This window comes from Anolis sagrei, chromosome 1 (genome assembly GCF_037176765.1).
Source record: "Anolis sagrei isolate rAnoSag1 chromosome 1, rAnoSag1.mat, whole genome shotgun sequence".
Taxonomy (NCBI): domain Eukaryota; kingdom Metazoa; phylum Chordata; class Lepidosauria; order Squamata; family Dactyloidae; genus Anolis; species Anolis sagrei.
The window spans coordinates 109,353,553-109,422,238 of NC_090021.1; the positions used below are offsets into that span (position 1 = coordinate 109,353,553).

Consider the following 68,686-nt stretch of genomic DNA (forward strand, 5'->3'; position numbering starts at 1 on the left):
TTATTACTAGCTTTTGTCATATTGACAGCAGTAATGCCACTTGTTCCACCAGTTCCAGTTTTCCTCTATGAAATGCAGAATATGTGAAGTTTATTTATTTATTTACTTTGCTTATATACCGCTGTATCTCAAGCCCGAAGGCGACTCACAGCGGTTCACAAACAGTAGAAACAGTAGAAACAGCAGTGGTTCCATACAACATATAACAATTGACTTAACACAGTCTATATTTCTTTTTTATTTGGGATTAACCAACAGGATTCAGGCCACTATTTTGTTCCTCCTGGTTTTTCAGAGTGTTCATGTGTACTGTGTTGAGTGCATTAAAATACTTTGGAGTATTTTTTGCAAGAACTTATTTATTTCAAAATGTACAAGGTGAAGATAAATCAGAATGATTAATTAGATGTTGAGCTAGTCCCAAAGGATAACCATTTCTGGAAAGTCTCAGAACATGCTGTCTGGGAGTTTGTAGAGACAATGCCGATCTAGGTTCCACCTGGAGCTTAGAGAGATTTTAAAGAAAAAAATCATATTATATGGTAGAAAAGCACATAAAATAATTGGATTATAATAGGGCAACTGATGTCCTCCATTGTTTAAATAAGCATTCAGGCATCGATTTTAGAGTTAAACATGCTGCATTAAATAGGTAGAACGGATGCTGAAGTTTCAGTGTCTTTCTCACTTCATAATAAGTGTATGAGGGCTGAACTATATACAGTCCCATTTGGGGAGAAGAGTGTGATATAAAACAATCAAATAAATAAGTATATACAAGCTCAGTCCCTATCAGGACACCAAATACAGATATAGGAGGCTCTTTCCATAGTGATGGCTTCCCCCCGAAATCCTCCTCTGTTTAGCTGTGTGGAGCTAAAAAAAGTTTTGCTATGGCAATTCTTCGTTCGCCCCTAAATAGGGTTCTGGGGTAAGGTAAGGGGAAAATTGTTGGGAAGGGGAGAATTTCAGGTACTCCTATCCTCACATAATCACTCCGATCTAAATCAAGTCCATACATACTTACTTTGAATAGAAAAAACCAAGTATATTTCATAAAAACACTAAAACAAATGATAGTTTGTATGGGAACTAGAAAAGACAATGAAGCTCGGCTGCATTATACATATTAGTTGGCAGTACAGTGGACACTTGATATCCACTGTGGTTTGATTTCAAGATTCCCATGAATACCAAAATCTATGGGTGCTCAAGTCTCATTATAAACAATGGTGAAGTAAAATGATGTCCCTTATATAAAATGGCAAAATTAAAATTAAGGTTTGCTTTTTGGAATGTTTATATATATATATATATATATATATATATATATATATATCTTCAAGCCATGGATGTTGAATCGATGGGTACAGAATCTGTGGATATGGAGGACAAACTACATTTAGCTGAATTCAGCAAGATTTATGACTTCTGTGCGGCATTAACAGGAATATAGTGTTGCTCATTTTAAATTATCCCACTCCATAGAGAGGCAATCCTACTATTTTCCTGCTTATTTTCCTGTAATCGACATATACAGAGAAGGCACTTCTTCCTTTTTCTACAAATGGTCTGGGAAAGGTTACGTGGAATCTTGGAGTATATGGGTTTTTAAAAAAAACACCCCACAGATTAATTACTTCCACAAAGCATATGGTGCACCAGGTGTTCTGCATCTCAAGTTCTAATCAAAATAAAATTGTCAGCAATTAATTGGACAATTAGATTGATTGTTGGTGGTATCAACAAGCTTGATCAAGTTAGGTGAACTAGGACGGAAAACACCAGCATTTCAAAATCAAGTATGATGTGTACACACGAGAGGATTTTTATTAGAAAGAAGAAAATGGGAGAGATCAGGCATCCTTTGCTTCTTCATCCATTTTGTTTACTTTCTACTACAAAGAAGAGGAATTGTGGGATATTGGTCCATTATTTTATGACCTTTGAGTTAGCCTAATAAAGGTATTGCTCTAAACATGGGTGTCTTTGAAAGCAGTCATAATAATTAGAAACATTTTGATATAGTCAGTTACAGCCATGTGACTTTGTGTCTAACTTATGGAACCTTCAGCTGAACTTATCATAGGGTTTTCCTGGCAAGAATGAAAGAGTGACTTGTCCAAGGCTACCCAATGGCTTCCAAATAGCTGAACAGAACCCTAGCTCAAAACTCAAAAGTACTACAAGGTATATTTATTATATTTTCTAGGGTATGGATGGGACCTAAAATTATGGTAGCCTAAAATCCCTGCAGGAGAGCAATGACCAATCTCGATAAAATTATTAAGAGTAGAGATATCATACTGGCAACAAATATCTTTATAGTTAAAGCAATAATATTCCCCGTAGTAACCTACAGATGCGAGAACTGGACCATAAGGAAGGTTGAGTGAAGGAAGATAGACACTTTTGAACTGTGGTGCTGGAGGAAAATTCTGAGATTGCCTTGGACCACAAGAAGATCTAACCAGGCCATACACCAGGAAATAAAGTCTGACTACTCATTGGAGGGAAGGATATTAGATGCAAAGAAGAAGACTTTGGCCACATCATGAGAAGACAGTAAAGCTTGGAGAAGGTAATGATGCTGGGGGAAATGGAAGGAAAAAGGAAGAGGGGCCAATCAAGGGCAACATGGATGGATGGTATCCTTGAAGTGACTGGCTTGACTTCGAAGGAGTTGGGAGTGACCACAGTCAACGGGGAGCTCTGGCATGGGCTGGTCCATGAGGTCATGAAGAGTCAGAAGCGACTGAATGAATAAACCACAACAAAATCCCTGCTCCACAATCACCCATAGAAGGATGATTTGAGTGTTGGACTAGGGCTCTGGGATATGAGGCTTTGAATCCACATTTGGCCATGGAAACCCACTGGGTGACCTCAGGCAAGTCATACTCTCTCAGCTTCAGAAGAAGGCAAGGACAAATCCCTTCTAAACTAACCTTTTCAAGAACACCCCATGATAAAAGAGCCTTATTAGTTCTGGGTGTAATGCATACTTCTTTTAAAAAAAACATTAATATCAGTTCATTATCAGAACTCATGGAAAAGAATATCCTGGGAAACGCCATCAACAGTTTCTACCACCTTTCATCTGAACCTGGATTGAAGCAACCAACTCTTTAAGGGCTCAATGGACTGTTACAATTTCCTAGAGGCTCCCAGAGCATGGAGTGAAGCCAAGACCACACAGTTCTGTCCAGATAATTTACTGGGATCAGTCAGCCCTAATTTTAAAATAATTTTCCTCCAGTCCTTAAAACCACCTCCAGAAATATTCAGAACACTCGTGGGAAGGTAAATAAAGACACAGGACAGGTCTAGCAGAAAAAGTATCTGAGAGAGTCTGTATTGTTTAAAATGGTAATTCAGGAAGGAAGAATTCCCAATTGGCCACAATACTCTGTGTTGAACTTGGATTAGACACTCTTTCTCATCCTGATCTAACTCACTGTATTATTATGTGATAAAAGGGGTATGAGCTTCAGTTCTGTGAAGAGCCAACTTGCCACTTGCTACTTACAGCCCAAACCTCTCCAGTGCATGGCAAAAAAAATATGGCATGTGTCCTAAAACACTGTTTCTTAACCTGTGGGTCTCGACTCCAATGAGGTCCCCTTAGCTCAATGTGGGAGCCACAAAAAATTGGCAACAGTAAAACGGCCTAATGACTGTTTCAGGCATTTGAGCAAATCTGTCAGCTACAACTTGCAGTGCCTTCAGTAGACTCTGCAGAAAATGCTTCAGCTGTACTTCACAAAAAGGAGAAATCAGCCTGTTTAGCAAGCCTTGAAAATTGCTGATTGATCAGTAAATGTTTGATTTTATACCTATTTTATATACCTATCTACCCCCTCGGTGGATTGTCACTATGTTGTCACCTGCAGGCATAACCACTGGACTCCAACGGTTGCTTTTTTAGACTATGTGTGTGTGTGTGTGTGTGTGTGTGTGTCATGGATGCTTGAATTTGTAGGTGCAGAATCTGTGGATATAGAAGGTCAGCTGTAAATGCATGGGATAACATCCCTATTTTCTACTGCATTGTTATAATGGCAACATCTTTAGTTAGGACCCTTGCAATTCTAGATTAGTGTTTCTCAACCTGAGAGCCAGGACCTTTGGGGGGTCGTGAAGGGGTGTCAGAGGGGTCACCAAAGACCACCAGAAAACACAGTATTTTCTGTTGGTCATGGGGGTTCTGTGTGGCAAGTTTGACCCAATTCTATTGTTGATGGGGTTCAGAATGTTCTTTGATTGTAGGTGAACTATAAATCTCAGCAACTACAACTCCAAAATGTCAAGGTCTATTTTCCCCAAACCCCATCAATGTTCACATTTGGGCATATTGAGTATTTGTGCCAAGTTTGGTCCAGATCCATCACTGTTTGAGTCCACAGTGCTCTCTGGATGTAGTTGAACTATAACTCCAAAAGCCAATGTTAATGCCCTCCAACTCCTTCCAGTATTTTCTGTTGCTCATGGGAGTTCTGTGTGCCAAGTTTGGTTCAGTTCCATGGTTGGTGGAGTTCAGAATGCTCTGATTGTAGGTGAACTATAAATCCCAGCAACTACAACTTCCAAATGACAAAATCAATCCCCACCAAACCGACCAGTATTCAAATTTGGCCTGTCGGGTATTTGTGCCAAGTTTGGTCCAGTAAATGAAAATACATCCTGCATATTAGATATCCACATGACAATTCATAACAGTAGCAAAAATACAGTTGTGAAGTAGCAACGAAAATAATTTTATGGTTGGGGGTCACCACAACATGAGGAACTGTATTAAGGGGTTGCGGCATGAGGAAGGTTGAATAACACTGGTCTAGATGCATCCAGGGGACTTTGTTTTTAAAAAAATTATCTTTATTGAGAATTTTCATTAAAATACATATTTTATCAAATCAATAATAGAAATATACTAGAAAAAAAGAAAAAATGAAGAAAAGAAAAAAAGAAAAGAAAAAAAGCCCATCCCAATAGTTTTTCTTCTTGATTTCCTGAGTATCTTCCTTTTCATTCTTTCCTTTCTAACCTCTTTCTATCCTTCTCCTTTTCTTTCGAGTGGGGTTAATATCTTCTTTGTTATATTAGTATCCTATAATTTTTGTATTTTAGGTATTCTGTAACTTTCGTCCAATCTGTTTCTTTTATTGGCTTTCCTTCATTTTTTGATGTCTGTCCATATTTCTTATGTCGAGTATTTTTTCCAGCCAATCTTCTTCTGGTATCTCGTGCTTTTTCCATAGTTTTGCATAACAAATTCTTGCCGCTGTAGTAAGTAAAAACAGAAGTTTGTCGGTATTTTTCTCTAATTTCTGCTCTGTTCTCCCCAACAAGGACTTCTTAATGTATAGAATGGATGCATTTTGACACTAGTTTCACTGCTATGTAGTTCCACATGTAGTTCACTGCACGACAGCTCCAAGAAAAATGCAGGGAACAAATTCAACCTCTGTACATGGCATTTATTGACCTTGCAAAGGCATTCGACACAGTGAATCGCAGCGCTCTCTGGACCATCCTCCAAAAAATTGGGTGCCCTAACAAATTTGTGAACATCCTGCGGCTCCTCCATGATGACATGATGGCAAGAGTCTTGGACAGCAGTGGCTCCCAAAGTGACCCATTTAAGGTGGAATCCGGTGTCAAACAGGGATGTGTTATTGCCCCAACTCTATTCTCCATCTTCATCGTTATGATACTTCACCTTGTTGATGGGAAGCTTCCCACCGAGTGGAAATCATCTATCGGACAGATGGCAAGCTATTTAACCTCAGCAGACTGAAAGCCAAAACCAAGGTTACAACAACAGCTGTTATAGAACTCCAGTATGCTGATGACAATGTCGTCTGTGTGCATTCAGAAGATGATCTACAAGCCACTCTAAACACCTTCGCAGAAGCATATGAGAAGCTCGTCCTGTCATTGAACATTGAAAAAACCAAGGTGCTGTTCCAGCAGACACCAACCAACCCCTCTCCAATGCCCATGATACAGCTTAATGGTGTAACATTAGAAAATGTTGATCATTTCCGCTACCTTGGCAGCCACCTCTCCACCAAAGTCAACATCGACGCCGAAATACAACATCACCTGAGCTCTGCGAGCGCAGCATTTTTCCGAATGAAGCAGAGAGTGTTTGAGGACCGGGACATCCATAGGGATACCAAGGTGCTTGTTTATAGAGCTATTGTCCTCCCAACCCTGCTCTATGCCTGTGAGACGTGGACTGTCTACAGATGTCACATGCAACTCCTGGAACGATTCCATCAGCGCTGCCTCCGGAAAATCCTGCAAATATCTTGGGGGAAGACAGGCGGACAAATGTCAGTGTGCTGGAAGAAGCAAAGACCACCAGCATTGAAGTGATGGTCCTCCGCTGGACTGGCCATGTTGTCCGGATGCCCGACCACCGTCTCCCAAAGCAGTTGCTCTACTCCGAACTTAAGAATTGTTGGTGGACAGGAAATGTTGGTGGACAGGAAAAGAGATTTAAAGATGGGCTCAAAGCCAACCTTAAAATCTCTGGCATAGACACTGAGAACTGGGAAGCCCTGGCCCTTGAGCGCTCCAGCTGGAGGTCAGCTGTGACCAGCAGTGCTGCAGAATTTGAGGAGGCACGAGTGGAGGGCAAAAGGGAGAAGCGTGCCAAGAGGAAGGTGCGTCAAGCCAACCCCGGCCGAGACCGCCTTCCACCTGGAAACCAATGCCCTCACTGCGGAAGAAGATGCAGAGCAAGAATAGGGCTCCACAGCCACACAAGGACCCACAAGAACACTGGAAGACAATCATCCTTGGAAAACGAGGGATCGCCTAAGTAAGTAAGTAAGTTCCACAAGGTCTTTAGCCATCTCTGCCAAAGACTGCTAGTGCTTCTCCAAACTACAACTTCCAGGACTCCATAACATTGAGCGGTGGCAGTTAAATGTGGTGCCGAACTGTATTAACTCCACAGTGTAGATGCACCCCTGGGCGCCAGTGTGTGTGTGTATGAGTGTGTGTGTGTGTGTAGACTCCCGAGGGGGAGGCGGGAACACAGAAGGAGGCGGGACCTAACGAGGTGGGCAGCCAATCACAAGCCAGCTCTGCATTCTCTTTCCCCCTCCCTTCACGCAGAGAGAGAGAGAGAGAGAGAGAGCAGAGAGAGGCGCAAGGTGGGCAGAAGTCTCCGATTGCTTCCTTCCTTCCTTCCTTGGCTTGCTTTGCTTGGCGACACGGGGATTTTTGCGACGATCCACGCAGAATCAGCAGCAACAGCCTCTCCTTCCTCGTCGTCTTTAGGCCCGGGAGGCAAAGCGAGAGAGAGAGAGAGAGAGAGGGAAAGAGGAAGAGAGGGAGCATCATGCCCAAAAGGAAGGTAAGGACTCGCCTTCTTTCTGGTCTCGGCCAGGCTTCCATGTCGCGGGAGGAGGAGCGCGAGCCACAATCACGATGAGCATCCCCATTGGGAGAAGAGCCTTCTGCATCTCCTCGGGGGGAAAGGCCTTGGGTGGAAAAGGGAGAGAGGAGGGACACACTGGAGCTCTGGATATGTACCATTTTTAATGTTTAGTATGCATCCGCTTTGTCAATCCTCCCTGGAGTGCAGACACCCGATCCCCACCGGCTGGCCTTGGAAGCTAAGCAAGGTCAGCCCTGGTGGACATTTGGATGGGAAGGACAGCAAAAAACAAAAACAAATCCCTTCTTTCCAGCTCCTTCCTCTGAAACAGCGGTTCTCTCAATTTGTGGGTCCCCAGATGTTTTGGCCTTCAACTCCCAGAAAACCGACTGGCCTTGGAAGCTAAGCAGGGTCAGCCCAGGTGGATATTTGGATGGGAGGCCACCAAAAAACACAAAAATCATTCTTTCCAGCTCCTTCCTCAGATACAGTGGTTCTCTCAACCTGTGGGTCCCCAGATGTTTTGGCCTTCAACTCCCAGAAAATAGGCTGCCCTTGGAAGCTAAGCAGGGTCAGCCCTGGTGGTCATTCAGATGGGAGCCCCCTCACCCCAAAAAAAACAAATCCCTTCTTTCCAGCTCCTTCCTCTGAAACAGTGGTTCTCTCAACCTATGGGTCCCCAGATGTTTTGGCCTTCAACTCCCAGAAATCCTTCAACTCCCAGAAAACTGTCTGGCCTTGGAAGCTAAGCAGGGTCAGCCCTGGCAGATACTTGGATGGAAGGCCAACAACAAAACAAATCCCTCCTTTCCAGCTCCGTCCTCTGAAACAGTGGTTTTCTCAACCTGTGGGTCCCCAGATGTTTTGGCTTTCAACTCCCAGAAATTCTTCAACTCCCAGAAAACCAGCTGGCTAAGCAAGGGTCAGCCCTGGAGGACATTTGGATGGGAGGCCAACAACAAAACAAATCCCTCCTTTCCAGCTCCTTCCAGTGAAACAGTGGTTCTCTCAAGCTGTGGGTCCCCAAATGTTTTGGCCTTCAACTCCCAGAAATCCTAACAGCTGGTAAACTGGATGGGATTTATGGGAACTGTAGGCCAAAACACCTGGGGACCCACAGGTTGAGAACCACTGTTCAGAAAGAAAGAGCCAGCTCTGAGGATGCATTCATTCCTTGCCAAAGTGGGAGGAGTGTTAAAATGAGTGTTAAACCTGGGATTTGACCTCCAAAAGCCACCCAAGGGGCGCTGTCTATGCTGTGCATAGGATGCTATGGCATTGGGTGCCATTGACGAGACTGGTGTGTGTAGATCAGGCATGGGCACACTCTGGCCCTCCAGGTGTTTTGGACTTCAACTCCCACAATTCCAATTGTGGGAGTTGGAAGTCCAAAACACCTGGAGGGAGGGCCAGAGTGTGCCCATACCTGTGATAGATAGATATAGTTATATTGTGTGTGTGTGTGCGCGCGCGTGTGTGTGTGTATGCCTGTATAGTACATTTTGCCATGGTATTGCAAATGAAAAAGAAAAAATAAATAAAGGAGTTGGTCAATACTGAACACACACGCCCATGACTTTTTGCCCTCCGTATGTCTTTATATGTGCGTATTTGTGTGTTTACGCACAACTGTTGATGGTTTCCGCCTCCCAAACTGAGTTTGTGTGCAGGTCAGAGAGAGATAGAAAAAAGGGGAGAGGCAGAAAGGAGGAGGGTGAAACTAGAGAAGGAGAAAGAGAGAGAAACATGAGAAAGGGAAAAAGAGAGAATGGAACCCACACAAATGGTTGAGGAGAGAAGGGGCCCTCCGATTGGTGCCTCCCTCCTTGGCCTCCCTCGCCCAGCCTTAGTGACTCCAAGGTAACCAGGCAAGGCGGGGGAAGAAAGGAAAGCCATGTTGACTGTCAGTCCCCTAAGTGCCAGCCAGAGCAGGCAGGCTGGTGCCCCTTGGAGCCCTGGCCTGGTGGCTTTGTCAGGCCACATAACCCCGAGAGCACCTCCAAGGCGAGAAGCAAGACCTTGTCAAATGATAGCAATTGCATAGCATTGATCCAGGGCAGTGCCCAGCTGCATTCATTCTGTAGTGGAGATGCACCCAGAGATGCCCCTTTCCCTTTGTGTGGGAGTTTATCCCAGCTATGCTCCTGCTGCTCAGAATATAAAAATGTTTATATGTGTGTGTGTGTGTATGAATGACTTGGGCCTGCTTATATCACACATCTACCTGTGGATACACACTCTGTGTGTGTGTGTGTGTACGGGTATGTGTGTGTATAGGTTCTGTAGGTTGGTTCTTAGGTTGAATTTGTTTGTAAATAGGAACAAGTACAAGTGTAACTCCAGCCACACACACACACACACACACACACACACACACATATATATATGCCCCTCCATGGTGCGGCAGGTTAAATTGCTAAGCTGCTGAACTTGCTGACCGAAAGGTCAGTGGTTCAAATCCGTGGGATGGGGTGAGCTCCCGCCATTAGCCCCAGCTACTGCCAACCTAGCAGTTCAAAAACATGCAAATGTGCGTAGATCAATAGGTACCGCTCCGACGAGAAGGTAACGGTCCTGTTGTCTCACCTCCATTTATTACTAGGAGTCATTTCTAAGTCAGATGTTTTACTTGGGGACTGCCTGTATTTATTTCTATTTATGCCCCATATTTCTCCCAACATGAGAACCAAGAAACTAATCATTTAAAAAGTTTTATGCTGTAGTAATCAGCAGTTCTGACTCCTGCGGATTTGATTTCTCACAGATTTGATTTCAAAAATGTAATCTCTAGGTCCTGTTGTCTCACTCCTGTTCTTAACTGTGAGCCATTTGTAAGTCAGATGTTTGTAACTGAGGGACTGCCTGTATGTATGTATGTGTGTGTGTGTGTGTGTATATACACACACACACACACACACATACACACTGCATGTGTGTGTCATACATACATACATGCACACACACATAATGTTTGGCAGAGTATTAATCCACCCTTTTAATATGTACAGGGATTCAGACTACCCTGATCTAAGGTGTACAAGCATTGGCATACCAAATACCCTAAAGCAGGGGTCCCCAAACTTTTTAAAGAGAGGGCCACGTCACAGTCCCTCAAACTGTTGGAGGGCTGGATTATAATTTGAAAAAAACATGAATGAATTCCTATGCATGCAGCACATATCTTATTTTTAGTAAAACAACAACAACAACAACTTTAAAACAATACAATAATTAAAATGAAGAACCATTTTAACAAATATAAACTTAGTATTTCAATGGGAAGTGTGGGCCTGCTTTTGACTGATGAAATAGGATTGTTGTTGATGTTGTTGTTGTGTGCTTTCAAGTCATTTCAGACTTAGGTTGACCCTGAGCGAGGGCCGGGTAAATGACCTTGGAGGGCTGTATCTGGCCCCCGGGCCTTAGTTTGAGGACCTCTACCCTAAAGTTACCAGATTACATTAAATCTTGAAAGTAGGATCAGCCCTGGTTATTACTTGGATGGAGATCACCAAGTAATGCCAACTACTGTAATCTGTATTTCAGAGGAAGAAAATGGCAAAACCACCTCTGAGTGTTCCTTGTTCAAGAAAACCCAATAGAATTTATAGTGTTGCCGTAAATCAACAGGTGACTTGAAGGCACACATAGACACACAGACACAAACATTAACAATTTCAGCCTCCGAAGCTAATTTTGTCAAAGATAAATCTCTCTGCAGCTATACTGTTGCTTGGAGGGAGTCAGAGCACATCAAACAGGTAATGAATTGCATCCAAAATGGGGATGGAACATAAAGGCTGAGATGTATGATGAAAAACCTGCAATTCCGATGTAACTCAAACAACTGCATATCATTCCTACTTTCAGTTTTTGTCACCAACCCTTTCTTTGGTTAATTGCTGTGCTGAATATTAGATCTGTAAGCTTTTAGGAACATGGGCCTGTCATTTTGCATTCTGTCATGAATTGTACACACTGATGGCACTGTATAAAAAGGCAAGGACACAATTGAATATGATATGAATGCCTTCCTGTGCACTCGTTATCTGTGAATTAAGATTAGATAATTGTCCTTCCTTTTGGAATAATTTTTTACAGGCTAAACTTTAATGAAAATTAAAAACACAGTCATGCACATGCAATAATACAAAGAAATGTAAGAGGAAAATTAACAACTGAAACCAGATACCATCATACACAGCTCAAGAATAAAGTCAGTTTAATAATAGCCAGGGTGAGCAGATATAGTGTGATAGTGTAACTATCATTTAGGAAGTGCATGGGAGTCCCAATAATTTTGCTCCTTAGGAAGAAGCTTTTAAAATGCATCCATAGATTTTGTTGTTTATTCGTTCTGTCATTCATGGTCAATCCAGTCACTTCAAGGATATAATCCACCCACCTTTCCCTTAGTTGGCCCTCTTCCTTTTTCCTGCCATTTTCCCCAGCATCATTCTCTTCTCCAAGCTTTCCTGGCTTCTCATTATGTTGCCAAAGTACTTCATCTTTGCCTCTAATGAGCAGTCGGGCTTTATTTCCTGGAGGATGGACTGGTTAGATCTTCTGGTGGTCCTTGGCTCTCTCAGAATTTTCCTCCAGCACCTCAGTTCAAAAGCATCTATCTTCCTTTGCTCAGCATTCTTTGGGTCCAGTTCTCGCATCCATACATGCTTTAACTATGTGGATCTTCGTTGTGCTCCAGCAGATAACTAATACTAATACATATCAGCAACCTATTCTAACAATTTTCCTAACAATCAGAAACCAGTTCACGTGCATGTTCAGGAGGCAAAATACTGTACATTGGATTAGGGCTACTCACTAATAGGTACAGTGGGCCCTTGGTATCTGCTGGAATTTGGTTCTGGGTACCAGAATCCATCGATGCTAAAGTTCCTTTATATACAATGCCATAGCAAAATTGTAACCCTTATATAAAATGGCAAAATTGAGGTTTGTTTTTTGGAATTTGTCTGGAACATTTTCAAGCTGTGGATGATTGAATCTGTAGATAGCAAGGGCCAATAATAGCTATTATTATTATTATTTGCAATATTTGTATACTGCCCTTCTCAACATCAAAGGGGACTCAGGGCACTTGACAGTGTTGGCAACAATTCCATGCCCTCGACACAAACAGTATAAAACATTAAAATTGACCCTCCCCTAATAAAACATTAAACATTATTAAACACATCACATAAAATAACATCACACATCCCATCTAGTGTTAACTACATCCCATCTCAATGGCCAAAGGTCTGGGAGCTAAGCCCTGTGAGGAGCTGGATATGTTGAACTGGAGAGAGGAGTCTGAAAGGGGACACGATAGCCATATTTAAATATTTGAAAGGATGCCACAGTGAAGAGGGGACAGGCTTGTTTTCTGTTGCTTTAGATACCAAGACATGGATCAATGGATTTGAATATTCCTAAACATTAGGAAGAATTTCCTGCTGGTACGAGCTGCTGGAGTGTGCTGAAATCATCATCTTTGGAAGTTTTTAAAACAGAGCCTGAAGGGCCATCTGTTGAGAATAACTTGAATTATGTGTTCCTGCTTGGCTCTTGGGGTTAGACTGGATGCCCTTGGGGTCTCTTCCAACTTATGATTCTTCATCTCATCCATGAAACCCACAAACTCCAGATAGTTGTACCGAGGAATGTGGTTTTGTGGGTCTGATGAATGGCATGCTGAAGACTGATAACATCCAGTCCCCTCTCCACAAACACATCAGTGTGCAGTTGGGTAGAACAAGCTGAGTCTTGTTTCAAATGCAATGGAAGCATCAACCTTTAGGACTTATCACTTCCACAAAAATTCATCCCTCAGTGTAGCTACCTGGATTTTAGGGTGGGATTCAAGGGACATTTAACCATTGTACAGTGATCATTCATAGAAACAGGAAACAATGGCAGGGTCATAACTCTAACTTATAACACTTTAACTCAGGGATCCCCAAACCAAGGTCTGTGGGTTGGATGTGGCCCTCCAAGGTCATTTCCTTAGGGTCGCCCTCAGTCTGAAATGACTTGAAGGTACACAACAGTCCTAATTAACTTGACTGTCTCATCAGCCAAAAGAAGCCCACAGTGGCGCAATGGGTTAAACCCTTGTGCCGGCAGGACTACTGACCTGGAGGCTGGATGGCCATCTGTCAGGGGTGATTTGAATGCAATATTCCTGCTTCTTGGCAGGGGGTTGGACTGGATGGCCCATGAGGTCTCTTCCAACTCTTTGATTCTATGATTCTATGACCAATAGGTCAGCGGTTTGAATCCAGGGACAGCAGGTTGAGTTCCCACTGTCAGCTCCAGCTCCACATGCAGGGGCATGAGATAAGCCTCCGACAATGATGGTAAAACATCAAACATCAGGATGTCCCCTGGGCAACATCCTTGCAGACAGCCAATTTTCTCACACTAGAAGCGATTTGCAGTTTCTCAAGTGGCTCCTGACACAAAAAAAATCAGCCAAAAGCAGGCACACACTTCCCATTGAAATACCAGTAAGTTAAAATTGTTCTTCCTTTTAAATGTTGTATTTTTCCAGGGGGTTTTTTTTTGCACTATGATTAAAATATGTGCAGTATACATAGGAATTAATTCATATTTGTTTTCAAACTATAGTCCGCCCCCTGTGCCTCCAACAATCTGAGGGACCCTGAACTGGCCCTCGACTTTAAAAGTTTGAGGAGCCCTGCTTTAACTGAATAACAGGATGTGAGCCCTTATTACCACCAAAACACTGGCCTTTGGGGCCTGGTTGAAAACCTATAATGATTGGTGCTAGTAGACACCAACCTAAACATTGATGTTAAGGAGACATTACCAAAAGAGCTTTGTTCTGATACCCATAAACCTAATTCCTCTTACAGTCAGGTGCAAAGAAAAATGTCAGCATAATGCCAATAAAGAAATTACATAAAATATCTCAATGCCTTTTGGTTTAACAGAATTCTTATATCCATTTTCCAATTTGAGTTTAAAAGCACCAAGCATTTGTCATTCTGTCTACTGATCTAATTTCCCTTGTATGTAATGTACTATAATATAATATACTGCATATTAATTTTTACATTTTAAGTGGCGCACAGACTTGAGGCAGATGGAAAGAACTCGCATGTATTGTTCCCAAATAACATCTGTAGAATTTTAAGTGTGCAAAACATTGTCCTATTAACCCTCACAATAATGCCATGAGATGACTTCTGTCTAATAATGCCATAATACTGGAGGGTAAGAGATCCATGTCTGGCATTCTTTTGGTGAATCACAATGGCGTAAATTGAACTTACACATCACAACTTACTTTATGAGTTGCTGTAGACAATGGAATTCACTACCACACAGTGATTAAAAAATCACCCAACCTACCTTTTCTTAACAGCAGCCTACTCAACCTAACTAGCATAAGGGGCAGCTGATAAACATCCATCTATTTTCTGATAGCTGGGCACGGGGGCCTGCATTGAGATCCACTGAGTGACTGTGGGCAAGTCACATTCTCTCAACTCAAGGAAAGGACCCCCCCCCCCCCATGGCGCAGTGGGTTAAACCCTTGTGTCAGCAGGACTAAAGACCAACAGGTCTCAGGTTCAAATCCAGGGAGAGCAGGGATGGGAATTCACTTCTGAGGAAACATGCCTAGAATTATGTTTGAAAATTGCACTTTTGTAAAGTCAAATTGATACCATTCATCATACCATGTAGAATGTGTCTTTCAGCCATTCTGGTGTGTGTAACGTATGGCATGCATAGAACTCTATTTTCTAAAAAAGAAATGGGAAATTTAAAGTGGGAGCTTTCGACTGTGTCCAAAAACCCTATGGTGATACTTAGATGAACAGGCTGATCATTCTTTAGCTGGAATTCCAAAATACTCCAAATGCCAAAATTGTCCACATGAGTAGCTATTTATTTATTTGTCGTGTCAGAGCAGCCAGTCCATTATATTACATTTCTAACAGAACAAAGCAAACAAACAGAAAATACACAACTTGTGAGTTTGGTAGCTGGTTAAATGTCCTTTGACCAGTATCTGGCCACTTGGAGTGCTTCCGGTGTTGCTGCAAGAAGGTCCTCCATTGTGCATGTGGCAGGGCTCAGGTTGCATTGCAGCAGGTGGTCAGTGGTTTGCTCTTCTCCACACTCGCATGTCGAGGATTCTACTTTGTAGCTCCATTTCTGAAGGTTGGCTCTGCATCTCGTGGTGCCAGAGCGCAGTCTGTTCAATGCCTTCAAAGTCGCCCAGTCTTCTGTGTGCCCAGGAGGGAGTCTCTCATTTGGTATCAGCCATTGGGTCAAGTGCTGGGTTTGAGCCTGCCGCTTTTGGACTCTCGCTTGCTGAGGTGTTCCAGCGAGTGTCTCTGTAGATCTTAGAAAACTATGTCTAGATTTAAGTCGTTGGCGTGCTGGCTGATACCCAAACAGGGGATGAGCTGGAGATGTTTCTGCCTTGGTCCTTTCACTATTGGCTGCTACTTCCCGGCGGATGTCAGGTGGTGCAATACCGGCTAAGCAGTGTAATTTCTCCAGTGGTGTAGGGTGCAGACACCCCGTGATAATGCAGCATGTCTCATTAAGAGCCACATCCACTGTTTTAGTATGGTGAGATGTGTTCCACACTGGGCATGCATACTCAGCAGCAGAGTAGCACAGCGCAAGGGCAATGTCTTCACTGTATCTGGTTGTGATCCCCAGGTTGTGCCAGTCAGCTTTCGTATGATATTGTTTCTAGCACCTACTTTTTGCTTGATGTTCAGGCAGTGCTTCTTGTCGGTAAGAGCACGGTCCAGAGTGACTCCCAGGTATTTGGGTGCGCTGCAATGCTCCAGTGGGATTGCTTCCTAGGTGATCTTCAGAGCTCGGGATGCTTCTCTGTTCTTGAGATGAAAGGCACATGTCTGTGTTTTAGATGGGTTAGGGATCAGCTGGTTTTCCCTGTAGTAGGCAGTAAGAGCACCTAGAGCTTCGGAGAGCTTCTGTTCTACAGTCTCAAAGCTCCCTGCTTGAGCAGTAATGGCACGATCATCAGCATAGATGAAACTCTGTCCCTTCAGTGGCTGGTCATTTGTGTAGATGTTGAACATGGATGGAGCAAGCATGCTCCCCTGAGGCAGGCCATTCTTCTGTTTCCGCCATCTGCTTCTCTGGCTCTGGAACTCAACAAAAAAGCTCCTGTTTTGTAGCAGGTTTCCTATGAGGCGGGTGAGGTGGTAGTCCTTTGTGATATAATACATTTTTCTCAGGAGGAGGCAGTGGTTCACAGTATCATAGGCTGCTGACAGGTCTATGAAGACAGCTCTTGTGATCTGCTGCCTTTCAAAGTTATCTTCTATGTGCTGAGTCAGGTTCAGCACTTGCGATGTGCAGCTTTTGCCTTTCCTGAAGCCAGCTTGCTGTGGGATTAGACAGGGGTCTATATTTTCCATAATTCTATGCAAAATAAGTCTCTCCAGAACTTTGTAGAGGTGGCACAACAGGGAGATTGGTCTGTAGCTTTTTGGGTTATTACGGTCTTTGCCTGGCTTCAAGATGGCGATCACTCTTGCTTTCCTCCAGATTTTGGGGATCTGACAGGATGCCGTGCAGTTCTTCATCAGCTCCAGCAGCCAGCGCCTTGCTTTGGGACCAAAGTTCTTGATTTGTTCCATCCGTAGATCATCCAAGCCAGCTGCTTTGCCATTTTTACATTTATTGAGAGCCATGTCCAATTCAATAGATGTAAAGGGTTCATGGAGGTTGTTGTTCTCAATCTCTGGTTGCCTGGCTATTGGTTTCTTTCCTACTTTGGTGGCAAAGTTGGGTTTCCAATTCTTCAAGAGTTGGTGTGCTATCTGATCTGCCTTTATGTTGGCATAGGTATTAGTTTGTGAGGGGTCATTGCTCAACCGTCATGAGTAGCTGAAATAGTGACTCCTGTTTATTTATTTACTTTGTTTTATATCCCACCCTCCCTCCCTCATTGAGGAACTCAGAGTGGCTAACAGTTGTCAACCATGCGATGCCATTCAACATATTTATTTATTTATTTATTGCATTTATATACTGCTTTTCTCACCCCTGAGGAGACTCAAAGAGGTTTCTAACATAATAGCGGCAAAATTCAATGCCATACACATGTGAAAATCAAAACATAATTTCTAGATAATAACATATACTATAAGTTAAGAACCTTAACCATATTATACATAAAAGAATATCAAATTCAAAATACATGGCACATAATAAAGTAAAAATGAACTAAAACAACAGTACATGATAAACAGCATTAATAACTGCTATATTAAAACTACATCCACCTCATTGCACCGAATTGTTGCCTGTTGGAAGCCGTTCTGAGTCCCTCTATGGGGGTCGAGAAGGACAGGGTATAAATGTTTTAAATAAATAAAATAATTGCCATAGTCACAATCCATTGCCATTATAACCTATGCTTTCTTGTGGTTCAGTATACACAAACTTTGTTTCATGCACAAAATTATCTTAAAATGTTGTCTAAAACTACCTTCTGGTTATGTGTGAAAGGGGTGTATGAAACATAAATTAATTACCTGCTTGGACTTGGATTCTTATCTCCAAGATATCTCATAATGTATCATGCACACAGGACCCCTGCAAAAATGGAAAACATGTGAATTCAGTGTAGGTGGGAGCAAGGCTCTGGATGACTCTTTAAGATAGTTAGGCAGATGGCTAAGGGGCTCCCCAAATGACAGTAAGCACAAAGCATGCACGTCTGGCTTCCACAACACCCTCCCAAAACCCAGGACTATACACACATTAATATAGTACTGTCAACTTTGGGAGGCAGATGACAATGGCAACCCCAGTTTGGAGAGGTAGGTGATAGTGATTTGCTCATGCCTTCCTCCTAAAACCTGAGTTCACAAAGTGCACATTGACGCAATTGCCTCAGATCTTGAGGGAGAGTGGCAGTGGTGCCCAGCTGCCAGGTACACATTCCTCCTGTCTCTTAGTCCATAGAGAGAAAACAGACTGAGCCAAGGCTGAGAGGAAAGGCATACCTCAGTTGATATTCCCACCTCTATCAACTTGAGCCATTTTGTCCTGGAAAGCAGGAGGATATTGGCAATAACAAATCCACAAATAATCAAATTCCCAGATATCAAAACAGTGAATGCATAGGCAACTGTGTATGCAAATACAGGTATTTCAAAATCCAAAACTCTTGTGGATTTGTGATATGGGAAACCCAACTCGTGTATTGTGTGTACCGCAATGAGTCGCCCTAGGGCTGAGAATTGCGGTATATAAGCGCAGTAAATAAATAAATATTGATGTTTCAGACATCATCAGTGTGTTGGAAGAGTCGGGTACAAAGCAATTGTGAAAGAAATGCATATTGATGGATAAATTGGAAAAATGGGAAAGCAGAGTTCTGAGTTCTTATTAGATTGTCCTGTGCCTGTTTCCAATAAAAAAACAAAGAAAATGATGAACTTAAGTTTTCTATAGTATTTATGGTTCAGATTTATAGTATTTGCTTTTCCTCGTGTTTTCACATTGTTTCACAGTTTAATGCTCAACGTGAGTGTACCATTACTAGAAGGCCAGCTGTTTGGTGATAGCCGGTGGAACTTCTCTATCATCAATGTTGTTGCATTGACCATTAGAGAAAGAGGAACCAAAATCTGCCATGGGACAAATGGCACAAAAATAGATTTTTTTGTACATAAAGGGGACTCTATTTTTAACACTGTCAGCTTGTATTTATTGGAATGCTTGCCAGGAGCATCCACACATTATTATGTGTTCTAGTGCTACTTGTATAAGCAGAAAGAAGCCCACTCAAAGTCTCAACTAGTAGCCAGGAGAAAGAATAAACTAGAAGAATTCAGCTTCACTTTAGAAGATTCCTTGTTTGCCATTAAATTTGGACCGAGAATCTTGGTTTAAAAGAACCTGTATTAAATAAGGCCTTAATCCTGTTGTTAATCCCAACTAGTAGATCCATTACATCCATGGAATCTCCATAAATATTGACTTAGCAAGTTTCACTTGTTTCGGTGGGCCTGCTGAGGTTAGAAATAACAACTGGATTTAGGTTAGGGATGCGCCCATCCGATCAGCTCCTTCCCTTCTAGCCTTCAGAAAGGAAGTTAAAACATGGCTATGGGACCAAGCTTTTGAAAAATAACTGCAATGCAATAAATGAAAGCAGAATCTGTGTTTTTAATCTGTGATTTTAAATTATTTGTTTTATTCTTATATGTATTCAAGGCATCAAATTGTGCCTTTGTTGTAAACCGCCCTGAGTCCCCTTCGGGGTGAGAAGTGCAGGATGTAAACGAGGTAAATAAATAAATAAATGACAATTGGAATGGCTCTGGATAGCAACTTTGGATTATGTGATTGTAATAATTGATGTAATTTTTTAAGATGTTTTAATTCTCTGGTTTTTAATGTAGATGTTTACCAATTGTATATTATTTTAAGACATTGAATTGTTGCCGATATGTGAGGCTGCTCTGAGTCCCCCTTGGGGTTGAGAAAGATGGGGTACAAACATGGTAAATAAATAAACTTTCCAGGTGTTCTTGGACTATGGTTGCTATCATTCCTAGTCAACGTAGCCAGTGATAAGGAATACTAGAAATTGTAGTCCCACAACATCAGGAGAGCTTTACATTATATTCTCTTGGAGTGAGTAATGAGCACTTGGTGGTTTTGCTGGCTTACTGTTTAAAAGCTAGCATTTGAATTAAATCACAATTCTGGTTTGAATTTCATGAACTAATGGCACACAGTTATGTCTTGTTCCTCCTTCCTGTCATATGGGGAAAGGAGATGAGACATCAAGCCTAGCCTTCTTCCCAGAAGGTGGGGATGAGGAGGAAAGATTGTATTTTCAGGTTGAGTACCTTTTTTTTTTTTTTTTTTTGGTAGTGATGGGGTTCTGATGAGCTGCATGAGGCCAGCAGGTCACAAAATTCCCACTGCTGGGTTGTTACTGTGTGTGGATACTGGCAGAAGAAAGCTGAGGCTTTTCTCAGGTCAGATAATTAGTTCAGGTTCCCTCTGACTCCGCAAATTAACTCTACTTTTTTTTTTACAGCTTTTAAAGCATAGTTGTTCAAGCGACCCTTTCTTCTTTTTGTTATAACATCTTTGTATTAGCTCTAATTTTATCTTGAAACAGGAGTGTAGAGTTCAGTAATACAGTATGCAAAAGTAATTGTTTGCATGATCTTGAACTTGATCTTCAGATCCTACAGTGATGTTGGCTTTTTAATTTTTTATCTTTATTGTTATGCTTTTAAAATGGTTTTCTATTTTCAAAAAATAATAATTCCTTGTTTTTAATTTCTTTACCATCGGCTTTTTAGTTGTACCTTGTGTTAACTTGTCAGCCATGTTGGTTTCCAAGCTGGGAGAAAGGTGCAATATTAAGTAAATAAACAGCCAGATGTTCCCATCAAAAAGAGCAGTTCTGTAATTGGAGAGAGGAGATGTATTGGATGACTTGTCAGCAGGCCTTATCTGTAGTCGTCCCCCCCCCCCTTCATCATCTCTCCAATTCGCTATTCTCTTCCTGCTCAATCCTGTTAAGTGCCTTCAAAAGCAGAAAGAGGAGCCAGCATAAGAATCTCTCTTCTCTCCTACTATAATTGTATTTCAAGGCTAGGTAGAGCTCGATCTTTCTTTCTTTCTATGTGCCTTTGAGTGAACTCTTAAGTTACTCAAACTTGGCAAGATTGATTCAGAGGGGTTTTGCTATTACCTTCCTCTAAGTATAGCCTACAGCACCTGGTGTTCCCTTGTGGTCCAGGGTGGGGAGAAGCTGTCCCTCTCCAACACCACATAGTAGCACTTGAACAAGTTACTATTTTGGATGATACCTCCTAGAATCCCCCAGCCACCTTATTTCCGAAAACCTTATAAAATTCATGGTTTTCCATAATTTGACAGGGTATTTGAAGGCCCATATAAGAGCCCTTGGTATCTGCTGATGTTTGGTCCCAGGGCCCACTGTGGATACCGAAATCCATGAAGGCTCAGGTTCTGTTGCATGCTGTGGCACAGTAAAGTGTCTCTTTCATCAAATTACAAAATTAAGGTTTGCCTTAAGAAATGTTTGCTTTTGGAATATTTTCAATCACTGGATGCAGAATCTGTGAATGTGGACAGCCAACTGGACACACTCAATTCTAGGATTACAGACACTGAGCCACAAAGAAATATGAAGGGAATCTACAAAGCACACCTTGCAGTTTTTACATATACATTGAATGTGTGATGTACTGTGGAGACCATATGAAAGCAGTATCTATAGAAAGGATTGGGGACTTGCTTCTATGTATACAGCCTGAAAGGGGAGGGGAAGCAAGATTAGCATTTGTGGAATTCACAAGGCTGCATCCTTAAAAGAGACTTGGAAGAGAGTACATTCCACTGGGTGCAGCCTATCAAACCACACCTTAGTAAAACAAACACATGACTTTGAAACAGAATCTATTGAAATTAATGTGCAGTCTATTGAAAGCAGTGGGGCCGCAGGGTGTCACCAGGTTATGGATTCACAAATCTGCTGTCACCCAATTGATGTGGCATTTCCAGTTTCAGAATGAGTTATTTTCTTTCTCCTTTGAAAGCTGGACCTCCTGACTTTAGACCAGCTTTTTAAAAACTCGTTTGTCTTATTAAACTATGAATTGTTAGTTGCCTGTTAACTACTTTTGTTAATGCAAAACCAATATATATGTATAAATCCTTTGTGTATATTTAGTAATGTGATTGGAATAAAAACTAATATTAAAACATGTATGTTGTTTTGAGTTCAGTCCAATGACAGGTGAAGATGCAAGACTGGAGTAATTAACAAAAATACTTTGGGTTTATATCTTGCAAAGAGAGCAGATGCTGCTTCCTCTAAAGCAGTGTTTCTCAAACCGTGCTCCTCCAAATGTTTTGGACTTCAGCTCCCACAATTCCTAACAGTGGGCTTGGATTTCTGGGAGCTGAAGTCCAAAAGACCTGGCAAAGCACAGTTTGAGAAACACTGCTCTACAGAAAGTGCTGTTTTCTGTGCAAATCGAACATGTGTCAATTTTTAACAATTATAGCATTTTCTGCACAGAAAAATGAAAAATAACAGAATTTTTGTAAAGAGTAGAAGAAGCTGTAACTGCCTTAGTACAGTAAGAAGCTCATTAGTTTCTGGTCCAGCATACCTGTCTGAATTTATTTCCCCCTATGAACCAGCTAGAGCACTAAAATCTGCTGACGGGCCCCTGCTCGTGATCCCCTCCTCGCAAGTGCAACTTATGAAGACGAGAGATGGGGGCTTCTCAGTGGTGGCCCCTCGGCTATGGAACTCCCTCCCCAGTGACATCAGATTGCCCCCTTCCCTCCTCATGTTTAGGAAAAAGCTAAGACCTGGCTCTGAAACCAAGCGTTTGGAGAGTAGTGCAATATAGAATATGCAATATGGAACTCAACTTAAATGCAGCACCACAAATAATGCCTCAGGACTAGGCATTATGTTTTAAACTGTATTAATTGTATACATATGTTTTATTGGTTTTATCACTTAATATGCTGTATTTTTCTATTTGTATTTATATCATGGCACTAGCCATCCCCTGCCATGTGTTGCTGTGGCCCAGTCTGTGTATATGTGTTTTGTGTGTGTGTGTGTATGTGTATATGTGTATATATGTGGTTTTGCCCATGCATTTAATGTAATTTTTTTGTTTTGTTTTGCTTCTTAAGTCTCTTCCTCTCTGTTTTTCAGTGTTTTATGAGTGATGGTTGCTCATTGACATAATAGATGTATTGTGTCCAAATTTGGTGTCCATTTGTCAAGTGGTTTTTGTTATGTTCATCCCACAAACGAACATTACATTTTTATTTATATAGATTGAATCTTGCCTTATCTGTAAGCCACTCTGAGTCGTCCTCAGGGTGAGAAGGGCAGGATAAAAATATAGTAAGTAAATAAATAGTTTAAGATTCTGGGTTGTTGTAGGTTTTTTCGGGCTATATGGCAATGTTCTAGAGGCACTCTCTCCTGACGTTTTGCCTGCATCTATGGCAAGCATCCTCAGAGGATGCTTGCCATTGATGCAGGCGAAACGTCAGGAGAGAATGCCTCTAGAACATGGCCATATAGCCCGAAAAAACCTACAACAACCCAGTGATTCCGGCCATGAAAGCCTTCGACAATACAGTTTAAGATTCTTCTCATTAGGGTTTCTTGGTGCTTGAAAAACATACTTCTTGAGCATTTTAACAATAATTTCAAATGTTTTTTTCTCAGCCATAGGTATATTGTACTTTGTCCACTGTATTTCTTGTTTTGTATAATGCAAAACAGTCAGTGTGCATGAAGTGGATATATGATAGCCTTCATATCCTCAAAGCTAAAGGCTGTAACATCAAGCCACTTGTCAGATAATGCAGCTGAAATTTCAATATTGATGTATTCAGGTTTTCTCCTACACGTGTATCTAAGGCATTAATACCACTTGGTATTGCATTGGAAGAAAAGGGTTTATATCCATGAAAACTCACACTAAAAGAAATAACAGTCTGTCACTTTTTATTTGTTCTCCCCTTCTTCCTTTTTATGCTATAAGTATAAATAATGTTGACAAGATATTCCTAAAATAAAAAATAAGCAAACTGTTATAGGGAGAATTGTAGGGAAGTGTTGGTTCTTTTGAAGAATAATTTCTCAGAGATGGGAATGATATTAAGTTTTTAGAAGGGCAGTAACATAATGCAAAAGGTATAGTGTACTCAATTTGTTGTGTTGATAAGCATCAGCTTTGTAGCTCAGTGTGGAGAAATAAACAGATGTGTTGTTTGTACTTGGTATGTGCAGCTCTGACCTCCATTCTGGCTTTTAGATTCTCGCAGTTTCAATAGGTTGGACCTAGGCTAAAGTTAGTTGCATCATTCTAGCTCCTGTTGAAGTGAGCCAGTTTAATATGTCATAGCTCTCATGCTGCATTCATTATAATGGGTTCTAAATTAATCTGACAATTTGGGTCTAATTTCCTGATATCAATAAAACCTGCCTTCACATATGTTCCAGGAATCACAGTGACAGGCTTCGATCTTAAATTACCCCCTATTTGAAAATTAGTGATTTCAAACAAATTTGTTTGGGATTTGGACTTAGTGCTTAGTTTGCTAATGACACAAAATAATTGTAATTTGAATCTATTTAATCCATTCATTTGATAAAATGATTAATTAAAACAATAGCCATGTTAACAAAAAGTCTGTTTTGTTAATAATCCAGAGTGAACTCACTGAATCAGTGGAATTTGCCTCAAGGTTGAATCATGATTCAACAATTAATTGAATAGGTCTGCTGTAGTTGGATGCCAGCCATTTCTTGTTTTTGTGCGACTTCAAGTTGATTCCAATTTATGGTAACCCAAAGTACCATGACCCTATCATGAGATTTTCTTGGCGTAATTCATTTAGAGGAGATTCTGTTTTTGCCTCTGAAGCTAAGAGAATGACTCTGATATTCTTGGGCCCAAAGTCTGTTGTTTCAGTAGGGCTTGCTATTATCCACGGTTTCCCATACCCGTGTGAGGTCAGGGTTGTACAATACAATATGTGCTTGTACATCTCATGAAATGTTGAGTACTGCCTTTTACCACTCTAGATGTTAGATATATTTTCCCTACAAGTATTTAGGATGAACTCAGGGGGGGAAACTGTCTCACCTACCTGTAGAAAGAGATCCCTTGTCCCACCCCAAATGTTTTTAATCTTTTGTTTTTGCTTATTCATTCAGTTGCTTCCGACTTCGTGACCTCATGGACCAATCCATGCCAGAGCTGTCACCATCTCCAGCTCCTTCAGAGTCAAGCCAGTCACTTTAAGGATACCATCGATCCATCTTGCCCTTGGTTGGCCCCTCTTCCTTGTTCCTTCCATTTTCCCCAGCATAATTGTCCTCTCTAAGCTTTCCTGCCTTCTCATTATGTGACTTCACTTTTGCCTCTAATATCCTTCCCTCCAGTGAGCAGTTGGGCTTTATTTCCTGGAGTATGGACTGGTTTGATCTTCTTAAGGTCCAAGGTATTCTCAGCACTTTCTTGCAGTACCACAGTTCAAAAGCTCTTTGCTCAGCCTTCCTTATGGTCCAGCTTTCGTATCCATAGGTTACTACGGGGAATACCATTGCTTTAACTATGCAGATCTTCATTGCCAACGTGATATGTCTACTCTTAATTTGTTTTTTAGATTGGTCATTGCTGTCATCCCAAAAAGCAAACGTCTCCTTATTTCCGTCTGCAGTAATCTTTGCACCAAGAAATACAAAGTCTGTCACTGCCTCCACGTTTTCTCCCTCTATTTGCTAGTTATCAATCAGTCTTGTTGGAGCCCCCGGTGGCGCAGTGGGTTAAACCCCTATGCCGGCAGGACTGAAGACCGACAGGTCGCAAGTTCAAATCCTGGGAAAGGAGGATGAGCTCCCTCTAACAGCTCCAGCTCTTCATGCGGAGACATGAGAGAAGCCTCCCACAAGGATGATAAGAACATCAAAAATCATCCGGGCGTCCCCTGGGCAACATCCTTGCAAATGGCCAATTCTCTCACACCAGAAGCAACTTGCAGTTTCTCAAGTCGCTCCTGACACGACAAAAAATAATAATCAGTCTTGTTGCCATATCTTGGTTTTTTGATGTTTAGCTGCAACCCAGCTTTTGCACTTTCTTCTTTCACCTTGATTAGAAGGCTCCTCAGCTCCTCCTCACTTTCGGACATCAAAGTGGTATCATCTGTATATCTAAGGTTGTTAATGTTTCTTCCAGCAATTTTAACCCCAGCCTTGCATTCGTCAAGCCCCGCACATCGCATGATGTGTTCTGCATACAAGTTGAATAGGTTGGGTGAGAGTATACAACCCTGCCATATGCCTTTCCCAATCTTGAACCAATCTGTTGTTTTATCTACGTACTCATTAAATTGTTCAATTAAAACTCATATGATTAAAAAGTTTTTCATTGGGTTATGTAATTATCATGTAAAATATTTCTAAGATAAGGCACAATAAATTAAATGTATATTTTAAAAGGTGATGAATCATTTTGGTTTTGCTGTAGATTCTGAAACTCATGGATGCTTTTGTATCAATAAAAGGGTCTTGTGGGCTAAGTATCAAGCAAGATCCCGGCCACATACGACTCCAGCCTCAAGGCCATTCAGGGAGCTTCTATCATTATGAAACAGATTTGCTGGACACATATCCCTACTGCAGTGGTTCTCAACCTGTGGATCCTGGGCTTTCAACTCCCAGAAATCCTAACAACTGATGAACTGACATTATAAGCTGCCAGGATCATAATACAACAACAAAGAAAGCATATGTCTCTGGCTTGTTTGAGGGTATACAAGCCAGAATATCCAGTTCATATGCCATAACAAACAAATCATGGGAAGCTGTGGCAGTTTCAGCAGGACTTTGAGTACATTTCAGGTTTTAGTCTGAACTTTAAATTAATGATACTAGGTGCTTAACCTTAGTCCCAAAGTAAGAAAGAACAAATAAGAGAGGCGCAAGCATCTCCAAGCTGTTGGTTTTTTCCTGTACCATATTATTTAGATATATAAATGTTGTATTAACAAAACAAAACAAAGTATTGTCGAAGGTTTTCATGGCCAGAATCACTGGGTTGTTGTAGGTTTTTTGGGATGTATGGCCATGTTCTAGAAGCATTTTCTCCTGATGTTTCGCCTGCATCTATAGCCAGCATCATCAGAGGTTGTGAGATCTCACAACCTCTGAGGCTGCCTTCCATAGATGCAGGCGAAATGTCAGGAGAGAATGCTTCTGGAACATGGCCATACAGCCCGAAAAACCTACAACAACCCAAAACAAAAGAATTACCTTTTTTTTTAAAAAAAAAATCAAATCAGATAGTGGTTTCTCATCACTGAATTTTTTAATTTATCTAGTGACAGCAGAGGGATCTAAATACTTTAGTCACCAGAGTGCATCTGATCTTGGAAGTTGTGCAGGGTCAGTCCTGGTTAGCACTCATATGGAAGGTTGTTAGTGAATACTGGGTGCTGTAGACTATATTTCAGAGGAGGAAACTGAGAAAACCCCTCTAAGGATTCCTTGCTTAAGAAAACCATATGAAAATCATGGGGTTGCCATTGGTTGACAGATAACTTGAAGGCACAAGCACACACACGCACACGCACAACACATCATGACAAAAATGCAGATTTCAATTTGGTTTCTGAGCCATATTACACTATTTTAAGAACCTTTTTACTAGCAGATGAGACCAAACTTGATTAATTATATTTGACAATATGATTATTTATTCTTCCTGCCATAATTACTATCATCTTAATTGTTTTCATTTCTTAATTAGTTAATGTTTTTAAGCGATAGGGTGCTGTTTGCGAATTGTCACTATTAGGTTACAGTATAGCTGTAATCCTTGAAAATTGTCGTGATTGGGGTAAATCTCTTCCTTCTAAGTTGATATTGAGGAGGTGTTTAATATGAAGAGATAAATCTTCACAAAATACCTTATAAAATCCTCCAGGGATGCCGTCTATTCCTGGAGCCTTCCCTTTTTAGGTTTTTAAAACTGCTGTCAGAATTTCTACATCATAGACTGGATGCTTAAAAAACTTTTATCTTCTCTGTCAATCCTGGGTATAGGGAGAAAGAATAAAGAAATGGTTGCTAGTTCAAGGTGAGATAAAAATTGGGTGTATTTAGCTATAAAAATGAATGTACTACCAAAATTGCTGTTTTTCTTCCAAGCCTTGCAAATTATATTGAATTATACCCCATTTGAACAATGGCAAAAAGACCTATCAATATTTATTTGGCAAGGAAAAGAACCAAGGGTCAGATTCAAAGTATTACAAGATGATAAGATAATACTTTACTGATAATACTCAGACCTCACAACCTCTGAGGATTCCATCCAAACATTAGGAAGAACTTCCTGACTTTGAGAGCTGTTCAGCAGTGGAACTCTCTGCCCCGGAATTGTGGTGGAGGCTCCTTCTTTGGAGTCTTTTAAACAGAGACTGGATGGCCATCTGTCAGGGGTTCTTTGAATGCAATTTTCCTGCTTCTTGGCAGGGGGTTAGACTGGATGGCCCATGAGGTCTCTTCCAACTCTATGATTCTTACGGACCACTAGTGGTTCGCGGACCACATATTGGGAACCACTGGTATAAAGGGTTCTCTGTTCCAAGAGAGCCGGAGAAGGGGACAAGTGATTGCTGCTCCTGTGAATGTTCACACAGCAGCTCCAGCTTAGGATGGCTGTGCCGATCAGTCCCGTCCCCTCCACAAATGGGGCTACAGTGTGAATATGCACATGACCCAGGGCTTTAAGATGGGGGCAGCAGCAGTTAGGACTGACAGCCAGGCATGCATTTTTTGTGCTCACCAATGTCCTGCACCACTATCTTCCATCAATGCGGTGGGCCAAAAGTATCATGGACAACGATGAGTTGACCTTACTTGAATCAAGGGGTTTTTACTTCTGAGTCAATGCACGGAGGTTTAAGCTGTCAGTGTATTTAGTCTTAGCACATTTTCATTCTCATTTCAGGAAGGTGTCACTTTATAATGTTGACATTACCGTTTTAAGGATTAGAAAATTATAATTCCACTTCCAGTACATATTTTTGGAACATAAATCCCCTCACATTTTCTTGTACTATATTTCATTACATATTTAATGGAACCTTTACATAGCTGAGGAAGAAAGTTTTAATGAATTATTCACGGTTAATATAAAGATCCAGGCTTTGACCTGAAGCTCTGGTTCTGGTAGATTAGGACACAATTTGAAAGGCTATAGTCTAGAAAGTCGCTTCAGAGAGTCTATATGTTCTGCAAGTACTGTATTTCAACTTTTAAAAAAAGGAAAACCAAACACCAGCTCCTCAAACCACACAAGATGTTTGTTCCTTAAGTTCATAATGAGGAATCCACATTCTCTTACAGTGATATTTAGATGAAACAGAGCCTTGGGTTTTCAAAGGCAGTCTTGTGGGAGGTAAGGGGAGGCGGACTACTGATCAAAGTGATGGCATTCTGATCTCATCTTTTAGGTGTGCTCAGGTCTCTATAGTAAGAATGGGCCGCATTCTCAACTTGTTGGCCTCTACCCATGTTCTCTGTTTGGTATAAGAAAACAAATTCTACTTTCCATGAGAAAATAAGACTTATTGTTCTGCTTATTGGGTAACTAGCACAAGATAAACCTGCATGGTGTTTACTATTAGTGTACTGAGCTCAGACTTGGAGGGCCAGGTTTCTTTCAGCGCTTGACGTTTACTGGTTACTCTTTGGCTTCTCTGTCCCTCAGCCTGAACTACTTTATGGGGTAGATGTGATGTGAGATTGAAGAGGGAGATGGATATTGGGGATTTTGTAAGTTTTTCGGGCAGTATGGCTATGTTCCAGATGCATTCTCTCCTGACTTTTCACCTGCATCTATGGCAGGCATCCTCAGAGGTTGTGAGGTCTGTTGAAAATTAGGAAAATGGAGTCTTAGTTTCCAACAGACCTCACAACCTCTGAAGATGCCTGCCATAGATGCAGGTGAAATGTCAGGAGAGAATGCTTCTGGAACATGGTCATACAGCTTGAAAAACTTACAAAAACCCAATGATTCCGGTCATGAAGACCTTCGAGAAAGGTATCGTACATCGCTTAAGTTCATTATAGGAAAGATGGGATATAACTATAACATTAACATCGTCATCACCACCATCATACAAAATAATCGAAGAATAACCTATTCCCAAGATAACTATCCACATGCTAGAGACATTTCAGTACTATATCAGAATCTATATTTGAAATTAAACATATGGTGCATGTTTATATTATTGGACTTGGGCAATGGAGGTTCTAGTTTCAGTGAGTCATGAAATTAATTGGTTGACCTTGGGCCCAGCATTTCCACTTCCCTGACCTTCCTCACAGAACTATTGTGAGGATAAAGTAAAAGAGAGCCATGTATGCCAGCAAGCTTATTGGTGAAAAGGCAGAGCATAAGTACAAGTAATAAATAATGGTCAAATATTAACTCTAACACTGGCAATTGTTTGAAATGTTCAAGGACTGCATGTATTTCAGGAATGCTGTCTTGAACTAAATAGAAATATTGACTGAGATTATTTTGTATTTAGCTTCAGTACGCATCCACAAAAACCTTGTGATTTTATAATTGCTGTTTTTAGGTTTTCAGCACAGATTTATCTGGAAGCAACAAAGAGCATTAGCAAATATATCAATGCAGCAAAACTAGGGAGACGAGCATTGATTTTAGAAATGCAAAGCATTTAGTTCTAGTATTTCCTCCTCTGGTGTCTTACAACTACTCCTGAGAGTTGTGTTTTGAGTAAATCTCTACTTTGTAATAGTGTATATCTCTGTGTGTGTGCATGTGTTTTGCCATGCTCAGAGAAATTGCCTACAAATTTGGGGCCAGCATTTTTAAAGTGTATGTATAGTATATAAATATGTAATTTTGATGTCACTCCTAGAAGCTCAAAACAGCTGGCAGATGTTCACATTCATTTACAGTTTGCCAGATGTCTTCTACTGCCATGGCTATTGTGTCTGCGACTCTACTACTTGTATAAGTCTTAGCACAAAGCAGTGTTGATGTTGTCTTCTTTGCCAGATGGGAGTCTTTTCATGTCAATGGCTGCGATCCAGCAGTTTCAGCAGACATAAACAGATCTCTCAGATAATACTCATCCACATAGAGAAGGATGCTATGGCTCTCTGCCCTGAAGATGACTTTAGCCCAATTATTTTATTTCCTTGCCTATCTCTGTATGAACATGGTTTTCTGTAGATCAGCTGTGAGCTCTCAGGATGCAGCTCTCCTGAGCCATTTTTTGTGGTCCCCAGCCTCTCTGATTTGGGAGCGGGGTGCCCCCAAAATGGTTTTTGCTTACTGTGCCCTTAGATTTTCTAAATTCTGTGAAGTAAATGTAAATATTCAACAAAAGAGAGGTGTCAAGTTATGTTTACAAAGGAAGCTTGGTCACTGGCTTACTTTTGTAGTTTTGGAGGGAATGAAAGAGACCATAAATATGCAGGAGGCAGAAGTCCAAAGTATTTTCTTAGATTTTGCTGTTTTTCCTATTGAAGGTGATAAGAGTGGTCAAGTTTGTGCCAATTTTTCCACAGCTATGATTTCTGAGGCCTTGCTGAGTTATTGGCCTGGTTTGGGAATATTTTCCACTTCAGTCGGCAGTAATGGTAATTGAAGCAGTTAATAAGGCAAGGCTTATCAATACATTTGGTCTCATCACTAACTCGTAGCCACACGAGCATTTAAATTCAGGAGATTCTGCGAACGAATAATTTACAATTAGATAAGACACTTCGCCTCCTTCTCTTTGTTCCCCTCGGCTTTTGGCATTTGTTCAAATTTTTGCCACAATACAAGATTTACCATAACTTAAGAGGCTTTGTGATTATTGTTAAGGGATTATTATTATTATTATTATTATCATCATTATTATTATTATTGGAAAATATCATGATTGGATCAAATTCCTTTTCCATGGGCTGGTTCTGCCCTGGAATACAGTGCAATTTGAAGTATTTGTCCTGGCAGAAAGCAATGAGGGGGTCACCCATTCTTCTGCCTCTCCACTCCCAACCACCTTCTATCCTTGTTATGGAGGGGCCCTTAACCCAAAAGACCAGACTGGAGGCACAAGGAGACCCCCCATCACTTTCTGTGAGTGAGGGAGTGAGGGAAGACCATAAAAGAGTAGTGTTGCCTTTATTCAACCAATGCCAGCATTGACACCATATCGGAAGAATCACATGGACTTTCTGCCTGCAGGTTCCGAACTCAGCCCTTGAGTAGGCAAAGCTCTTGACATTAATCAGGCTTGACATTAATCCAAAGATTTTTTCAAAAACCTCTTAACCTTTAAAGTCTGGAACAAATTTTGTTTGGACCATAGTTTCCATTAAAATAAATCCATATCTGAATGTAATAAAGCTTGAAAAGAAAGAACTGAAAGTTGAGCAATCCAGGGTGCATCTATTAAATCCTGGGATTTGTAGTTTGGTGAGGCACCAGCACTTTTTGGCAGAGAAGACTAAAGACCATGTAAAACTACAGCCCCCATGGCCCCATAGCATTGAGCTATGTCAATTAAAGAAGTGTCAAACTGCAATTCTACAGTATGAATGCTGTTCTGATACAGCTGTACCAGGAGCTCCAATTTTGTTTGCTTTACATTGTTTGTTTGCAGTCCTAGGTTTCAGGGACTCTGCAGATAGGTGGCTTCTTTTGGTTGCAGTTATAGGGCAATCCACCTGTCCATCATCATTAAGTTTTGGTCCCGCCCCTTGCTCAGGGCAATTGGGAAGGGAGCCAATTTTTTAGTTAGTCTCAGCTAGGTTAGCCAATGTACAGGACGTGTGTAAACGTCCCCTGTACAAAAACTTCAATCTTTAAGAATTTCCAGGGTTACAGAAATTCCAACAGAAACAGAAGGAAAAGAGTCTCCAAAGACTTTCCAGGGAAACAGCCCTAAAGATCAAAGAACTCCAGCTGAAGAGACTACAGGCCTTGCTGGTAGGTCCACTCGATGCTTTGAGATGCAGTTCAACCCGGTAGTAGTGCCCACATCAGTTAGGTTTAAGTTTCAGTCCGCCTGGGAGAAGTTAAAAAGGGGATTTTCCTTTAAAGAAGAAGTTATTGAAGATAGTTGCCTGTCCTTCGTGGGCAAGATTAGGAATTCACCAGTTACCTAAAAGCTTGGAATTATTTGCTTAACTTTACTGAAGACAAGAGAAGTTTCTGTTTGATTGTTCATTAATAAAAGACTTTGTTGTACTTCTCAAACCATCTAAAGACTGTTTGTGGCGGAAACCTCTGAGAACTTCTCTTTAGGCCCCCTGGCTTCCCATTGGGCAAAGGTTGCACGTCCTGTCTTAAAGACAACTATTTACAGGCCCACCACGCGACAGAACAAATGCATCATTAAATTCTTGGTAGCAAATAATTTTTATAAGAAATCCTTGTTTTAAAGGGTACAGTCTTGCCAATTATATTATTCAGTTAGTGCAGTGCAAAACTGAAACTAAATACTCCCTTAGTTTTTTTTCTTTGGAAGTAAGCTGTAAAGTGTTACAACTTGGATTGCCATCGTGGTGTTAACACATACTTAATTTGCTCATGATTTGCTCATGAGAAGTCATATGGTATAGAGCAGTGATGGCTTAGCAGTGATTCTCAACCTGTGGGTCCCCAGATGTTTTGGCCTTCAACTCTCAGAAATCCATATCAGCTAGTAAACTGGCTGGCATTTCTGGGAGTTGTAGGCCAAAATACCTGGGGGACCCACAAGTTAAGAACCACTGGTCTAAACTGTAGAATCAGTGCAGTTTGGCATCACTTTAAATGCTCTTGCTCAATGCTTTGGAATCATATGAGTTGTAGTTTGGTGAGGCCCCATCTCTCTTTGGTAGAGAAGGGAAAAGACCTTGGAGAACTGGAACTCCCTGAATTCCGCAGCATTGAACCATGGTCCCAAACTACATTAATTCTATAGTGCAGATGCATCCATAGTGAGATTTAGTTTTGACTAAGCATGCATAGATCAGGCTATATCAGTCTCATTTCTAATGAGAGGTGTTGTTACTTTCATCATTTCAGGCTTGCTCAAGTTGATGGGAATTCAACTGTCACACATACATGTGTGGAAGCTGCCTATCAGTCCCTCCGCATCCTTGTCAAAATACATTTGCTGATTATACTCCCCCTCACTTTGTCTTCACTTCTGTTCCATACTGCCTTGTAAAATAAACTGAGGGATCATACATGTGTAATTGAGTGTTTGTTCCAGTTAAAGGCGCCACTGAGACTTTGATTACATTTTAATTTTTCCTGACAGCAATGGCATTTGAGTTTCAAAGAGCAACCCTCTTATTTTGTAACAGAATTGTAATTGAATTTACTCTGGTACCAGAGTTGTCTGCAGAAGAAAACTATAAACTGCTGGCACAAGGTGCTCACCAGTTTGTTTGTCTAGAGCAGTTTGCCAGGCCAAGTACAACCTATGTAGAGCAGTGGTTCTCAACCTGTGGGTCCCCACATGTTTTGGCCAACAACTCCCAGAAATCCCAGGTAGTTTACCAGCTGTTAGGATTTCTGGGGGTTGAAGATCAAAACATCTGGGGACCCACAGGTTGAGTACTACTGATGTAAGGGCTGGGGGGATTTGAAATATAATTTCCGTGACTTATTTTGGCCAGTTCTTTCTGGCTTGTGAATCTCCTTAATTAATAGTGACATTCGTGGCAAGGCAGGAGGAAGATAAACATTTGGACTCCCTGTAGGTTTCTACATCCTTGTTAGGCGAGGTTTCAGGACTCCTCCTCATGCCTTTACCTTGACCAGTCACTGATTGTTTTCCCCCCACTAATGCCTCCTTTGCAGTCTGCGAACAAACCTTACTAATCCGCTGGAAACTGTCACCGAGAGAAGAAAATGCTATTTCTTTTAAGCTACAAGGCAACTGATCTAGCATCTCTGTAGAAAAAGTAATTCCCACCTTTCTGAAAGGTTACATTTAGCCAAGGATTCTGCATTGAGGTTATAGTCCTAAGGAATTCTGAAGACCTTTAACATGTGTTTAAATGCCGTTTTGCAAATCTGCCATTTTGTCTATAGAGAGATTCTGCTGCTGTCATGTGTCAATGCAAGGAAATTACATATTTAGCACAAGCGTTTCTTGTCTGAGTGCTTGTCTCATACTGAGTAAAGCTTAAATACAGTACATTTTCCAATTTCATTCTCTTATGCCTGCATTAGCCTAAACATTTAATGTACTCAGCTGCCAGTAAAGGATTTAACCCCCATTTTCGTTGTAGCCATTTGTTGTGAAGTCTAAATGGAAAATAGTAAAAATATTGAAAATAATATGTGGAGTCATAAACACTGTTTTTGTCAGAGATGGAAAGCCCGCTTTAGCAACATTTTTTGAGATCAGTAAGGTCAAATAAGCCATCTCTGATTAAAATTGGTATATGAGAAGCATTTCAATCAGTGGCCCTAATGTCATGCCTTGCAGTCAAGTTTATGTCACTCTTCTCTAGAAATTAGCCAGTACAAGTTTTTGTGCAATTTATTATTTATTTTATCGTGTCAGGGACAACCAGACAATTGTATTACATTTCTAAAATAACAAAACAAACAAATAGACAAAAAATGTGTGCAATTTAAGAAAAAGCTATCCAAATCAATTTTAGTAGGTAAAGGTAAAGGTTTTCCCCTGACATTAAGTCTAGTTGTGTCCAATTCTGGGAGTGGTGCTCATCTCCATTTCTAAGCCAGAGAGCTGGTATTGTCCATAGACGTCTCCAAGGTCATGGAGCCAGCATGACTGCATGGAGTGCTATTATCTTCCCACTGGAACAGTACCTATTGGTCTACTCACATTTGCATGTTTTCGAACTGCTAGGTTGGCAAAAGCTGGGTCTAACATCGGGAGCTAGCACCGCTCTCTAGATTCGAACCTGTGACCTTACGGTCAGTAAGTTCAACAGCTCAATGCTTTAACCCTCTGCGCCACCAGCTAAAAAGTAGTTAACAAAAACTACTCCAGAATGTTTTTGAAATAAGGATGGCATACACTGTTTAAACTATTGATTTTACAGGGCTAGTGTAAGCTCTGAATATTGTTTTCTATTTTTTGCTGTAGTATGCTTGATTATCTGCTTTAACTAAGTGGAGTGTGGTATAACAATCAACTTAATTTTGTTGTTTTCTTCCTAGTCTCCAGAGAGTGCTGAAGGCAAGGATGCAGCAAAATTGACAAAACAAGAAGTAAGTGTGATTCATTCCTTTGTTTCATGTATTGTTTTCCTTTCATTGATGAGTAAAAATTTAGAGGGACACAACCAGGCAGAGCTTGAAACCTCCCCATCTTTTAACTACTACTCTCAGAATCCCCAGTGAAGATGGGCTTCTGCTTGTGCCACCCGGCAATGCTGGGAGTTCTTGCCTGAAAAGGAACTCTTTTTTTTTTTTTTTTTTTTTTTGCATTCTGTAATTAGGTTAGATTAGCTGTGGCCAATGCTCAATTTGCCTCCTAGTGCCCTTTCCCTTTGTGCAGTTACTGTTCCATTTTACCTGTTATGCTTCCATCCTCTGGAATCTTCTTGGTGTTTGTAGTTTAGGGAAGCACAAGGGCTCTCTGACTGATAATCTAAAATGCCCCTCCCTGGACTGCAGATCCTAGGATTTCATAGAGAACCATAGTACCATAATTGTGTAGTATGAATAGGGTCCTAGTAAAATTGTGGTACTTCTATGGGCCTACCAATGGCATTACCCTTCTGTGGTGGTGGGATTGTGTGCTTCTGTAAGGCATGAGGCTATGCTGATGGCAGTAGTGCTCCTGGTAGGTCCTCCGTGTCAGACTGGCTTTTGCTGAGGAGACAAAAGCCAGTCTAAATGTGACAAATAACCACTGGGCAGCAGCAGTCATTGGCGTGCCATTGGTGGAGGATCCCTCAAAGGCACTGTAGGTAATGCTTGTTAGGACTGCACTGAAGGAGGGATTGTGTCTTTCACAATGATGAGCCCTATGATGAGGCAATCTAAATTGAAACAAGAGATAGTGCCATATAGATAGACTCAATCCAAGAAGCCACTGTCTGGGCTGGAAAACCGGAGCAAGACTTTTGTTGATAGGGTATCCTGGGGGTTTCTCATCCATATGCTTGCTGTAAGTTAAAATCAACTTGACGGCAGTTAATAACAACCATCTCTATGGAGAGCGGAAGCCCATCATTATTTCTAGACTCTGTCAAAGCCACCTTTCCCATTGTAACAAAGACATAACTCATATTACAGATAGAGGGAAACAACCCATAATACCCACGATCCATCATTGGAGATAAACAAATGATTATGCACCATTTTCTCTTAGGGACATTTTGGAAAATGGCATTCGTAACCATTTGGAGATTGTAACCTTTTTGAAAAGCATGACTTTTAAAAGACAAGCCAAAAACTCATTTGAGTAGAATCTTCTCAAGTGATATACAACCAGATGTAATTATGCAAGGCAATTTGGCTTCAGTTGTTAGACTAATAACCTGTTGTCTCCAATCTGTAAGGAAAACAGAGAATATGCCAGTGGACAAAATAGCAGTGCTTCAGAAGTGTTTTTCAGTTTCCCAAAAACACATCTATTCTCCTATAAAACAACTTGTTTAATATTATGCACTCAAGAGACAAAATGAAGTGGACTTGTTTAAAAATAACATATGGTATTTGGTTACTCACAACTTCATTTGTTCAGCATACACAGGTTCAAAACTTATCAGTCCAGTTACAGATATGTTTGAGATAATATCTATGTGCAGATGACACGGGGCATCTTTCTTACAGTCAACAGCAGGCAAGTGTTGGTCTGAGCAATCTCAAAGTCTAAACAGTCTTAGGTCTAAAATGGAGTCTGAGGTTAGAGCAGTCTCAGAACAGATTATGTAGTCTGCAGCCCCTCCCACAACCTCTCAGGAAAACAGAGCAAGGAAAGAAAGCTGCATATCAGAACATACATACAATAAGTAAGCAACAGGATTATATACAAACAAATTACTAGAGGAGGCTTGAAGAAGGTTGTAATTTCCAACAGGGAGGGACACTGAAGTGTCATTTTTACAGCTTCTTCAAAGACACACTTTATGTTTGACTGTTGATTACTACAGCCCAAACAAAAGCCATGAACCAGGTTTTCAAAAAGGCTGGTGAAGGAGGGGAGAGAGGAGAAGAAAACAAGTTAAGATTCCCAGTTGAATTTACTGTTAAGATGATCAAGACTGAAAGGTGGAAAGTGTGCCTAATTCAGATGTTACCTCAGCCATGACCTCAGTAGATAGTCTTGGCAGGGATTACTCTGGCTTTTTATTTCATTCACTAAAGCATTCATCAAATGACAATAGTAGCAAAAAGGGCCCCACACAATTGCCAAATCCAATATTTAATCACATTTTGTTATAAATGCTATCACCAGTATCAGCCCTCCCTTCATAGGCACGTATTGTCTTAGGGCCAACTTTCCCAAATGCCAGAGCTAATCGTATTTAGTGTTAATATTGCATGTTTAGGAATTCAAAGTACTCCAGGAACACTATTCCTTTGAACACACCTAAAAGCTTACTGTAAATCACATGGGCTTGATCCAACCTGCCACAGGTTGCAATGTAAAGGGATTGATTGATTGATTGATAGATAGATAGATAGATAGATTGATGCCATAGGAGATGATAGTTGCAATGTAAAGGGATTGATAGATTCATTGATACCATAGGAGATGACAGTTGGCCTTCGTATCCATCATTCAACCATCTGTGGCTTGAAAGTATTATTTAAAATTCCAAAAAGCAAACTTTGGTTTTGCCATTTATAAGGAGCATAATTATATTACACTGTTGTATATTATGTCAATGAGCATCCATGGATTTCGTATCCACAGGGGACCTGGAACCAAACTCCAGCAGATATCAAGGACCCACACAAATACATAGGCATTCTGGGGACTGGGACTCATTCAGATTCTCCCATTTTCTACAACCTTGGCCTGGAATGCCTTAGTGTACCCATATCTACATGCTAAGTGATATGGTTTTGCCTTGTAGGGATCATTATGTGCACAAACATTGCTGCATTGGAATAAACTCTAATTATAATTTGCTGTTATTGTTTTGGCCAATGTTAAAATAGTCACACTTGCTCTGTGCAATAATACCTTCCTTTTTTAAATCTTGATATCCACATAGTTCAAACTTTAGAATAAACTGGTATGGCTATCTTAATTCTTTTATTTAAAAAAAGATCATAGTGGCCCTCTTTTGAATCTGAAGATATGTAGAAACGCACTGATGGAGTTGGCACACTCTTATCTCTGAGGGTATGTCTGCTCTGCCAGTGAACTCATTTCTGTCTAGCACCATCCTGGTTCACTCAGTGATCTGCTGCTGAGACAGCATAAACGCAGGGGCCTGCTCCTTAGAGATGGAAACATCTGCAGCACTGGGGTCCTTTGGGGTGACTCAGAGCGGTTTCTGCCATTTGTCATAATCCCAGGACTTTAACAACGATCTTAAGGAAAACATCCTTATTTCACAATTCTCTTGCTCTGCATGCATGCACACAAAGAGAATGAATGGAGAGGAATGATTTCTAAGGAAAATATTTACAATTGTTTCTGTTTCTATTGCATTCTTTAAAAATCCCAGTTGATTTAGGAAAAATGCCATGAGTTCTCCCTAAAAGTGGAGGCAGGCAGTCCTGAAATCCACAATATTTCAACACAGCAACTGTTTTGCTTGTACCCAGGACAATGTAGCAGTCAATTTTCATCATTTTACTATTGTGGGCGATGACAGGCAAGTTAGGGTTGTGTATAGTAGTGGTTCTCAAATGTCAGTCCGCCAGCTGTTTTGGATTTCAGCTTCCAGAAGCCACAGCCAGTTTGGTCAATGGTCAGAGGTTCTGGGAAGATGGCTGGAGGCCCAGATACTACTGGTGTATGGAAATGTGGAAGGCGCATAACAGAGATTTGAGCTTTTCAAAAAAGAAAAAAAATATGTCTAGGACTGCACTGGAAGGATTGTTAAAATCACTAAGAGCCCAAGTTTGCATGATCACCTGAATAGATTTTTCTATGGGAGTAACTGCTCCCAGTGTAATAAGTGATATAGCTGCATAAACTGTTGACCCATTGATCCATGAAATCTCTGTATCTCTTTTTGAGGCAAATGAATCACCCCTCTATGTAGCCACTTTGCCCTGTTTGTTTGTTTTCTACATGCTGTGGTATCAAAGTACCTTTGACACTTTTACTTATACTTAGACAAAGGTTGCTTTGATATGTTTACAAAACAAACTAACCAAACACAATTTATATCTAGACTGGACTTCACAATTCAGTTCTAAATTTTAAACTCGTGTCTTGTGTTTTAGTCTTTGTTCTGTGTATTTTAATATGTATTTTATAGAAATATGTTTTAAAATGAGTATTTTATAGAATGTTTACATTGCTATAGAATCATGGGGTTTGTAGTGTCACGTGACAGCCAGTTTTAAGCATGAATTTTAAACTCGTATCTTGTGTTTAATCACTGTTCTGTGTATTGTAATATGCATTTTAGAGAATATGTGTATTTATAGAATTTTTATAATGTTTATGTGTTTATGTGATTGTAACTTGCCATGTGGAGAGAAGGGTAAGAAATAAAATGAAGATGATTTATTTGTTGTTGTTTGTCGTTGTTAGGAAATCCCTTATAGCCCAAAGATGATGGTCTTCCAAGTATAGTGTCTTGCCGGTGGGTTTGTAGGTGGCTGTGGGACCCTATTCTTGATCTGCATGTTCTCCCACATTTCTCTCTTTCACCCTCCATTCATGCCTCTTCAAATTCTGCAGCACTGCTTGTCACAGCTGACCTCCAGCTAGAGTGCTCAAGTGCAAGGGCTTCCCAATTCTCAGTGTCTATGCCACAGATTTTAGGGTTGGCTTTAAGTCCATTTTAAAATCTCTTTTCCTGTCCACCAACATTATGTTTCCTATTCTTAAGTTGGAAGTATAGTAAGTGCTTTGGGAGACGGTGATCGGGCATTCAGACAGCGTGTCTAGTCCCAGTGGAGTTGGTGGCGTAGGAGCATTGCTTCAGTGCTGGTGGTCTTTGCTTCTTCCTGCACTCTGACATTTGACCACCTGTGTTCCCAAGAGATTTACAGGATTTTTTTGGAGGCAACGCTGATAGAATTGTTCCAGAAGTTGAGTGTGATGTCTGTAGACAGTCCACGTTTTGCAAGCGTAAAGCAGGGTTGGCAGGACAATGGCTTTATAAACAAGCACCTTGATCTCCCTGTGGAAGTCCCGGTGCTCAAACCCTCTCTGCTTCATTTGATGATTGATTGATTAACTCTATTTGTATCCTGCCTTTCTATACCCCGAAGGGGACTCAAGATGGCTTTACATATGGCAACTATTCAGTATCTCTGAACAATAAACAATTAAAATACATTAAGTTAAAAATTTAAAATTAAAATTAAATGCACATTAAAAACATATGATTATGAATATATTTCATTAGAATGAAGAGGCAATGGCCTAAATTCTATTGTTAGACTCAACTGGAGTAAACCCAAAGCATCACTTTTAGCTTGTTAAAATCACAGTTTCTGTACATTCCATTGATTCAGCAGGTCTACTCTTTTTGAGACTAAGAACAGGACACCGGGCTAATGTTTCTTAGGATATACATTGAGCCCCAGTGTACTATTTTTCAGTCAAATACATATTGTGTAAGAGATATTTCCATTTCAAGCTAGTAACACTAAATAGGATTTGATAAATGCAGTCTTTGATATTAAACTGGTCTCAGTAATGCAGCAGGCATTTTTCTAGCTTTTGTCTTGCATACAGTCAGGGAAGGCTTCCAGAACAGATGAACAAATGAATGCCTTTTTAAATCCACAAGTTGAAAAGACCAGATTTTATTTACAAACACCAAGTGTTAAAGATAGTTGCCAATGAATTGCCTTTATTCTGAAGCTCTCTAGAGGGCATCTTTGAACTTAAAAGCCTTAATGTTAATTTGTGGGAGAGGAAACATGTAAAAATTTGTGAAGCATGTGAAGGTAGCTGGCTCAAGGCTATGGGGTGCTTGTGTGTCTCAGAAATGGCTATGTGAAAGAAAGGATTGTTGAACAAAACAAATAATCATGCTGAAATAGCTGCTGAATAAAATGTTAAGCTCTTCGAAAATAGGACAGTTAGTTGGAGCCCACCATGGCATAATAAAGTTAAGCAATGCTCTGACCTGAAGTCCAGCTCCCTGAACTAGAGAACTTGTGAACACAGGCTCTCCTTTTAACTACAGTGGAAGGTTCTTTTTGTCACAGAAAGAAGTTTTCCTACTAAGCTGGTTCCTTCCCCGAAATCCATGGGTCCAGAAATGCTCCTTTGCTGCCAAAAGGACACTCTCCTTGATTTTGTGTGCAGGATCTTTATACTAGCTTTGATCGAGAGCTCAGGAATTTTACTTTTTAAGATTACAACAGCTGGACTCCTGGTGGCTGTGCCAGGTGGAGGATATCATAGTGGAAAATTGAAACTGTTCCTCCTGCTATAGATATGCGTTTTCCTCCCTTGTACACAACAGTCCAGCCTGTCCTATTAGTTCTTGCACAGAACAGAAGCATGGGTGTGTCTGGATCCAAAAGATAAGAGATGGCTAAGTCTAGTGGCATGTATTTGTGGAGCAATCCCATAGTTACATTAGTCTAGAACGAAACATGTAGAATAATCATGAGATGTTTTAAATCAACACCTGTTGATACTCTATAAGCTAGCTGGCATTTCCCCCGCCCGATATGCAATGGGAAGTTGCTGCCAACTGTGAGAGAAATAAGGTTGAACACTATGAAAGCCATTCACTTGCATGACTATCAGCCTCCTCCCAGTAGACTCAAATCAAGGGAAAGTTTCATGAGAGTTTCCACTCCTCTTAATGTTCTCCCAGCAACAGCAGGAGTATCCCTCTGGGCAGTTGAACCAGAAAATCCCAATTGGATGGACCTTCACGAGGGTCTGCCTCCAGGGGTAAGCCAAGAATGGGCAACTTGGAAGTCCCTGAACAGACTCAGAAGTGGAGTGGGCAGATCAAAAGACACCTTGGCTAAATGGTACTACCTAGAAGAATCCTCCACCTTGTGCGACTGTGGAGCAGAGCAAACAACTCAGCATCTGTCTGCTTGCCTGCAATGTCCTGCCACAGAGGAAGAACTGTTTAACGCTACAGACAATGCTGTTGCTGTTGCTTGTTTTTTGGTCTAAAGCTGTTTAGTCACTTTTATTTCCCCTATTTTATCAGTTTTATACTAATTTATTTATGCAATGCTTTTGACATGAAATAAAATAAATAAATTAGTATAGAACCGATGTGGAAGAGGTGCTTCACTCTTGCACTACTGCAGTAGGTTCCATATCCAATATATGCTTGGACTGGGGGTGGGGGCAGGAGGGAAACTCACAACTAGAAAAAAATAAATGGACATAAAAGCTTGAGATACTTCCCCTTCGTAGCCACCACCTTGGAAAAAACACTAGTCAGAATGAAAGTGTTGTCATGCTAATTCCACCCCACCCCCACCCCCCAAAAAAAATCAGGAAAGGGAGAGCATTTCAGTCATACAGTTGTATTCCACTGTCAGATGTATTTTATGTCCTATTGTATTTTATGTTTAGTCATATGCTGTTTGATTTATGATTTGGTTTATGTATGTAAGGCATTGAATTTTGCCATTATTTTTTGTAAACCACTTTGGGTCCCCTCCCTGGGTGAGAAAAGCAGAATATAAATACTGCAAATAAATAAATAAATGAATGAATGAAACCTTTTTGCTAGTGTATTTTGAAATGGATGACTAGGACTTTGCCAAATGCTTTAGCCTTCCTTCTTTTTAAATCTCAGCCATGTCTACAAAATCATGTTCTCAGAACTGCTTAGGAAAATATTCAAATGTCCTACATGCCAAGAGATTATTCTAAGTAATTACTTAAATACAATTAAAGAGGAAGTGTGCACTCCAGCTCTTTCCAGTATAGTTCTTGCGCAAAGGGAGGGAAACCCTCTTTTTTGCCACAGTATCCTACTGTTAGCTTTGAGAAAAGACTTGGCTCATAAAGGTCAATTATATTATTTCCCTGGCTTGCTTGTATAGTAACAAAATTAGATAACCAAACTTCATGTTTTCAACATCCCTGAGGAATGTATGGCATTCTATTATACTACACATACTTTCAGGCCAGTATGTGCAGGATCAATGTGTAAACTTTGCTGTAAGGACATTAACTTAATATTGGGGAACAGTAAGGTTGTAGACAGTGGTTCTTACCTGTGGGTCTCCAGATGTTTTGGCCTTCAACTCCTAGAAATCCTAACAGCTGGTAAACTGGCTGGGATTTCTGGGAGTTGTAGGGCAAAACATCTGGGGATCCACAGGTTGAGAACCACTGTTATAGAAGAAGCTGAACACCTTTTGGAGTGCAAGAAGGCGGATACATAACATCAAGGTAGGAAGTGGAATTCAGTCCCTGGTTATGCTAGTTAGAAAGCCCTTAGGAAATTATGAAATAGATTACAGACCGAACTATAATGTAGACTCACCATTGGTGGGTGTTAATAGCAGGCAGCATCTGAATACAGCATGGTTGAAAAGCAAAGTTGCATTTTTATCAGTTGTGTGGTGGTAAATAGTAAAGTGTAGGTGCTCACTGTGAAAGCTCCCAAGAAGTGTGTCTCCAAGAAGAGAGAGAGAGAGAAAAAACAAAAACCACCAAGCAGCTGATTCATATGTAGCTTCCACCTTCTTCAGGAGGAGATCCTTTGTAATTTTATTTATTTATTTACAACATTTCTACCCCGCTCTTCTCAACCACCGAGGGTGGGCTCAGAGCGGCTAACACTGGCAACAATTCGATGCCACAATATCACAATATAACAACAATATAAAACCATAAATATATAATAGATTAAAAACAATAACATTAATTATACAGTCATATAGCCGTTTCCATTATCATAACAATCATTAGGTCCAATTCAATGTCCAAAGTGCCATTGTGCCTGCTAGCCAAAGGCCTGGTTCCAAAACCATGATTTCAGCTTTTTTTTTGGTAAGGGCTTCTAATCATTCTCAGGGCTGGACACTTTTCTTTAAATCTCAATGCAGAGAAGAGGAATCTCAAGGTGAGAGCTCTCCTTCAAAATGTATATGTACAGTGGACCAATTGTCTCCTAAAGAGTTCAGTTCCAGGACTTAACTGTGGACAGAAAACACAGACAGTCATGATCCATATTATTAAATGGTGAAATGAACATGCACTCTTCATTGTGCCCACATGCACGTCAGTGCCGTTCACTGATAGGCAGCATGGCAATCTGTGATCACTGGAAACCATGGACCTGGATCTCATGAATCTAGTGGGCCTGCTGCACACTTATTTTCCTTATTTGTTGGATTTGGTGTGTTTGAATGACATGGCATGCACAGCTATGGCTGGTGCTTAATGAGATCACCAGGAATGCATACTGTGACATCGCAAGTGTCCTCTCTGTCAGGATTTGTAAGTTATAAAGCATTTATTTTAAGATAGCAGGATTGGTGTCTCAGACTTAACCACAGGTGTCATTGTAATTGGGGTATGGTGGCTAGTGCTGAGGCCATAGTATATAGGTTGTAGTAACCCTGCGTTAGTTTGATGTGGGTTGGAGGTTGGTGTATGAAGAGAGGAGGGGAAGAGTATTTGTACCATTATTGCAACTTAAGAAAGAAAAGCCTTCCAGTTGGAGTGATTAGTTTTCTATCTTTGTATAGTTTTTGTTGCTGAGGAGACCACTTCACTGCAATAAGGTATTTGTCTCCCTAATAGGAGTGAAGAGTCCCTTCTGCTATACAACAGGGAACTGCATGCTGATTTGAACCCTTGACACTCCCTAGGCTTAGGTGGTGAAATTTGGAGGCCCGACATATCCAAAATGTGATGTATTTGATGGCACGGTTCCTCCATTGTAGTAGTCTGCCTCCCTGATTCTGTAACACCACTGATTTTTTTTACCAAATCAAGTATGCATTTAAAATCATTTTTGAAAATGGTTTAATACCATAAAATGAGCATTCTGTGGATTGCTCTGAGCATCAGTCCTGGAGAACATTCTGTTTTGCGATATGCGGCATGGCCTTACTTATACAAACAGTGACGTTTCAGGAACTAGGAGTGCACCAGAAGGCAGCATGTCTATTTCTGTGCTCCCAGTGTTCTTCTGCTCTGGTTGCCTGAGGTATGATCCGCATTGAAAATCTTGTTAGTGATGCATGTGTGGCAGTAGCACTGACTCCTACATGGGTTCGTTATTTGTAAACAGGTAACTTGCAATATCAGATTTGTCTTTTAAGTGCTAAAGCAGCACCATGCATGCCTTCTCACAACTAGATCTCAGCATCTCCCATACCCAGAAATCTTTCTAGCAGCTTACATAGTATACCCACAACTAGGATCCTGTTTCCATTTTTGGCTCATTTTCTGAGAAAGTAGTGAAATGATGCTAGTTGCCAAAGTGTGCAGCCTGTAAGCAGTTCTGTTTTTATCTTCAAGTTAGAGTTGCCTTATAAATAAACTCTTTATCATGTAAAGAATCCTTTAAATATGTTGCATTTTGTGGGCTGAATTTTTGCTCAGACAGGATTCAGATTTATTTCTTAGTGTTGATTTCCTCAGATTTTCCATACAAGTCTGCATCCAGTAGCTCAAGGGTTGTCAGCCTTCTAACTGGACATATTGAAACATTCAGAAGCAACACTAAATTCACATGAAATGTATATATTGATGTCTTTTGAACTGAGTACAGACTTTAATCATGTGCATCAAGACTTCAGATGCTTTTGTAAAAGAATCCAAACTTTATGTCAAGCAAAAGAGTTTTATTGGATTTCAATGTAGTGAAAGAATGCACAGCCTTACTAGATGTGCATTATTTATTGTCCAATGTTTAGATGTTTACAGTAGAGTCTCGCTTATCCAACCTTCGCTCATCCAACATTCTGTATTATCTAACGCAGTCTGCCTCCCACCCGGATCCACAGCTGTTTCAATACATTGTGATGTTTTAGTGCTAAATTCATAAATACAGTAATTACTTCATAATGTTACCATGTTTTGAACTGCTTTTTCTGTCAATTTGTTGTAAAACATGATGTCTTGGTGTTTAATTTGTAAAATCATAACGTAATTTGACGTATAATCGGCTTTTCCTTAATCCTTCCTTACTATCCAACATTTTTGCTTATCCAACGTTCTGCTGGCCCATTTATGTTGGATAAGCAAGACTCTACTGTATGATGTTTTAACTTTTAACAAAATTGGAAAGTCACATAATGAACAGTAGGTTTTGTTTCTGTTCCCATAGAGTTCAATCTGTAAATTCATTACAAACCAGTCATTATCAGAAAAAAGTTAGAGTCATGGAGGAACAGTGTGAAAGATAAATTTCCCAAATGAATTAATTCAAATGATTTTTTTTTCTAAAAACGGTGTACATCTGAAACAATCATTTCTCAGTTGTGTAGACTTTTGCATTTGCTAATAAAGACTTCTGCTTTCCAGGTGCATTTTATTTTGTGGGGAAATGACTGACAGATTTTTGTCTTGTTTGGATGTGAACTGCTGCAAATCTACAAAGATATTTTCTTTCCCTTTTGTAGCCGACAAGACGATCTGCAAGATTGTCAGCTGTAAGTATGTCAGCTGTAAGTATATGTAAGAGCTATTTTGTGCAAATATGAAATCACATTCTTTCTATATCTTGGCACTGGTTGTGTTGTGAGGTGATATGTAAGGTTATGTACTTGATTTATATGTATATATATAAAATCCTTGACGATTAATCCTGTAATTGGTGCAGAACAGTGGGCTGGACAGTTTCCATTCTGTGTTCTCCAGTTCCCTGAGCATTGATACATCTGGAGAGGAGGATTCCTACACCACTACCACCCCATGCATTTTCTTCAAATCTGGCAGCACTAGAGATTTATGGGTTCTATGTAATACTTGTTCTACCTACAAATATGCATGCAGAGGATATTGAAAATGAACAAATGCTTGTATAGCATGTGTCATCACTTCTGATCTTGCTGCAGGTGCCTAAAGATTTACTGTTTCATCCAAACTGTAAGGTTTTATCTCATATCACAGTCACTGCCTCTCTCTCAATCTCTTTCTTCCTTCCTCTATTTCTAAACAAACTGCAGAACTGTCTCTAAACCAGGCATGGGCAAACGTTTTTGCCTTGGGGATGCATTGCAGCCCAGCCAGGAGGGCTGGGCCAGGAAGGGGGGAGCGGGCACACCCTGGGTGGGAGAGAGTCAGGAAAGGGCAGGGCAGGGATCATCCTCAGGTTGTCCTCTGGGCATAAGGACAGGGCTGCTCACCCCATCCTTATGCTGGGAGCAAGGCAAGACACGTTGAGACTGTTCCTCTCCCAATCCTTGGGCTGTCCTCTTTGCAATATGCCAGGAGGGGGGAGAGAGAGGCGGTGGCTGGGAGTGCCCCAGAGGGCTCTTGGCCACTGCATGCCTTCCTCGAGTTGTCCTCCTGGCATAAGCATGGGGCCACTCACACTGTCTTTATGCTGGGAAGTGGGCGAGACGCACGGTGGCTAAGAGTGCTCCAGAGGGCTCTCAGCTGCTGTGTGCCTTCCTCCCTCGTCTTTTTGGCATAAGGATGCGGTGGGCCACCATATCCTTATGCCAAGAGGACAAGGAAAATAAGGAGAGCCCGAGGTAAGCGCCCAGGGGGCCACATCTCAGGCTTCTTGGGTGCCACATAACAAAGTGAGAAAGGAGTTGGGATTAAGTATCTCTTAGTAGATATTGTGCTAACTATTAGACTCTCTGAAATATTTCCTAGAAACCAGCTCTGCCAAATCCTGAGCCAAAGCCAAGGAAAACCAGTAAGGTAAAAGATGTTCTTTTTAACTCTGGGCTCAAGTTTCTTTACTCGAAGTATTTTGCTGTTCCTGTATGTTATTAGAAGAGTCTACCGATTATAATTGCCATTAATATAATAAAGCCGGTTAATCTTTGTTTATGGAAAAATACTCGCAATGTGGAACATGCAGCCCTTGATTACTTTTTTTAGGCTTGCAAACACATTTTTAGAGGGCATCCTTTTTTTAAAAAAAAAACTTTCCCTGCTGTTCTGGAGGGTCTTCTGGACCTTTTTTTGGTGGTAGTGGGATATTTTGGACTGTAGGGGAAGGGGAAATAAATGAAGACTGTTGTTCCTTCAACAGAATTTCCTTAACTTTCCACAGACTTTCCTTTCAGTCTGTAGCGAGCAGGTCCTAAATCTAACTATATCTCAGTAATGTTATCCTAGATCAGTGCTATCCAAAGCAAGGATCCCTGGTCCAATGTCAGTCAACTGGAATTTGCTGTTGTTCTATGGTGTGTTACCAGGGAAGAAAGAAGCAGGTGCACCCAATGTCGCACAAAACTCATGGGGGAGGGGGGGGGAGGCCGGTCCTCCACACCAGAAAACTTGGGATAGACTGCCCATAGTACTTTTTTGCTTTTATAAGCTTCTCTTATAAGGCATAGTCCACCCTCTTTTCAACCAGGTTGAAAAGGGAACTTCCCCCTTTACTAACTAAATTAACCTCAGGCCAAGCTTCCAGTATGGATACAAATAAGGCAACAATTTTTCCAATATTTAATATCAGTAGCATCTTGTCACTTGCTAGATAACTGGTGAAGGGAAAAAGCATGGGCGACTTTATTTGGCAGTATAAAAGAAGCCTTAGGCCCCTTCCACATTGCCATATAACATTCCAGATTATCTGCTTTAACAATCTGGATTATATGACAATGTAGAAGGGGCCTTAATGGTTAGTTTTTATTAGTCTCCTGTATGTAACGCGAGTTTTTGGAGGGGAACTACAATTACTGCTTTATAGGAATTAATTTCCCTGTGTTTGATCTGTTGACAGAAGGAATCTGGAACAAAGGGTAACAGAGGTGCTAAAGGGAAGAAGGATGAAAAACAGGAAGCTGCAAAAGAAGGTACTATTCCATTCAAAAATGGTGAAAATAATTCTGAAGAGATAATTTATACAAAAAACTCCTGCTGATTCAGTCAGTGTGTTTTTTAATTCAGTTTTGAACCGCCGAGGCCCCTCCAGACAGCCCCATAATCCGGGACAAAGAAGTGGGGCAAAAAATTGTAGTATCTGACAGCAAGTCCAAACAGAGCTGTCAGTCCTGGTAAATGCTCCCCTGGTGTCCTGACAAGTTTGGTTATAGCGGATTTTAGAAATCTGAAAGATAGATGTGCTACATCTGCCAGAAGTCTCCATGTTGTTTGGTGTTTTTGAATAACAATATAAAGGAATGTGAGTGGAGTGCCCCCTTCCACAGCTGGCCTCATGGACTGGCAGCACAACAAAGGGTTATAAGTGCCAGCTTTGGGTCATAACAGTAGAACACTTAATAATGCAGGTACAATGGAGAACTAGAGCACACATGGATAATCGAGATGATGTGATTGAGGGAATGGGCTTCAGTGATATTGGTGCCTTTTTTCCAGATAGCTGCTTTACACATGGGTACCATTTATGCCCTCACAAACTGTATGACAATTCCTAGGTCACCACTATGCTGGTGAGTCTAGCAAACCAGCAGAGACTGGTGGAAGTGTTTTGTCTTCAATGTGTGGGCAGATAAGCAATGGATTTACCACTTCTGAATGCCAAGACCCGTCTTTAACAGGATTGTGGCAACAATTGGACCAGAGGTTTCAAGAAGAGACACACACGAGGAGATCATTTTCTACAGAAAAGAGTCGCTATCACCACTTGGATGCTTGCTAACAAATCTTCATATTGACTGGCAGCCCAACCGTTTGGTGTTGGAAGGGCAACTGTCGGAGAGATCTTCATCACTGTCCTGGCTATAAAGATGATACTGTTGAAATACACAGTCTATCTAGGAAATGCCTGGGAGGTAAGTTATGGCAATTTTCATTATATAAGCATCAGAGCTGCAACAGGTAACTTGTAAAAACTCCAACTTGTGCCATCTGTGGCAGCGCTGATGGGGATATGGAGGAAGGGATATAAGGATACTTCATATGACTTGTTACCTTAAATTACCCTTAAATACACTATTCCATTTTCTCAGCTTCTAGCAGTTGTATACTGTCTCACAGCCTCTTGCATATGTATGCTGTCTTAACCTGTTTCCCTCTTTTTCTAGGTTATGGCAGGATTTGCAGAAATGGGCTTTCTACAGGCGATAGGAGCTGTCAATGGATGTCACTGCATGATCATGTGTCCTGTCAGATAGGGAGCTCAATTCATAAATAGAAAAAAAACCCACTTATTTCATCTGGCTACAGAGTACTCCAGATCACAAAGACCACACCATTGATTTACAGCTTGGATGGTGTGGTTGCACATACAATGCCCATGTGCTGAGGAATTCTGCTATGTATGAGCCGATGAGCGCTAGCATATGTGTACCAGGGAATCCAGCCATCACCATTACCAGAGTCCAGATTGCTCCATTACTGCTGTCAAAACAGTGCCTATCCCATCAGGCAGTGGCTCATGAAATCTTACCAGGGTATGTTTAATGAGAATCAGGCATACTTCAACAAGCACCTCAGTCGTGGCAGGATTGTCATTGATAGGACTTCTGGCCATCCAAAGACAAGATGGAAATGTCTCATAGCAACACTGGAAGTAGCCGAGGAGAATATTCTCTCTGTATTGCATCCTGTTGTGATTTTACACAACCTGTGTGAGACTAATAGGAGGATGCTGGATGAAAATCCACACAGTGTGGGAAACTATGTCCTGCCTACATTTGGAGCACCCATGAATCACAGTGAAAAACAGCAGAAGAGAGGGTATGAGATGCCCTGGGAGATCAATTTTTGGACTGGGATCATATGATCAACACCATCTATATCCCTCCTCCACTTGTGCAGCTGCCAGCCACTCCCCACATGATTGCATTCTGAATAATCTAAAATAATGTGTAATGGAAATGCAGAAACAATAAAGATTTTAAAGTGAATCACTCAGTGGTGCTTATTGCCTTATTGGAATACCTGGATGTGTGTGGATGTGTGTATTTGTGTGTTCATGTGTATGAGCGCATAGACACAGGTTTAAAAAAAACACATGGGGAGTGTGGGAAAATATATCTGGGGTCATGGGAGGGTGAATAATAATGGATGCAAGTTTGTGCATTTGTGCGTGTGAAAGGTGAACAGGGAATATATGTGGACAGTAGAGGCACCATTGGCATGACCTCTGCCCTCTGCTGATTCATTCGATTGAGGAGGCATGCTCTGCACATCCCCTTCCATGGACGGCGCTGGACAGATATTCACCTCATCCCTTATCTGCCCTGCCTCTCCAACATATCTACCATCCTTTCAAGAATCTGGTAGCCAGATTTTGTTCATTTTCATAGTTTCCTCCTTTTTGTTGAAATTGTCCACATGCTTGTGGATTTCAATGGCTTCTCTGTGTAGTCTGACGTGGTGGTTGTTGGAGTGGTCCAGCATTTCTGTTTTCTCAAATAATATGCTGTGTCCAGGTTGGTTCATCAGGTGCTCTGCTATGGCTGACTTCTCTTCCTTGATTCATGTTTGGGCAATGCTGTGTTTGGTGGTCCCTAAGTAGACTTGTCCACAGCTGCATGATATATGGTAGACTCCTGCAGAAGTGAGAGGATCCCTCTTGTCCTTTGCTGAACGTAGCATTTGTTGGATTTTCTTCGTGGGTCTGTAGATAGTTTGTATGTTGTGTTTCCTCATCAGCTTCCCTATGCGGTCAGTGGTTCCCTTGACCACTTAATTCCTCCAGATGCCCCTTCATATTGGCTTGGGTAATTTGTAGCTGTACCAGAATGCTACATAAGGGTGGTAGGGTAGTGTGAGCTTTCCAGGGAACATATGGAGGATTTCTCAGCAGGAACAGATGATAGCCAGCCCCCATTTTCTACAGCTCTGACTGTCACAATTGCATCCCCATCTTCCTCCATGGAATCTTCAATGCACTCTATAATATCAATGCAAACATCAGACACAGAAGTAGCATGTGCTCAGGAGAGGCAGGGGTGCACTAAGCAGTGCACCTCAAACCATCTTCCAAGCCATTTAACCTGACACCATCCCTTCTCTTATTTCCCCTTGCCATTTCACTCTTACCTTGTGACATCTGAAAGAGATCCTGGAAGCACTGCAGAGGGCTATAACCTGGCTCATTGAGGCTTGTGGTACAGGGACCCTGTCTATGTTTGCACTTCATGCAACATGTTTGGGATGTATAGTTGTATCACCCCTCAAGACCTTATCCACTTCATTAAAATATGGCATATTAATTACTCCAGCGCCACTGCAGGCATGGTGGTCACAAAGCTCTCTATATTGCTTCTACAGCAGCTTAGTCTTTGTTTTACACTCCTCCAGTGTTTTATCATGCACTTTACCCTCATCTGCTCTGACAGATTATGGAAAATGTCGTAATTTCCATGTGAAAGTTTTAACTGGGTCTGCACTGTCTCCTTCCCCAAAGAGAAAATAAGTCAAGGGTCTCCTCATGTTTTCAACTTTGCCCTCTTGAGCCCCATTTGCCTTTGAGGTCACTGTGGGGTGACTGTGCCATAATGCTGCCAAAACTCCCTTTCCTTGTACCAATGCAAAGGAAATGAGAACAAAGGAAAGACAACAAGAAAGTTCACGTGGGGAAGTTTTTCCTCTCCTAGGGAGTTTTCCTAATTGAGTGCAGGAATATACAGTGATGTGAATATGCACATTTTTCAGATGATCCAGATCTAAAATGCACCTTTTTAATGTGTTTTTCATGGAATAATGCGATTCAGCATGCATTTTCACTGCACATGGTTTAGCCACCCTTCTTTTCTCCCTGTTTCTTCTGCATTTTAGGGCCTGTGTAAAAGGGCCCTGAAAGCATGTTCATAGTATTTCTTTTTATTACTCCATGATGTTATTATAGATTTCTATCTTTCGCTCAACTGTTAGTGTTTCAACATCCAGAGGTGTCCCACCCAGTGCATTCTCAGTAAAAGGGCAGATTGAAACAGTGAAAGTTAAGGGTTCAATAGAGCATTCTGCAAATTTGCAGTGAATAGAAACAGATAGTAATGTCACAGAAGCAAAGTTAAGGCTTCTGTGACTTTTGCAAATCAGGAACCAATAAATTTAAGAGTATTTATAGCTGTCTTCTCATATACTCATTGTATTTCAATCATGCCATACATAGCAAAAAGAAAGATACCTAAGTTTTGATTTTTTTTAAAAAAAATCCATTGTGGACTGATTATTATGTTGCTGTTCTGTTAAAAAAATGAAATTGAAAAATAACATAGGATATAACTTTTTTTCCCATTATCTCCTACAGGCACAGAGAACTGAATTGTTAGACGACGAATGCGTGTAAACTGAAATGAACATTTGAAAATGATTTTATGTACCTCTGGACAACTTTTAAAGGATATTTTTATCAAGTATTTTGTAAAGGCTAATTTTTTAGGACAAGCTGTATATGAACATTTGTTCTTTATGTACTCATGCTCCTAGAAACTCCAAACATTGCCAAGTATCAACATAACATCAGGGAAAGTGTTCATAAGATTGGACAAGCATTCCATATATTTGCTTTTAGGAAATGTGCATTTCATTCATACAGTCATTTTTTTCCTCGTGGGTATGTGGATTTTTCTTGCATTCTTTTCTAGAGCAATAATTGGTGATGCTTTTGTACTTAAATGTTATGTGATTTTAAGGAAATGTGTATAGATGTAGCCACCAGCTGAATATTTTGGGTTCCTCTCATTTGTTTGAAATTGCAAAAGACTTTCTGACAGTAAATACAAATTTTCAATATTTTCTCTAAATCTGAGATATGCCTTATTAATACTTAGCTCTTGTTAGTAAGCACACTTAGTTAGAAGCAACTTCAGAATCAGGGCCAAGTCTATAGAAGTTAGCAGGAATCCTAAATCCAGTTACTTGACAGAAGGCTAGAGAACTTGGTGGATAAATATTAAACCTATGTAGTTTGGGGGGTAAAAGCTATGTTGCTTAGCTATCTCCAGGAAGCATTTGTGACAATTGCAATTCTACAATTACATTTATAGCATCTGTATTTGAAAAGAATTGCATAACCTGGGGCCCATTGAACTAGAAATTGTTACCATGTCTTGTGTGTTGCATGGCAGCTTAAAATTATTTTTGAGACCAAACAAGAAAGCTTTTCGAGCCTATAGATAGCTTGGTGGGCCACACAGAGCTTTATGTTTGAGTCAGAAGGACTAGAATAAGGTAAGGCAACGGCAAGAGGTTGAAGGCCAGTTTTCTGCCCCAGAATCCCCTAGGAACCACATGGATTTCCCAAAAACAAAATAAAAAATTCAAAGTGAGCAGAGCTCCACTTGTAGTTTTGAATGCAAAATAGCGCAGAAGCAACTGCAACATATCAAATAAGTACATTGTTATTCCTAGGTGCTTCTTGGAGAGGCAGTTCTCCATCTTCCTTTGAGTCAGAAAGAAGGTATAGAAAGTTTAAAGGCCAGTGCTTCACCCACAGTATACACAGCAGGAGGCTTGTTTCAATTAATTGATGTTACTTCAATGAAGGTAGGCCGCTTCTACAATGCCATATAATCCAGATTATCAAAGCAGATAATCCACATTATCTGCTTTGAAGTAAATTGTCTGAGTTTACACTGCCATATAATCCAGCTCAAAGCAGATAATCTGGGTTTTATATGGCTGTGTAGAAGGGGCCCTAGTCTTGTACTGTACTAGCACAAATTAAGTGAGAAAACTCAGTTTTTTTCTTGTTTGGGGAAATTGAGAGGGATAGCTTTTGCACCTCAGTCACCTTCCCCTTCATGGAGGTGTAAACATCTAAGGAAGTGGTTCTCAACCTGTGGGTCCCTGGGTGTTTTGGCCTACAACTCCCAGAAATCCCAGTCAGTTTTCCAGCTGTTGGGTTTTCTGGGAGTTGAAGGCCAAAATATCTGGGGATCCACAGGTGGAGAACCACTGATCTAAGGTTATAAAACCATGGTTCCTCCGTGCTTCAGGTTTTTTTTCTTCAGTAATTTATTTTTCTTCCTTAGTAGCAGATTGTGGTTGAGGTATCAAAATTAAACTTGAACAAGAATGTGTGTTACTCCAGAGATGATGTAAATGAAATACATTTTGAAGAAGTTGTAATAATAATCAATTAGTCAAATGGATTTTTCTGGCACTATGTTAATATAATCATCAAGCCATTATAAATACCCAGTTGTTTTCCCATCTATATTTTTCTCCCTTTGCTGGGCCTTGAATATTTATGTTGTTTGTGGAATGGTAAGAGGAAATATTTCTTGTCTTTTGGTAATATTTTTATTGCTGCGATGATGGCTATAATAATGTCTGGGGAATATCTGCATGTTTCAGTCAATAAATGAAGTTATTACCAAATAACTCTAGTGTCTTTATTTAGTATTGGGCAAAAAACTGGAAGCTGATACTTCTGTCCAATTCCAATACAGCATTCACATTCCAAGAGCATTGATATGTGTGTGTGTGTGTGTGTGTGTGTGAAATAAATTGCCATATAGTACATTCAAAATAAATACTTGTTTATATGCAAACCTGTTGTAGTTATAGTAAGTAGTCAGATCACAAAATACTGACAGTACTGGATGAAATTTGGAACAAAATCCAGCTGGTCCAGTTCATAAGAGAACATTCAACCTGAACATATAGAATTGCCCTATGACTTGCTTCCTGCAGCGAAGCCCTATTTAATTTGTTATTCAGTTCCCATCACTACAGTTTGAATTTCTAATATACACATACTAATGAATGTTTCTGCTATGTCCCTTTGATGTAGAAATATACTATCCTCCATCTTACCGATAGGTAATTAACACACAAGAGATTTATTGGCTAACCCTTAAAGCAGTTCCGCTTACAGAAAATAGCACATGAAGCTTGCATTGACCAAGGCCATGGAAAATAAGAGTGTTAATGACTTGGAGAAATTAAGAACTGAATCAAGAGCTCCCAAGTTGTAGCACTTAAACCTTTGCAAGTCCTAATGTACATGAAACCACATTTATGAGCATTGTGTTGGTTATGAAGCTGTCCAAAGTTATCAAAACGCCCTGGGAATGCAGGGCAAAACTGAAAAGCTACTATATTTAGCTCATCAGTTTGATTTTGTTCAGTTGATACACCAATGAAAGGTTTTGCTCTAAGCAGATACAATGTGTAGGCAATAATGTGTAATTCTGGGGCCTCTTGGTTAACCAAGTTAATTGGATTTAATAGTAGTAATAATAATAATAATAATAATAATAATAATAATAATATAACAACTTTATTCATATCACGCCACCATCTCCCAAAAGGGACTCGGCGGTTTACAGAGCAGCACATAATAGTGTCATTATTATTATTATTATTATTATTATTATTATTATTATTATTAATGTGTAGGCAATAATGTGTAATTCTGTAGCCTCTTTGTTAACCAAGTTCATTCTATTTCATGAGTGGAATCCATCAGCTGTGATATGCTAACGTCAATTGTCATGATGGCTCAAGACTTCATTACTATGTAAACTTATTTAATGTAGTTCCACCTTCAGAACCAGTTTAGAGGCTATGTAGGAAGGAGTAGTAGAGGTCACAACACTGAATACATGCTGTGTAGATGTATTATGCCTATACACATCTTTCTGATAAACCTTTAAAGACTGTATATACACTACATCTTTTGCCTTTAAAATTGCAAAGAGAGATGTTAATTGCCTAGAGAGATTAATGTACCATGTTGATATTAATAAAAGGTAGTTAGAAAATGTACCTCCTGTGCCTCATCTTTTCCTTGTTCACTGACCTCCACCAGTGAAAGGGCGAACCTCAGAAGTGGAATGCTTTCTGCATTTTGGAGGCTCCCAGAAAGACAGCTTGCTACAGACATTTATCTTTCCATCCAGGGAGGCCAGTGGGGTAGAAAAAGAGCAGAACTAACTCATTCTCCTCCAACGTTTTATCTTTAAGCATGGAAAGATATCACATTTCATCATGTAATAGTTGTACCCCTCCCCATTTGGGGGTGTGAAGGGTTGTGTGACTCTTAAGCAATGCCGACTATTACGGTTCGAGACATGCACCACAGCAACAAAAAACCGTTGTATGCTTAGTTCAGTCCCCCATGTGAGTGAACTAAGGGTGCGACTATTTTGCGGGGAATAGCAAAACTGGTTTTGCCTTCCCCAAAATGGGGGTACGACTATTATGTGGTGAAATATGGGTACTTAAGTAGTGTTTTTGCTGTTTCCTTTAATATGTCAGTCAGGCCGTAAACTAAGTTAAGAAGTACATGGATAGAATATTTACATTTTTTTCCATTTATTTTAATCTTTTCTCACAGGACAAGACCTAGGTGATTAGGTTTATATAAAGGTGAGTAAAAAGTATATCTGCTATTCTATCTCAGGATAATTTGTGGAAGATGAGCAAGGATTTTTTCAAGGTGAAACAACAAAATGACTCTCCTTACTAAATACATTATTGTGTGCCTACCAAGTCATTTCCAACTAAACTAAACCTATCACAGAGTTTACTTGACAATATTTGTTCAGAGAAGTTTTGCCTTCTTCTGAGGCTGGGGATTTGAATGCTGATCTTCGAGAGTCCCAATCCAACATTCAAACCACTACCCCATCTGGGCTCTCAAAAATGAAAAGCGTAGATGAAGAAAAGTATCACTATAGGCTTGAAGTCTACCCACTCCTGTTTAAAAAACATGATTTTAAAAATAAACAAAAAAGTCGTGAAAAAAGAAAAATACATTCAGAAATGAACTTTTATGTCATAGTTGTAGAATGACAATGCATGCACAAGGCCATTGCCAAACCCAGTTCTTGGGGTATGGGCATGTATATGTGCCTTCAAATTACTTGTCAACTTATGGTGACTCCCATTAATGTCACAGGGTTTTGCTGGCCAAAGATTCCTCAGAAAACGTTTTGCAAGTTCCTTCCTCTGAAATACAGCCTCTACAAGAACTCAGTATTCATCAGGAGTGCTCCACCCAAGTACTAACCAAGGCTGACCCCACTTAGTTTCCATTTGTGTGTGTGTGTGTGTCAGGAGCGACTTGAGAAACTGAAAGTTGCTTCTGGTGTGAGAGAATTGGCCGTCTGCAAGGATGTTGCCCAGGGGACGCCAGGATGTTTTGATGTTTTACAATCCTTTGTGGGAGGCTTCTCTCATGTCCCTGCATGAGGAGCCAGAGCTGACAGAGGGAGCTCATCCGTGCTCTCCCTGGATTCAAACCTGTGACCTGTCGGTCTTCAGTCCTGCCGGTCCAAGGGTTTAACCCACTGTGCCAATGGGGACACCTTTTTTATATAGTTTCCTATATCAGATAAGATCTGGCTAAGGAAGGAGAACCCAAATGGTATTTGACAATTGAAGGGAATGCAAAAGAAGGAAAATCGAGAACAGAGAAATGCAAAAGTATACAGAAGAAAGTGGAAAGAGAAAGAAAAAACCCAAAAGGAGTATTGTTACATTGATAAACACTGAGGTGCAGATACTTTGTGAGAAGGTTAATGAAGACTACTAACTTATACAAAAAAAGCTATCACTATCACTAACACCTTCTGAGTAGCATCATACCAAATCCACCCCAAATATGGCTAAGATGAGCAATGAAAGTACAGTAAAGAAGTGCAGGGGAGCAGCCGAAAGGAAATCTTCTTGCAGGAAAATGTTCAAGGAATTCAGTTGCAGAAACTTTCGAAATGGGTGGATGAGGAAAGGATTAAAATGGCTATTAACGTCAGAGAGGACCAAAGAGTAAGATATGTAAGTAAACTTAAAATATTGTAGCAAATGGAGACTACTATATTTGAAATAGCACAGTGGCTTCATTTCACTCTCTACTGGTGCTGCATTGTTTGTCCCTATAGACATAAAAGCTTTCATATTGCATAGATAAGTGGATGCTCCTAGGTAGCTGCTACTGGAAATATCTTTTCTTCTAATCACTGAAAATCTGTTCTATATATGTTTTTATATAGACCAGCAATTGTTTACTGATGTTTCAGTTGTTTTGTGTTATTTTGTTTTGTTTAATTTTATATGCTATCTACCTTGTTTATATTACTATTATATTACTATGTTTCATTTTATGACTGTAAGCCACTCTGGGTCCCTTTTTGGGAGATGTGGCAGGGTATAAATAAAGATTATTATTATTATTATTATTATTATTATTATGATTATTATTATTAGAACACAACAAGATGAGTCCACAGCAGACACTGCTGGCTGTTGTATTGGATCACACATCGGACACTTCCCAAGTGTCTAGGACAGTGTGATGTATCGGCGAATAATGCAGGCAGATCCAAGTAAGGTGGCCTTTTGCAGCTGGCAGCTGGTAATTTTGTCAGCGCTGATTGTATTTAAGTGCAGGCCAAGGTCTTTAGGCACTGCACCCAGTGTGCCGATCACCACTGGGACCACCTTGACTGATTTGCGCCAGAGTATTATTATTATTATTATTATTATTATTATTATTATTATTATTATTATGGGACATGAGAGAAGCCTCCCACATAGTTGTTAAAACATTAAAAAAATCTGGGCATCCCCTGGGCAACGTCCTTGCAGACAGCCAATTCTCTCATACCAGAAGCGACTTGCAGTTTCTCAAGTCACTCCTGACACGAAAATTATTGTTGTTGTTGTTGTTGTTGCTGCTATTATTATTTGACACATAACAAGATTAGTACACAGCAAACAAGATCACTATGCTGGCTTTTGTATTCGATCACACGTCGGACACTTCCCAAGTGTCTAGGATTGTATAATGTATCAGCGAATAATGCATGCAGATCCAAGTAGGGTGGCCTTTTGCAGCTGACAGATGGAAATTTTGTCAGCGCCAATTGTTTTTAAGTGCAGGCCAAGGTCTTTAGGCACTGCACCCAGTGTGCCGATCACTACTGGGACCATCTTGACTGGTTTGTGCCAGAGTCTTTACAATTTGATCTTTAATTATTATTGTTATTTTGCTGATACAAAAGCACAGTATGTCACAGCAAATGAGAAATAATAATAATAATAATAATAATAATAATATATGCTGGATTTAGTATCAAAAAATTAAAGTCAAACGCTTTCCAAGCACCTAGGACTGTGTGATATTCTTCTTCTTCTTCTTCTATTATTATTATTATTATTATTATTATTATTATTATTATTATTATACACCATTGCATTTCACTTGCTTTGAAGTGCAATGCTGACCTCCACTAAGAGGTAAACTTCAATTTTACAGTCTCAGTTTTTATCTTCTTAGTTTTTTAATTATTGTCATTCCCTAGCATTCCAAGTATAATAATTTCTTAGGAGTATAAGGAATGCAATTGTCTAATTTTCTGATTTTTTAATCCTTGGTCATGTTTCAAGGCACAGGATCAACATGAAGAACTGTAACAATTTAGCACCAGTAGTGAGTGAAATGAAGCATCTGTATAATTCAGATTTTGAGATGGAAAATGTATATTAATCGACACTAATGTTCACTTAGCACAAAACTTCATACAAAAATGATAATGCTTAGAGTCTTTCTCATTTTACAGAATAATTTTCATATGATTCTAGAGACAGAAGACTTTCCATTCAGGGTGAAACATAATACAGCCCTAATAATTACTTATGTATAAACTAATTGTGCTGGAACTGCACAAGTCCCAGGTCCCATTGTCTGGCTTCCTTGCCCATAGTTTTAGAGCAGTTACTTTTATGTAGGTTTTTATGAGGGTGGGGTTTAGGAAAGCCCTTCCTGGTTTGTGTCAGCCCTTTCATTTGCCCTTTTGTCTGAGGAAAAGGGAGCCATTTTGAGTCAGTTAATTGGCCATGCCCCTTTTGCCTGAAAAGGAGCCGTTTGTGTCAGTTGGTTGGCCACGCCCCTTGTCTGAGGTAAAGGAGCCATTTTAGATCACAGACCACTAGAGAATCCTTGAGGAGGGATGTGTCTTCAGTTGGTCCCAGAGATTCAGGCTTGGACAAGCCATTTCAAGTCAATACCATATAATCAGTTGTACTTTAAAACTAGTACTTCAACTAATTGGTTAAACAACTGGTTAACACCTTGGGTATTGGACACCTCAGGGGCCCCTATACCAGAGACGGAGAGCAAAGGAAACAGCCATCCATTGTTTACTTCATTTCTACCCCGCCTTTCTAGACTATAGAGGGGCCTCAAGGCAGCTTAAAATGCAGCAAAAATTCAATACCACACAGGTAAACAATAAAACACATCTCATAAAAATATAAACAATCTAAGCATATAAGCAATTAGAGCACATAACAATGGTGCCTCACCACTATCGAACAGATCAAAACCACATAAAACACTGAGTCATGATCTCATAAAATCATAGAATCCTAGAGTTGGAAGAGATCTCGTGGGCCATCCAGTCCAACCCCTGCCAAGAAGCAGGAAAATATCATTCAAAGAAGCCTCAACAGATGGCCATCCAGCCTCTGCTTAAAAGCCTCCAAAGAAGGAGCCTCCACCACAAATCATCCAAGTCCAAATCATTTCTAGTCTATTATTCAAGCTGTTGAAGTGCCATTCCATAGTTTCCTATTCACCAAACACCTGTGTAAAAAGCCAAGTCTTAAATTTCTTTCTAAAAACCAGGAGGGATGGGGCCTGCCTGTTGTCACTGGGAAGGGAATTCCACAGCTGAGGATCCACCACTGAGAAGGCCCTATCTCTTGTCCCAGCCAATTGTGCTTGCAAAGAAGTTGGGGCAGAGAGCAGGGCCTCCCCAGCGATCTTAAAGCTCTTGTAGGCTCATAGAAGAAGATATGTACGGACAGGTAAGTTGGACCAGAACCGTATAGAGCTTTATAGGCCAAAACCAGCACTTTGAACTGGGCTCGGTAGCAGACTGGCAGTCAGTGGAGCCGATGTAACTGAGAAATAGCATGGTCCCTGTCAGGCCCGTAGCCAGGATTTCGATTCGAGGGGGGGCTGAGTTTTTTTCAGGGGGGGGATTTGGGGGGGGGCTGAGTTTCGAGGGGAAGTGCTGAGTCTGAGTGAAAGAGGGTCTACCCTAGCAAACCTTTTGTATCATTACCCCAATACCCCCATGCATATGGGATATATTGAATATGGTGATCAGATCATGATATGAATAAACATAACAGTTTAAATAATGCACCAGTAAGGTCTTTTCACGAACTACCATGAGAATTTCGGGGGGGGGGGGGGGCTGAAGCCCCTCAAGCCCCTCCCCTGGCTACATGCCTGGTCCCTGTACACCACCCCAGTTATAAATCTGGCTGCTGCCTGTTGGACTAATTTAAGCTTCTGGCCTGTCTCCAAAGGCAACCCCATGTAGAGCATTTGCAGTAGTTTATGCGAGATGTAACAACAGCATGGACCACTGTGGCCAAGTCTGACTTCCCAAGGTATGGGCGCAACTGGCACACAAGTTTTAATTTTGCGAAAGCTCTCCTAGCCACTGCTGAAACCTGATGTTTCAGACTCAGCTATGAGTCCAGGATCACTCCCAACCTGGGAACCTGTGTCTTCAGGGGGAGTGTAACTCCGTCCAACACACACTGTAACTCTATATATCTATTCTCTTCAGAAAAACTGTCATCTGTTCTTCTCAGAAATATCCACATCTGGCAGCTTCAGAATCATTAAGTTGCCTTTCAAGTTTTAAATAGGAACTTTGTTGTGGGGAAATCAAGCTAGTGCCTGGGTGGAGTTAGACCCAAGATCTGTTATTAAATCATTATCTTTTCCTCAAAGCAAAAGCATGGAGATTGATTCGGTGGGTTCCTTGTTCAAAAAGAAGGCAATCCAGCATCCCACAAGCTGACAGAGAGTTAAGACACATTAATGCCAAAGAGAGCTTAAAAGCAGCTTGGGTGTGACAGCACACTATCATTAAGAGTTTTGTCAGTATATTAATTTTTTGCTTGATGTTTTAACACAGGAGTGAGTAACCATGGTCCTCCAGATTTTTTAAACCTGTGACTCACATCATGACTACTGAACACAGCAGCTTTGAAGCAAATGGAAGCTGTCGTCCAAAATACTCAGGAGGGTCGCAAATTAACACCTTGATGTAGGGAGAAAATGGTATTAGAAGTGTTCAAGAGATCATGAAAGCAGTTATTATATTGTGGGGAAACCAGATTTGTGTTTTGTCATTTAGAAGAGGTTGTCCTTCGACAATTCCTGAAAAACAAAGAATCCTGGTTAACAAATCATTTTGTTATTGGTTTTTTTTTATTCCAATGAACCAAAACATTTAGTTCTGGTTTTAGAGCTGTGTTTCCACATTATAGTGGACATGTGAAGGCTTTAAATAGCTTTATAAGGCATAGGTGGTTATTGCAAGCCATTTGTGACCAATGTGCCATCATACTATTGGAGCCTTTCTTAAAAGAGAAGATTGCCTCAAATAATGATGCCACTTTTTCTGACAGACAACTAAAATCCCTGTCAGTAGAAGTAAATATCTGTTGTTTGTCAATGGTATGGCAACCAATTGTTTTTCTGTTCTAATTATATAGATACCTTTACCATGTAGACCCCCCAAATCAGAGTTATATCAACAGAAGACAAATGTTTGGCATTCTACAGTTGTTTGTTGTTGTTCATTAATTTAGTGGTCTCCGACTCTTCGTGACCTCATGGACCAGCCCACGCCAAAGCTCCCTGTCGGCCGTCACTACCCCCAGCTCCTTCAAGGTCAGTCCAGTCACTTCAAGGATGCCATCCATCCATCTTGCCCTTGGTCGGCCCCTCTACTTTCCCCAGCATAATTGTCTTCTCTAGGCTTTCCTGTCTCCTCATGATGTGGCCAAAGTACCTCAACTTTGTCTCTAGTATCCTTCCCTCCAGTGAGCAGTCGGGCTTTATTTCCTGGAGGATGGACTGGTTGGATCTTCTCGCAGTCCAAGGCACTCTCAGAACTTTCCTCCAACACCACAGTTCAAAAGCATCTATCTTCCTTCACTCAGCATTCACTTTCTTCCTAATAAGATAAATATGTATGGTATAGCTGGCTAGTACCGAGAATAGCATATACTTACAGTAGGCATGCCACATTTGCAGGTTTCAGGTTTGCAATTTGATTATCCACTGACTTGCTAAATATTCTATCTCCAGGAATCTCTTTGTGCTCCAATGTGGCTCCATGGTCAACTTTTGCCAGAAGTTGACCATAGACTAATACTGGAAAATCTAGATATTCCTAGAGAAAATACTTCCCTGTGTATTTGAAGGTCCTTCAGTGCAATTGTATGGTAAATGTTTAGCAGAAGTCAAACTGGAGGTTCTAGAAATTCTTAGAGAAGTGTAAAAATAGTCATTATTTCATATGCAAGTTTTCCACTTTTGCAGGGGTTCTCTGTCCCCAAACCAGAAAATATTGAAGAATAGCTATGTTTATGTAAAGGATTTCTATGCTGCACTTTTAGCAGAGTTTCCAGGACAGTTTATACACACACACACACAAAACAATTTAATATATTAAAACATTATATAGTCCCCAAAAGCAATCAGGACATTGGGACAGGTTTTTTTTTCTTCAGAAAAGAGATTATGTAAAAATGGAGAATCTCTAGTCATTGCCCTTTGAATGGCAACAGATAATGGAAGAGAACTTAGATAAAATAACCTTATTACATAAGTAAATTGATATAAGAAAACAAGCACTTCAGGTAACAAACACCACCACTTTGGATTGCACTTAGAAATGGATTGGTAAACAGTGTTCTTTCAAGGACCAAAATACACAATACAGTGACACAGTAATACTGAATCCCTTTCTTTGTGTGTAGTTCAAGATGTAAGAATCATCCACTGATAAAATGAAATATTTGATTATTAATATCTATACATTAGGATGAAGAACTGATATTAGCTTTTTAATCCACTATGATTTAGTGGTTTCAATTTTAAGGTACCATGAAACAAAGCAGATGTGTGTAGGACTCAGGCATGGCGAGAAAATTTGGCTTGGGGCAACAATGCATATGTCAATCTACCAGCACAGAATACCCACCGTCTTCTTCCTGTGTATTTTGTTACATGGTGAATGAGGAAAGCGGAGTGTCTGGTTGCTTCTCCATCTACCAAATCCCTGGCTGCTGTGTTAAGGGAACAAGGCGGCAGCACTGCACCCTCTCGGCAGCCTTTCTAATAAGGAAGCAGGTGCTGTTTATCTACCTCAGCTTTGTAACTCTGCTTTGCTGCCTTTAGTAAGTCTCCAGCCAGACACAGTAATGGTTTCAGCCTTGGAACCACCAGGGAATAGAAGTTTGAACAGGACTGTTTCCTCATGGATAGCTAGTTTATTTTTAGCTAATCAAACAGACACAAGGAATAAAAAAAATCACTTCCAGAGGTTAGATGTATTAAGTTTGTCACAGCAAAAGACAACAAGTGTTTAGTAGCAGCTTAAAGGCTAATATGTTTCATATGGCATATGCTTTCATGGATTGGAGTCCCTTCCATGTGCCTGATGAAGTGAGCTGGAATTAAAGGGCACATCTACACTATAAAATATAAGTAGTCTGGTTTCACTTTAGCTGGCATGACTCAATGATATGGAATCAGGGAGTTGTAGTTTGGTGAAGCACCAGCCCGCTTTTGGCAGAGAAGAAAGGTTGAAGACCTTGAAAAACTACAACTCCCATGATTCCACAACAGTGAACCATGACAATTAAAGTAGCGTCAAGTTGCATTGATTTTATAGTATAGATGCATCCATGAAGCATTATGCCAAGTTCCTATGAAATGATGCCCAACTATGGTGGAGGCTCCTTCTTTGGAGGCTTTTTAAACAGAGGCTGGATGGCCATCTGTCAAAAGTGGTTTGAATGCGATTTTCCTGCTTCTTGGCAGATTAGACTGGATGGCCATGAATTTTTTTCCAACTCTAGGATTCAATGATTTTCTAAATGTTATTAACAGATCAGTTATCTGTACAGAGTAGCTTCGCATTGAGTTTTTAAAAAATGTGTCCTTTCTCACATGATGTAATAGTTAATTTACTCTATTGGAATTGTGTGAATATTAATGGAACATCTTATTATCATTGCTTACCCCTCTGGCCATGATTCCACAGTTCTGCTATTTTAAGAATAGCTGCTGCTCCACCTGCACTACATCGCAATTTCTTACTATGGAAAATATACTGCAAACAGGTATGGCTTCATAGGACTCTCTATATATGACTTTCCCCACATATAAACTTGTTTTGATACAGGAAAAAATAGCATTCCACAGTAATTACGATTTTTAGGTTCACAGACAGTTGCTCCACCTTTGAGCAGGACCACACAATAGGTTTGCATGCCTAGCTACTTCTCCAGTTACACAGACATCCCATTGCCCCATCAATTTAGTTGAGTTGTTTACAACAAAATACTTGTCCCATTGCACTTATTGTTTTGCACTATCAGGGCGTCTCTAAACATCAAGCCGCCAACTTCAAATAATACTGTGCACACAGTATGACTGATCTGGGACATCTATAGCTTATTTACATCAAGTGTCAAGTCCTACACTGCATCACTGTTACAATATATTACTTTAATCTGGCATAAACACAAATTGTGTTAAATGCCTATGAATATTTATTTAGCCCAGGACTTCTAATAAAGCTTAAGAAACCAATTTGATCAAATATATTTGTATTTTTTGTGTTAATTAATAAATAGAGTAATACAATTGTCCTCAACCTTTGGTCCTTCAGATGTTTGGGATTCCCCTCACAGGATGCATTATCATTGGCTATGCTGACATGATGCTTTGGAAAGGTGAAGTGTAAAACAGCTGGAGGATCAAAGGTTGAGAAACCCTGACTAAAATATATGTCATTAAACATTTTTGAAGTAATGAAAGCAATGAAGAGATTCAAACTTACTTGAAATGATTTTCTTGCAAAGGTTTTTTAACATGGAAAACAGATATTTGTCACTGGTTTAGACTCACCTACCAAAAACAAGGACCAGCACCATTTGTGATAATATGGCACAAATATGGTATCAGTCCCTCACATAGTGGTGAAAAATCTTGTCCACCACAACTCATAATCTACCATTTCTTCTCGCTGTTTTATATTAAATTACAAAACCAGTTACAAAAGCTGGTGACTGAGACCAAGATGAGTCACAACTGCTTAACTAGGGCCAAAAGCTGAGAAAGAACTGCAAAGGAAATATCAATTTCCCTAGTTAAATGGTGAACAACAGCTTAATTTTTATGTTAAAACTCAGCAATATGATTTTTTTTCCAATTTGAAAAAATAATAATCTTGTTTTCAACTTTGAATACTGTCGTGTACCATGCAAGATACAGATCAAGTAATATTAGTAACAGTGTTTCCCTTCCTGAACTTTTTTAAATGGGTGTTTTGTAATAGTCCCTTGACAAGCATTTAGAGCTGTTAGGTGGCTTTATGAATAGCTACATTCTCCTGCAAGACAACGAATAACTGCTTGTTGTTTCTGACTGTGTTTTAACTAAACACACCACTGAGGCACACAAATGAGGGAAGAGCTGTGGAAAGTAGCAAGGTTGCTGTGTGT

At 40.4% G+C, this 68,686-nt stretch overlaps 1 protein-coding gene and 1 pseudogene across 1 annotated transcript; both read left to right on the plus strand.

Moving 5' to 3' along the window:
* The first annotated feature begins 7,111 nt into the window (after positions 1 to 7,111).
* On the plus strand, positions 7,112 to 56,512 carry HMGN3 (high mobility group nucleosomal binding domain 3). The gene is made up of 6 exons (XM_060752950.2): positions 7,112 to 7,369; positions 36,199 to 36,249; positions 47,707 to 47,736; positions 48,911 to 48,958; positions 49,992 to 50,064; positions 54,435 to 56,512. The coding sequence occupies exons 1-6, from the start codon at positions 7,355 to 7,357 to the stop codon at positions 54,446 to 54,448; spliced, it is 231 nt and encodes a 76-aa protein (XP_060608933.1). The 5' UTR covers positions 7,112 to 7,354; the 3' UTR covers positions 54,449 to 56,512.
* Positions 50,494 to 52,083, plus strand: LOC137095854 (uncharacterized; annotated as a pseudogene).
* Positions 56,513 to 68,686: the final 12,174 nt, after the last annotated feature.

Excerpts from the sequence above, each read along its gene's own strand:
- HMGN3 (XM_060752950.2), top strand. Across the intron at positions 47,737-48,910 it reads GATCTGCAAGATTGTCAGCT|AAACCAGCTCTGCCAAATCC; the intron begins GTAAGTATGTCA and ends AATATTTCCTAG. Across the intron at positions 48,959-49,991 it reads AGCCAAGGAAAACCAGTAAG|AAGGAATCTGGAACAAAGGG; the intron begins GTAAAAGATGTT and ends ATCTGTTGACAG.